Here is a 72,089-nt window from a genome sequence, read left to right on the forward strand (position 1 = left end):
TAGCTAAAAAAATTTATAACATTTTGATTCCACTTGTTTGACTTAGTTTGAAAGCTAGGTTTCTAATTTATATTCACTCAAAACTGATAGAGTTCCATGTATTTTGGCATCTAGTTTTACTACTAAAAGTCTAGAAAGTTTATTATCTTAATGATCTTTAAAAAAAACTTTTTTGAATGAGGCTTGAAACTTCTAATCCAATTCTGAGAATATAAAGAAATGCTATGTTGTTAAAAAAAAAAAAAACTAGCAAGTGATATAGTATTAGTATAGTCCAGAGATACCTGTAGTAACAAGCAAGTTTGCTCTTGGAGTACAAAATGAAGCAGGGCAAAGGCTAGCAGAGTTTTTCCAAGGGAACGCACTGGTCATAACAAACACCCTCTTCCAATAACACAAGAGATGATTCTACACATGGACATTACCAGGTGGTAAATACAGAAATCAGATTGTTTACACTCTTTGCAGCCAAAGATGGAGAAGCTCTATACAGTCAGCAAAAACAAGACTGGGAGCTGACTGTGGCTCAGATCATGATAAAGGTATTGCAAAATTCAGACTTAAATTGAAGAAAGTACGGAAAACCACTAGACTATTCAGATATGACCTAAATCAAATCCCTTACAATTATAGAGTAGAAGTGACAAATAGATTCAAGGGATTAGATCTGACAGACAGAGTGCCTGAAGAACTATGGACAAAGGTTCGTAACATTGTACAGGAGGTGGTGACCAAAACCATCCCCAAGAAAAAGAAATGCAAAAAGGCAAAATGGTTGTCTGAGGAGGCCTTACAAATGGCTGAGAAAAGAAGAGAATCAAAAGGCAAAGGAGAAAAGGAAAGATATTGTAATGTAATTAGCCTTCAATTAAAATAAACAATTAAAAAAAAGATATACCCATTGGAATGCAGAGTTCAAAGAAAAACAAGGAGAGATAAGAAAGCCTTCCTAAGTGAATAATGCAGAGAAACAAAGAAAAACAATAGAATGGGAAAGACTAGAGATCTCTTCAATAAAATTAGTGATACCAAGGGAACATTTCATGCAAAGATGGGCTTAATAAAGGACAGAAATAGTATGAACCTAACAGAATCAGAAGATATTAATAAGAGGTGACAAGAATACACAGAAGAATTATGCAAAAAAAAAAAATCTTAATGACTCAGATAACCTATATGGTGTGACCACTCACTTAGAGCTGGACATCCTGGAATGCAAAGTCAAGTGGGCCTTAGGAAGCATCATTATGAACCAAGCTAGTGGAGGTGATGGAATTCCAGTTGAGCTATTTCAAATCCTGAAAGATGATTCTGTGAAAGTGCTGCACTCAATATACCAGCAAATTTGGAAAACTCAGCAGTGGCCACAGGACTGGAAAAGGTCAGTTTTCATTCCAATCCCAAAGAAAGGCAATGCCAAAGAATGCTCAAACTACTGAACAATAGCACTCATTTCACATGCTAGCAAAGTAATGCTCAAAATTCTCCAAGCCAGGCTTCAACAGAATGTGAACCAAGAATTTCCAGATGTTCAAGCTGGATTTAGAAAAGGCAGAAGAACGAAAGACCAAATTGCCAACATCCATTGGTACATAGAAAAAGCAAGAGAATTCCAGAAGAACATCTGCTTCTGCTCTATTGGCTATGCTAAAGGCTTTGACTGTGTGGATCACAACAAACTGTGGAAAATTCTTCAAGAGATGGGAATACCATACCACCTCACCTGCCTCCTGAGAAATCTGTATGCAGGTCAAGAAGCAACAGTTAGAACCAGACATGAAACAATGGATTGGTTCAAAATTTGGAAAGGAGTATGTGAAGGCTGTGTATTGTTATCCTGCTTATTTAACTTATATGCAGAGCACATCATGTGAAATACCGGGCTGGATGAAGCACAAGCTGGAATCAAGATTTCCAGGAGAAACATCAATAATCTAAGGTATGCAGCTGATACCACTATTCTGGCAGAAAGTGAAGAGGAACTTAAGAACCTCTTGATGAAAGTGAAAGAAGAGTGAAAAATCTGGCTTAAAACTCAACATTCAAAAAACGAAGATCATGGCATCTAGTCCCATCATTTCATCGCAAATAGATGAGGAAACAATGGAAACAGTGAAAGACTTTATTTTATTGGGCTCCAAAATCACTTCAGATGGTATCTGCAGCCATGAAAATAAAAGATGGCTCCTTGCTCTTGCTCCTTGGAAGAAAAGCTATGACAAACCTAGACAGCATATTAAAAAGCAGAGACAACACTTTGCAAACAAAAATCCATCTAGGCAAAGCTATGGTTTTTCCAGTAGTTATGTATGGATGTGAGAGTTGGACCAAAGAATTGATGCTTTTGAACTGTGGTGTTGGAGAAGAGTCTTGAGAGTCCCTTGGACCTGCAAGGAGATCCAACCAGTCCATCCTAAAGGAAATCAGTCCTGAATATTCATTGGAAGGACTAATGCTGAAGTTGAAGCTCTAATACTTTGGCCACCTGATGTGAGGAGATGACTCATTAGAAAAGACTCTGATGCTGGGAAAGACTGAGGGCAGGAGGAGAAGGGGACGACAGAGGATGAGATGGTTGGATGGCATCACTGACTCAATGGACGTGAATTTGAACAAGCTCTGGGAGATGGTGATGGACAGGGAAGCCTGGCATGCTGTAGTCCATGGGGTCGCGAAGAGTCAGACATGACTGAGAAACTGAACAACAGCAAGAGTATTATTAACTAAATTTTGTTCAAATTTCACAGAATTTTATGCGTGTCCATTATTTCTTTTCATATCTTACTTGAGACTCCACATCGTATTTAACTGCGTTGAGTAATTTCAGCTGCATGCAACAAATTCTGGGAAATTTCTTTTCATTTTTATTCTATTACAAATATTTACTATTTCCTTATTATGGCTTCTTGGATACACCTATCATTTAAAGTGGACATTTAATTTCCAAATACATGGGATTTTTACAGTATCTCTAACGTTAATTTTTCATTTTGATTTTAATTTCTCAATTAAATGCTTTCTTCTCTGCAATTACCCTCCAGTTTTCCAGTCTTCTATCTTTATTGAAGCTTTCAATGGCTAAGTTAAAGATCTCTCTTGGGGAATGTCACATTGTATTTGAAACTATGTGGGTTTTTTTCAAATATCTTTTGATATTTATCTCTAACATTATTCCACAGTGATAAGAGAACAAACTCTGTGTGATTTCAATACTTTTAGACCGTCAAATTTTTGCACCTGGATATGTTTCAGGGTCTCCTAGTTTATAGTCTATGGGAACTTGAATAGAGTTTATATCCTGCTGTTGTGTGAAAAGTCTATAAATCTTAATTATGTTGAATTGGTTCATGGTGTTTTCAAGTCTGCTATGTCCTTCTACTTTTCTGTCTACTCATTCTATTAACCTGACAGTTTGATATTGAAATTCCAACTGAAAATCTTAATGTATCTACTTAAGAAATAATTGTAATATACAGTGGAACTGTATGTAACTTCATTCTGTATTTTCCAAGTCTCCTCTAAATGTGTTATCATATTTTCATAAATTAAAAATTAAAAAAGAAGCCCAAAATAGTGCATAGACAAGCCAAAAAAAAAAAAAGTCTGTTTTTCATAGGACTTTCAGCTCAAAGGTGATGGAGTAATTCCGCTTGATAGTGACTTAGAATCTGCTTTAATAGACAGTAGGATGGTAGTTGGGGTGTGTCTTGTCTTTAATATGTGATTTTTCTCAAAAGTTTGAATTTTATGTAGGTTGAGTTAGGACCTTATTGCCTGAAATGGACAGGGATACGTGATGAAACTTATAGAAGGAGTTTAGTGGTAGAGCTTTGTTACTGAATCTTTTAAAGTCAGTTTTATTTGAATGGTCTGTTTTATTTGGCTGGCCTCTTTTGCTCAGAGCAATTTTTCAGTAAAAGTAACAAGACATGAAAAATACAGGAACACCTCAAGGGGCATCAAGGTGAAAACTTTTATAAGCAAGATATTTGTTCAGCTCATCCTAGATAATTTAGCAACTTTGTCTACCACCCTCTGAGATCATGTAACTGAATTTGAATGTTATTGAGACTACCAGGAATACACTGTCAGAATATGTATTTTGCTAATGATTTCATACAGAATGACTAACCACTTAATTAAATTGTAGAAAGAAAACATCCCACTTGTTTTTCTTTGAGTGTTTTAGAATTGATGAGCCATTCTGAAATTACACATTCCTAAACAACTGTATTCAAAATTATTTTTTCTCCTCTTTGAAAATATCTCAGGCAACTATGGTAGGCTACCATCCACGGGGTTGCTAAGAGTCAGACACGACTGAGCAACTTCACTTTCACTTTTCACTTTCATGCATTGGGGAAGGAAATGGCAACCCACTCCAGTGTTCTTGCCTGGAGAATCCAGGGACAGAGGAGCCTGGTGGGCTGCCGTCTATGGGGTCACACAGAGTGGAACACGACAGAAGCGACTTAGCAGCAGCAGCAGGCAACTATGCTTAAGGTGTTATAGTTAGACTAATTATGGATTTTTTTCCACAAGCTTTCATGAGTTGCTATTTTACTCACTAGACTTTATGCCTTTGGAACTCACTATACCTGTTACCGTACAAGTGTTTGTGTCCAATCAAGTGTTCGTGTGCAAAACAGGACTGTTAATACAAGAGGGTGTGGGTAAGGGGGAGGTGAGGCAGAAGTGTTGGATCGTCTGTGGATGCTTTTTACGCAGCATCTCTATGAGTCAGCCTCCCACCACTGCAATTCTATGTCTGCAGTTCCAGTGGCCTTAACCCCAAGCTCTTTGTTCCACTGGACTCATCTCTGATCTCCCAACCTCAGCTTTTCAGTGAGACGGTCTCTGGCCATGCCCTCTAAAGTGGCATCCCCAGTAATTCTCACTCTAATTACCCGACTTATTTGCTTCTTTATCAAAATATGTTTATTTTTATTATCCATGGATTTAGCTTCTCTCTTGCCTGCTCTGTGCTATATTGCATCCCTAACGTCCAGCAAGGTGCATGGCACGCAAAAGTGGCTTATTCAGTATTTTGCTAAGCAAATGAACGACAGATCCTTCAACAGTCCTGGGACGGAGATAAAGGTACCCTCAGTTCACAGAAGAGGAAACAGTGCCAGAGAGATTATGCGACTTGCCACACAGCTAAAAATGGAAAAGCTAAAATTTAAACCTAAGTGTTTCTGACTCAGAACTTTTTCCTGCTCCATTAAAGTTTCAATTATTTGGCTTTTAAGACCTTTGGGTAAATGACATTCTTTTAATTGTCATAATATTATTACTCTTTGTGCAGGCAATTGTGCTCCTATGTTAACCTCATATAAGCTGCACAGCACCTGAAAAAAAGTTAATGTTTAAATAAGCTAACAGCACATGCAGTTTAAGCAACCAAGGAACAATTTATTTGGCTTTCTTTCCCCTAAAAATATCTAGTGCTTTTAGTGACAATCTTGATATTCCCATTCAAATGTTTAGATCTTCTCTACACCAAGGCTATTTCATTTTTTCTCCAGGTACTTCCCTGAAACCATGGTGAGTTTCCAATTGTTGTTGTTCAGTCCCTCAGTCAAGTCCAACTCTTTGTGACCCCATGGACTGCAGCACACCGGGTTTCCCTTCCTTCACCATCTCCTGGAGCTTGCTCAAACTCACATCCATTAAAACAGAAAAAATACCTATGGCATAAATTGTCTGCCCTACTTCATTATTAAATGGGTAAAACTGAATTGAGGGGAAACGTAGCATTTATGTGCAAAGTGTTTGTCTAGTAAATAAACAAGTGTGTTTCTGAAGAAATTGAATCTTCAAATCATATGGGTTTTTAAAAACTGGTTTAAAATTCTAGTTGTTACGTCTTATATGTTATCCATTAAAAAACATCTATTTAATAACATATTTCATGAAGCAAGTAGGTATAATCAGGTATCAAATTTCATTAGCTAGTAGCATTTTTTTTTGGAGAAGGCAATGGCACCCCACTCCAGTACTCTTGCCTGGAAAATCCCATGGATGGAGGAGCCTGGAAGGCTGCAGTTCATGGAGTTGCTGAGGGTGAGACATGACTGAGCGACTTCACTTTCACTTTTTACTTTCATGCATTGGAGAAGGAAATGGCAACCTACTCCAGTGTTCTTGCCTGGAGAATCCCAGGGATGGGGCATCCTGGTGGGCTGCCATCTATGGGGTCGCAGAGAGTCGGACACGACTGAAGTGACTCAGCAGCAGTAGCATTTTTACAGATATAGGAATTATTCAGTATGTATAATGTATAATAAAGTGAATATTTTCCCTGAAAAGCTCAGAGGAATATGTATATATATATTGGACAGGGAAATGGCAACCCACTCCAGTATTATTGCCTGGGAAATCCCATGGACAGGCGAGCCTGGTGGGCGCAGTCCATGGGGTCGCAAGAGTCAGAACATGACTTAGCAACTAAACCACCACTATGTATATATATGTGTGTATATATATATATATATATATATATATGGCCTTCCCTGGTGGCTCAGATAGTAAAGAATCCGCCTACAAAAAAAAAAAAAAAAAAAAAAAAAGAATCCACCTACAATATGGGAGACCTAGGTTTGATCCCTGGTTGGGAAGATCCCCTGCAGGAGGGCTTGGCAACCCACTCCAGTATTCTTGCCTGGAAAATCCCCATGGACAGAGGAGCCTGGCATACGGTCCATGGGGTTGGAAAGAGCTGGATACGACTGAGTGGCTACACATAGCACATATATTTGTGTGTGTGTGTGTGTGTGTATATATATATATATATATATATAATGTAATCATCACTGCTGCTCACCAAATATTGTTCTTTTTTCCAGGCATATAGTAAGATTTCCCTCTCTGCCTGCTGATATTTGGGTTAGGCTTTGGCAGGGATGTGTGAACAGAATGTCACATGTCACTGCTGGACCCAGAATAAAGAACTGTTTGCACATCCCGGTTTTCTTCCCTCAGTGATTATGAAGCTCAGAGATGGGGCCTACCCCAGCTTAAGCGCAGAGGATAACATAGAGCAGAGCTCCCTAGACAACCTGTAACGGGCATGTGGCAAGGGCAAGAGATGGATCTTGGCCTTTTGAGCCCCTGAGAACTTCCTGTGGTTCGTTAAGCATCATCAAGCCTGTCTTACCTAGTGTGTATGTTTTTATTTTTAAACCAACAGAGAAGCCTGCTGTTCACTGTATTTCATCCACATGACAGAAGTGCCTGAAAACCACATGGCTGAGGGGGAGTCTAGGTGGTGATATGGGTCCAAGCACTTGGTTAAAAGGTAACCAGATCTAGTTTCAATTCTGCCACCACCTACCTACCTCTGGGATCTGGCAACTCAAATCATGTGATGATCTAACTTAAATCAGATTCTGGTGGTTTGGATCCCATTGACTCTGAAATTTCTTTCACAACCATTAGCTTTTTTTTTAAGTGCATTTTTTTACTGTTTATTTTAATAGGAGGAGGCAGATGTCAGAAATAATAATTTAAAGTTTAATTCTTATAGCATAAATATTTACTGTGGATTTAATTATTCTTAATGACATATCTTTTCATGAAATAGTTTATGTGGTTATAGACTTCAAAATTTTAAATGTTGATATTCTACTTATTAAATATATCTATCCTATGAATTAAAAAGTTTAATAAATTGCCCACATATTTTACAGTTTTTAACTTTTAAGAAGCAATTTGGCTTCTCTGGTGGCTCAGATGGTAAAGAATCTGTCTGCAATGCAGGGGACCTGGGTTCGACCCCTGGGTCAGGAAAATCCCCTGGAGAAGGGAATTTCCACTCCAGTATTCTTATCTGGAGAATTCCATGACCATAGGAGGCTGGCGGGCTATAGTCCATGGGCTGCAAACAGACATGACTGAATGACTAACACTTTCACTTTATCCAGATAGTAAGGTTTATTGGATATCATCAATCTTGAAAACATTCATCTAGCCATTTACAACATCTTGGTATGTTATAGTACCCCATTTCCCAAACAGATCTTAACCAGTTGTTTCTATGTGCCAATTATTTTTTTAATTGTACTGTCAAATCATTATGCATAAGTGATATAAAATAGCTCCAACTAAGCGGATAAGGGCTTTTGCATGGTAGGAATTGTGCAGAAGTTTAATAACTGATGAAGGGCAATTAAGGAGAAATCAGAGACAGAGCCTACATGCTTTAGATAGAGTGCTAAAGCCAGTTAACAATGAATTCTTCCTTGGTTAAGGAAAAGACATTCTCTTCTCTGTTAGCACCTGAAATTCTTAATTCATAAAGGTAGACTGAGAATCTAGTTATAATAAGGAATTTTTTTTCAAAGAAACAGCAGAAGTAAAGTCATCATCTTACATTATCCAGGCTTATAGAAGGTTTGGCAGGTAGCACCTTCCCATGTGACCCCCTCTCAGAAAGGAACTCTTAGACCTCATAGTTTGTGGAACAAGAAGTCTTCTGTATGACAAAAATCCTATGCTGTTGCCAATAGGAATCAAGGTCAATATTTTTAATTTGGGTCCTTTGAAAAATAAACATTTATTTGATTACATCTTCCTTCCATTTAGGATTGAGAAGTTTTTGTTTATTTTTTCATTGTTAAAGTTTAAATTCCTCTTGATATGATGATATCTTAATGAATGAGTGAAAATAAATTTCTTTTCAAAAACTCACCATTGAGAGTATTTGTAGAATTAGAATATGTTTATGTAATAGAACATATACATTTATGTATGTAATTCTTTTTTTTTTTCTCTCCTTCAGCAAAGTCAGAAAGTTAGATCTTTTGGAAAAGTATTCAGTTTTCTTTTCTAGACCTCTATGAGAATATGAGATTTTTAAATTTCTTTAGCATGTACAAGTTAGTTTTTTTTTTTATGTTTATGTATAACTCAGAAGGATATTCAAATGATGAATCAGATCGGCATGTTACTAATCAGCTGCTTAATTACTTATAACTTTAAGGCAAATAGCATCAATGTATAGATTAGAAACATCATCAATATCATACTCCCAAGAAGTAAGTTACCTGGTTAAAAATGAAACATGCCTTCGTAATAGGAAAGAATTATCTGAAAGACAGTGTATGATATGGCATAGTCAGATTTTGAGTCAAATATGAAGAGTCATTTGCAGCTGTTGTGGTCTGCATTGCTGTCTATATAGATAATAGTTTATGTAGAACCAAGACATATCAGGATTACTGCCTAACAAATTAATTAACTCACTGCACAATTATCAGAACTTTTTCTTCTCTGTAAGTTAAGGTGGCAAATATGTAAGAGACCACGTGTCCATTTTGTGTGTTTTCTCTCAGTAATACTAAAATTATTGTCATACATGGATCTGTGCCACAAACAGTGAGGTATATCAGTAAGTTTTATGCCAAGAAAATATCCTGGGCTAACTTGATGAGAAAATGAACCTGGTTGCAGTTTGCCCATATAATCGTGCTGAAGTCCAGGGGATCAAGAACAGAAAGTGGATATGGACAAATAAATGAAGGCTGGCTAGAGAGCAGGAAGCATGTCTAATCACGACTCATGAACACCCTGGTTGGTGGCCAATGGCATTGCCACTTGTAGATACCAAGGCTGGTTTTTTTACTGTCCCTGCCAGACCATTCAACATGGGACAATCAGGTTGCTGCCTTTGGACTGCACATTGATCTCTGTTAGACAGTTGAGGCGGAGGCTTCTGCCATTAATAGTTTCTCAGCTGCTTGCATCTTTTGAAATCTTGGTTGGTCAAGCTTGGATTCTGAGCCTATGGCCGAGTTACCAGAAGGGCAGGAAGAGAGTATCTTCAGTCACTTTGGCTTCTGAACCGGGAAGCCACACTTACATAAGTTGAGAACACCCCACGAGAGGCAGTCCCTGGGTGCTGGTTACATAAAACAACCAATGTCCACCAGGAAAGCCTACCTGTATCAATTTTCAATGCAATAGGAAGGACATACAACCAACTGAAAGGTGCATTATAAATATTACTACTTAAAAACATGTTCTTATTATTCATCTGAAAATAGTAGTCTTTTCCCTTAAGTGGCATGTCATAAATTAATGAACTTCAGCCTAACATGATCTCTTAATTTTCATAAACTTGTCCTCTTCTAATTATGATTACATAAAAAATCAGTAGTTAGATTCTGCTTATTTTAAATACCGTCTTGAGAAAGTATGATGCATTTTGGAGTGATCTCAATTGCATGTTAAATTTATATCTCACTTTGTGTTTCAGATTGCCTTCATTCTCTCACTCAGTAAATATTTCTGGAGCACCTGGGCACTGGGAATAGACCAGGGCACACAGCAATCAACCCTGATTCTCATGGAACTGATTATTTCCTTTGCTTATAATTATGTCCAGTTTTGGTCTTCCCTGTAGCTCAAACAGTAAAAAATCTGCCTGTAATGCAGGAGACCTGGGTTCGATTCCTGGGTTGGGAAGATCCTCTGGAGAAGGGAATGGCTACCCACTCCAGTATTCTGGCCTGGAGAATGCCATGGACAGAGGAGCCTGGTGGGCTACAGTCCATGGGATTGCAAAGAGTCAGACAAGACTGAGTGGCCAACACTACTTCTACTACTCTGTCCAGCTTTAATCCTGTGTTCCTTAGACCCTTCAGCCTCAGGCGTGGGAGTAAAACACTGCAGAGTCATTTCCATCCACTGCTGGGGAGTTTACTTCTTATCTGGGCAGCTATGAAACTGGTACAGCTTCTGATGTTAAAACTGAGTGAAACAAGTCTTCTTAAATTACCATAATCCTACGTGTTTTTCCCAGATTTGCCTTTCCAACTATGTTTATTACTGTTTTTAAGGATCTTATTCTTTGCATTAGTGGGTATGAGGCTCTGAAAAGAAGCAGTGCTCTTGAGGCCGTATTATCTTCTTGTACAAGAGCAGGTGTGATGTAATTGCATGAATTTGGGGCATTTAAGCTTACTTCTTCCCTGACCCCTGTTCCCATTAGTTCTCACCTGTGTGTCAGGAGTGATACTATTTCAGTCTCCATTATGGAAATTCTATAGATTGAAGTGATTTTATTCACAAGCCATTCCCCCCACCCCCTACCCTTTTTTTTTTTACTCTGTAAGATCTGAGAATAGGGCAAGGAACAGAAGGAACAGTTCAGTTCACACTGGCAAGAAGATGGCCTGAAAAATCAGGTACCTTTTTGTCTTTAAAATATTCCTCTTATGTTCATCTTAATTCTATGTCCAATTGTCCTCTTATTAAAGAAATGCATTTAAAACTTATTTTCTTCATCTTTAATGTTTTGCATTTTTAATATGCTGTGCCTGTGAGGTTTTGCTTCTTTTATTTTCTTCTTTTTTCTTTATAATCTCTTTGCACTGTAGTGTGGCATATTGATCAAAGAACTCATGTAATTTTTTTCAATTCTGGAGAATTTTCACTCATTGTCTCTTCAAAACTTGGCTCATTTCCATTTTGGCCATTTTCCCTTTGGGACTTTTAGATACATGTTGGAATTCTCATTTTACAAATCACGATAAATTCTATAATCCTGTGACCAGACCATAAATTTTTAGCTCTGAAAATTCATGACAGACTGAAAGAGCAGAGTTACTGCTGCTGCTGCTGCTAAGTCGCTTCAGTCATGTCCGACTCTGTGCGACCCCATAGACGGCATCCCACCAAGCTCCCCCGTCCCTGGGATAAGTTGCTAATATTTATCACTTGCCTTTACTGAATAAGAATGGACTGCCTGTCCTGAAAGATATAAAATAAAGCTTCTATTTCCTCTGATTTCCTTTTTCAGCAGATATTAAGAGAGCGGATGTGATGACTGTATTGTCAATGGTAACAAAGTGTAGGCAACCCAAGAACGCTGTCTTAATTGGACAGCTTCCTCCACGAGTATATAATGTCCTACTCTCTGACCTTGATCTGTGTGCCAATGAAGTTCCCACCACTTACAATGACTAACTGGGTTACATATCTTGTTGTAGGGCTTTGAGTGATATGCATACATCTTGGCTAAGGATAGAAGTCAAGTCTAAATTACTCTGAGACAGAAAAAAAAAAAAGATTCTTGAAAACACTAGGTTTTGTGGAATAGAATGCCTTACCCACCTGATCAACTTGGGTCAGAGACGTTGATAAACCTCTTCTGTTTTTTCAATTTATTTTTTAAACTTGCTATTTTTGTATTGGGGTATATCCAATTAACAAACCATGCTGTGATAGTTACAGGTGAATAGTGAAGGAAGGGATAGTTAGGGAGTTGGGATGGACGTGTACACACTGCTATATTTACAATGGATAACCAACAAGGACCTACTGTACAGCACAGGGAACTCTGCTCAATGTTATGTGGCGGCCTAGGTGGGAGGGGAGTTTGGGGGAGAATGGAAACCTCTTCTGTTTCAAAATGTGATTGGTGATGGATGGAAGAAAAGGAATATTAAGTGGCTTTCCTCAGCTCCTCTGCTACTTGGGTCTGATTCGGTGTCATCTGTTCTTGACGTTTTAGGCAGAGCATTCTATTTTAGCCCATAAAATAGAATGGGCTTCAGCTTTATAAAGTGAAAAACAAAAGAAGAATTTTACATTAGTGATGATTTTTGGCCCCTAATTAATTGAATGGCTACAGTATTGTGTCTCCAATATTCAGAGAAGCTTAGCTCGTAACTGGGCTTATAATGTTACTACTTACATTGCACATTTTTATTGAAGGTTTTCTATGATATCAGCACTGAAATTTTAGTGAGAGATAATAAAAAAAAAGATATGTCTTCTAATAGGAAACATCAACTTATTTACCAAATGCTTCTTGAGATCTGCTCTGCCAAGTGCTTGAGGGAAAATTCTAGTGTGCATCATAAAGTAGATGCCATGTCCTTGGCATTCAGTTCTCACCAATTTTTTAAACCGGAGGATAATTGCTTTACAATGTTGCAGATGTCTCTGCTAGTTTTTCTTTTAAATATCATAAACACATTGGTAGAATACTTACAATGGATAATGTGGTTATATTTTGCATTTCCCTTTACTACTAAAGCTATGGATGATTAATTAAACTTCTGTGAATTTTCAAGTTTAATACCAAATATATGGAGTTTTTTTTTTTTTTTGGTCCAAAATATTTTATGTGCATTTTGATCTTTCTGTTCACATTGAAGACTAGGAAAGATTATTCTAAGACCTCTTTGCAGCTCTCTTCAATTTATATGGTGAGTTGAAAGAGTTTTCACAAGAGTTTTTCTCGTGAAAAACTGTTCTCAAAAGGCAAACACGTAAGATTTGAACTCCTCAGCTAAGATAACCTGCATCTATAAAGAGAAATCTTTATAAAATATCCAGTACAATCCCTACACTCTGGGCAATTAATTGGAGGCAAAACCATAGAGAATAACAGTAATCATCTACCTTTACAATATATAATTTGTATACAGTATTTGAACTACCGGAAGATGGGAGATCAATATATGTAGCATGCATTTACCCATAAATATTGAGAAAAGAAGGCAACATATGCCATTTAAAAAACATTATTCTGGTTAATCTATCAGTTTATGTTGCCTGAGCTTTTGTCTATTAAAATTTAAGCAAGAGATTCTCATTTAAGGAACAAATAACTTCTACATTTAAAAAATGGCTTTTAAAACTAATTTTTTTTTTTTAATGGTACGGGGAGGGAGGAGGGAGGGGGGTCCAGGATGGGGAACATGTGTACACCCGTGGTGGATTCGTGTTGATGTATGGCAAAACCAATACAATATTATAAATTAACCCCCAATTAAAATAAAACTAATTTTTGTGCTGGGTCATCATTGCTCTGTGGGCTTTTCTCTAGTTGCAGTGAGCAGGGGCCATTCTCCAGTTGGGTGCACAGCTTCTCATTGCTGTGGAGCACAAGCTCTCGGGCATGTGGGCTCAGGAGCTGTGGCACATGGGCTTAGGTGCCCCATGGCATGTGGGATCTTCCCTGACCAGGGACTGAACCCACATCTGCTACTGTGGCAGGCAGATTGTTTACCACTGAGCCACCAGGGAAGCCCTGACTTCTACACTTTTAAAAAGAATATTTATCATCAATATAACTAGTGGTGTACTAGAGCCAGTTTGTACCAGCTTATTAGAGCCAACTATCCATATGTTTTCATAATTCTGTGTTCAGTGCTGTTCCATTCTGTAGCTTCAAATCAAGGGTGGTGGAAATATTTATACCATAGAAATTAAAAGTTACTAAAGCTCAGTACCCTACCACTAACTGCAAGGAGCTGGTTTACCACTATATATCATTAAATACAAACATAAAGTGAAAAAATGTTAAATTTGCTTGGAGTCAAAATATAACATTTCAATAGGGAAACATTTGTTTTCTTTTTTTTTTCCAGTGAAGATTATAAAATATGAATGTGTTTATCAAAATCCACTATGCTTTATTAAAATACTATCAGACTACACTGAAGTTCATTGGAAATAATAAATTGAATAGAATAAATATGAAAAAGGAATAAATGTGAAATAAATAAAATAAATAAGAAAAAAGAATAAATTGGTATGTGTTGTCTATTAAAATACTATGAAACTATAATGACGAAAATAGTGTGGTATTGGTACAAGTATAAAAAAATTGAGTAGAGCAAAATATTATACATACACAAGAAAATGACTCTGTCATCTAACCACAATAACATATAAGGAGAGAAAGGTGTTAATATTTACTGTGGGAATAACTAATTGGTGTTTCATAAATTAAAAATAAAATCATTTGTGCCCCTTACCTCAACATTTCAAAATAGAAGAAAGTTAAATATATATAGAAAAAGTAAAAAGAAATGAAATGTTTATAACTTTTTACCAAGTAGAAAACCTTCTAAGTTCTCTCCCTTCAAACTTCTGTTTCCAGAAAGCTGAAAAGTTTGTTGTTCTCACTCCAATAACTCAAGGTTTTTTAAAAACGAAATCCCATCAGATTGCTGAAGATACAAACATTAAAAAAAACCTAAATTCCAGAAAATGATGACCCTTCCCAGAAAAGACAAACAGCTGCTTATATCCCTGGTGGGATTATGGGAGAGAAAGCAGCCAAAATTTATCAGCAACATGTGGGCTAGTGTGACATTAAAATTCCCAAGCACCTGTCCATAGATCCACAAAGGCAACAGCCATCATTGAGTGCCAGGAACCCATTTGAAGTTCTTTACAAGGCATATCATTTATTTATCACAATAACTCTATGAATGTATTACTTCTACCTATATATGATTATTTTTGCTTTACAAATAAAGTAACTGAGGTGGAGAGGTCATCAGATCAGTTATGACATGAATAGGGGAGCCAGGATTTACGCTCAGGCAGTGTGACTGCATAGCTTTCAGTCTTACTATGCTTTTGTGTTTCCCAGTAAATACTGAGTCAAAGTTTGTTCATCAATATGGCCTGATAAAGTTATTTACTGATTGAATGAACCCAAATTATCAAGCACTTTCCCCACGTTTTCTACAAGGATGCAAACTCAAGACACAAAATGAGAAATTTAAGAGCACTGAAAAATCAGGGAAACTAGGTTGATGGAAATAGATGGTTTTTATGGGTGCAGGTGCTATAGTTTTCTGCTCCAGAATTCTGATGTTTAAAATGTTGCCTACTCAAGATTTAACAACTCTTCTCTGCTTAAGTAGTATACAATTTAAAGTCTATCAGTATTATGTATAATTCTCTCTTTCCTCATTGTGGAAACCTATGCCTGGTATAGGGGATTCCCTGGTGGCTCTGACGGTAGAGTCTGCCTGTAATGCAGGAGACCTGGGTTTGATCCCTGGGTCAGGGAAGAGTCCCTGGAGAAGAAAATGGCAAGCCACTCCAGTATTCTTGCCTGGAAAATCCCATGGATGGAGGAGCCTGGTGGGCTACAGTCCATGGGGTTGCAAAAAGTCAGACATGACTGAGTGACTTCACTTTCATGCCTGGTATCCATAGGGGATGGGGCAGGTAAATTAAAGTTTCTACCATTTGGACCAACTCCTAGTGAAATAACTAGATATTTTTCAGAAAAAATCTAGAGACTTGAGATTTTTCTGAAGCTTCTTTTATCATTTAAAGCACAGGGTTTACAGTGTATCACCCACCAAACACCTACAAGTCTCACGTTTAAATAAAAATAATAACATGAATATTTTGCTTATTCAGTTATTACAATCAACCTCCCAGACACCAAGAGCAATAAAGTCCTTTTCAGATTTAGCAATGAGTTTGTAAAGGATTATAAAAATATTAGAACTTTCCCATATTTGATGTTTTCCCAAAATTTTATTTCTGGAAGTACTTTTTCTTAGGGGTCCCCAAGCAGAAGGAAGAAAGAATTAAATAGATTTTTGAAATTGTTGTCATGATTTATCTCGTTTGTTTGAACCAAGTAGTGAAATAATACATTAAGCTTTCCTGAGTTTGTTGTGAGTTTTCAGAACCACTTCTTGGTTTGTGGGGGGAAAAAAAAGACTTGAACAAAGAAGCAACAAAGTCAATTAATATATTTTATTAAAAATTTTATTTTTGAAGCCCATCAATGAGCAAATTCCAAAACAGTAGCAATACAGACAATTTCACAACATTTTGACATCTACTTAGCAGTCCATTTTTGCAAATGTTTCCTATAAACAAATACACTGGATTAAAACAACTGTGCCCTTAACCCCAAGTTCAATGTCTGAGTATTTATTTTGAGCACATAATAAAGCAGAGGCAATTACTTTTCCTGAACATTTTATTTCCATTCAGAGCTCAGCAATTACTTTAGCTTCACATTATTCTGTCATAAATGATAACCAAATGGCCTAAGTGGCTAAAATCATAAAACTATTATAAGCCAAGTCAATGTTATATATACATAAAGTTAATATAAAATGTCAACTATACTGGCACACACTTGTTTTGGGTCCTACTAGAAATATGCCAAAATGACAAGTTTTAGTCAAGACTGAGGTCCTTGCGTACAGAGGGGGAAGAAGAGTCATATCATCAAAAATTATTAGGAAAACTGAAGGTTAAAAAAAAAAATCAGCCTACAATTTAAGCAAAATAAAGGAGGAAAGAAGAGTACAACATTGGGGCGATGACAATTCAGGAAAACACATTCCCCATCCATCACAGACTTGCTCCCACCTCAAGAGCACAGCACCAGGCTCTTTAGGCACTGCTACTCTCCCAGTAAGTTTCTTTATGTGCAACAGAAACCTACATTTATGGTCACAACAGAATTTTATAACTGCTCTTTCATCTCACAGCAAAAAACAGGAAAAAACTGTTAGGGCCAGAGTGAACCTCAGAACATCTCAGTACCCCTGAAAATAGGGGCAAAAAGTGAATCATTAAGAAACAGTATCCAAAGAGCACTGTATTATCTGGTGTGATTTATAAAACAAGATTCAGTACTCTTTGATGGGAAGAGCCATAGAAGCTGAAATTTAGGAATGTTTTGATACTGATTTTTTTTTTTTTTACTGATGTGGTACTCCAAGCTGTTAAGTTGGAACAAATTCCAAACTCACACTGACTCGCATCACCTCAGTTTAATAATCCAGTAAATGACAAAAAAGACAAACAATGAGAACAGCATCATATAGCACAGCAACTTCGTTTGGCTTCCTCTGGATAAAAGCTTCAGTTTTCCCATAGTTTTACCTAGAAATCCAGTTGTAGAATCAAACTGTGAATCCTGTGAGGAAAAAAGGAAAACATAATGGTTGGATTCTAACATTCTACATATGCATATTTGAGTAATTTAATATACAGTTATTAGAATACACTTTTAATGACATATTCTGGAGCCTGTGTATAACTTGGATAATCAACCTGATTACTCCATGCAAAATAATTTTCTCAATAAATAAGCTCTTTCATTATCCAATAAACATTTTTTCAGCTCCAGAGTAATTCAAAATCCCAAGTATTTAGGTCTTATTCCAATTATGTGGATTAAAAAACATTAACAATAAAAGTAAGAGGTTCATCTACCATCACACAGGTTTCCCCCTCATTTTGTTGGAGGTATCACTCTCCAAGGTTAAATTCCCAGTACAGCAATTTATCCACTGAATATGGTTAGCAGTTAAATCTACCTTTACTTTTAAGACCCTTTTGTTTAGGAGGCTGACTTCGAAGGTCAGCAGAATCTATTAAAAGTTAAGAGCCTATCATGCAGCGGTAGTAAACTGTGGTAAAGACTTCAAATATGGATGGGGAAAAACTGCCACATTAAAACACAGCTAGAAAAGTCCTGAAGGTGAGAGAACTACGTATGATTTGGAAAGACTGCACTTTTTTAGAAATCTCAATAACCTGGGATGTAAGGTCCTGACATAACGATAGCCTTTGTACAGTTCAGGTTCTGGGCAGCTTAAGCACTTTACATTAATAGTTCTTCACTAGGGCTATGCAACAAAATCATCTGGGATTTAAAATATTATCAAAATACATATACTGAGCGACGCCCCCCTCCCTAAAATTCTGAATCAGTATATTTCAAGTGAGAACCAGGCATGGATATTTTCAAAGTTCCTCAAGTGATTCTAATGTACAACCTTCACTAGAAAATTTTCAGTGCAATATTCATTTTTAAATAGTACAATTTTAAAAGCATTTGAAGAAACTAGGGACGGTCCAGAGGAGTTTGATGTCCAAAATGAACAGTAAGGAATAAAAAGAGCCTCTAGCAAGAAAAGGCATACCTTACTGAGCTTGTTTAGAGAGAAAAGGCTTGGGGATGTTACTATAGTCAATCTTATTGACTCGTTCACAGTGATCCTTAGGAGATCAAGCAGAAGACAGGTTTACATTAAGTGAAAGACATTTGGTTGACTGGATATAAAGCATTTACTTGGCAGTCTATATCCGCTGAGATCTTAAAGACGGCTTGAAATAGTCATTGTCCCGAGTCTCTAACAGTGTTCTAAATACAAGACAAAATATACACTCACTCCTACCTCCTCCTCCTACTCATGTGGGTTAGGCGAGATGAAAAATGTAAAAATAGGGCAGAAACAACTCTTAGAGTTATTCCAAGCCAAATTTGAGAATATCCAGTCAAGTTTCTTAAAGTTAAAATCATTACCACTTACCATTTCAGCTAATAATTTATTTTGATGTTTAACTTCATGCCCTATTTCAATGGAAAGCTACAAAGAAGAAAGCATAAACATTATTACTTACCTAAATGTTTTTAAGTGTTATAAAGTAAAAACAACAATGCCATTCTAAGCATAAATGTTTTCTCAAATAAAACTGTCTTAAAAATATAAAATATACTTTATTCTTTGGTTATTTTTCCCACTGAAATTAATAAAAACTAACTTAGAAATTAAATGTCCACTTTTAAATGATGGGTGTATCTAAGAAGCCATAACAAAGAAAATTAGAAAATATCTGTAGCAGAATAAAAGTGAAGAGAATTTATCAGAATTTGTTGCATGCAGCTGAAGCTGATCAATGCAATTAAATTCAATATGGAATCTTGAATAAGGGATGAAAACAAATAATGAACACCAGCATAAAATTTTGTGAAATTTGGATAAAAGCTGTAGTTAATAACACTGTATCATATGTTAATTTCCTTTTTTTTTTTAAACATAGTATATATGGGGTTTTTAAAGTATCTTTGATATTAAGTTCTCAGTTTGATTATTAACTTCACATTTAAATGCTTTGCTGTCTGCAATCACCCTGTTTTTTCGATCTTTTAACTTTGTTGAGGCTTTCAATGGCCAAGTCAAAGATTGCTCTTGGGAAATGTCACATTGCACTTGAAAATATGTGGGTTATTTTCAAATATCTTTTGATACTGATCTCTAACATAATTCCACAGTGGTAAGAGAACAGACACTGTATGATTTCAATACCTTTAGGCCATCAAGTTTTTGCACTTGGTCTTATCCTCTGGATATGCTTCAGTGTCTCCTAGTTTATAGTCTATGGGAACTTGATAGAATTTGTATCCTGATGTGTGAAAACTGTATAAATCTTAATTATACTGAATTGGCTCACAGTGTTTTCAAGTCTACTATATCGTTCTACTTTTCTGTCTATTCATTCTATTCATTTTTGAGAGTTTAATAGTGAAAATTCAACTAAAAATCTTAATCTACATAATTAATTGTAATATATAGTGGAAATATTATTCATTCTGTATTTTCCAAGTCTCCTATAAAGTTACCTTAGTTTCATAATTAAAAAGAAAACCAATTTAGAATCTCTATTCCTTCTCAACTATAGACATTGTCTCTCTGTTCTTCATTTTGATTTAAACTTAATATTCAATTCCATCTTTTAATTTAGGTACATGTTTCTTTCCTGTCCTCTTATCCTTGAATTCTTTTTTCTCTCTTTATATCATTCACGCAATAGCATTTGTTTGTATATTTCTTCATTTACATTTTAAAAATGTTATCTAAGTTCCCATATTAAGTTCAGATGTAAGTAATATTTTCCTAATGAATGTGACATTACTTTGACTATAAGCCTAAATTCATTATTTCTTTAGATTGTAAAGGTGTTGTTTCTTTAAAATTTGATAACAAATGGGAAAAAATTTACAAGTTAGTGTTACCCACAGCATGAAGCTCTGCAGAGAAGAGGCCGAGTCTGAATGAAGTATAAGTGACTACAGCTGCTATTCAAATCAAAACCTAATACTTCATATGATAAATTCATCCAAGACTTCACTTCTAAAATAGCTGAATACACACACTACTACTAAATCTTGGAAACTACTAAAAATCATGGTAAACCACTGCAAATATTGTCCTCAACTTATTTTGTAAGTATCTGGGGTAATATCAACACAAAATCATTCTAGGATTCTATAGATTGGAATATAAGCTTTTCCACAAAATTTAACAATTCAGAAATAATAAAGCAACTGTGAAACTAGCCAGCCCAAATCGCCTAACTATTTTTACAACTGTCATTCATGCCAGGGAAAGAAAAATGCATGAGAAAAAGGCTTTCTTCTAACAAGGAGCCTAAAATATCAATATTGGAATTAAAAAAAAATCATTTAATTCTTAATTTCCTCCAAAATGTTGTATTTTCTAAGTTATTAACATTATACAATATTGCTTAGTTCATAGATCAACTCCTTTTGATTTAATTAGACCTTGAAAACAATACTCATTTCAGGAGATAACAGTCTCTAGGCTGAAATACAATTCAATTTTCCAAAGACTAATGAACTATCAATTAAGTTTTGGCAACATAAGCTTCCAATGAATGCTCTATAAGTGTACCACACATGTTTATTTTAAGGCATAATCAAAACTATCTTTTTGTAATTCCTTTATTTAATACATATTAACTCAATACACTATAAGGAAATATGTTAGGTGCTATGCAGAATGTAAAACTACAATAGAAAACGCTGTATTCTGATAAATTTCTTTTACATACAAATAATTCCAATGCAGATCATTATGCAATAAGTGCTACAGAAATGGTACAAATGATCTTACGTTCACAAGGAAAAGGTTAGGTTTATGTGGTGATCAAGTGAAGCCTGGAGGAGAGAAGATGAAGAGATGGAGCCTTTCAGATGGGCAAGACTTCAGCCAGGGTCAGGAGGGAGAGGGTGCCCTAGGCAAGGGGACTGCATGACCCAAGATGCAGGAGTGGGAGGGCGACAGTGCGCACAGGGTACGAGGGACATGCAAATCCATCTGGCGGCAGCACGCACACATTCTGAGCGCAGGACGTGAGGTCTAAAGCTGGGGACAATCTGCAGAACCTGTCTCATCAAGCTACAGAGTGGGAACTTCATTTCTTACATCATGGGAGGCCACTGAAGACTTCTGGGAGTGTAGAATGCAATTTAAAAAATACTCTGAAAACCAAAAAGATGACTGTGATGACTACTGGGTGTAGCTCAGACCAAAAAATACGAAAAATGGGAAACAAATAGGTTAAAAGGCTTTCGCAATAGTCCACTGAAGAAAACCCGGGCATAGTATTAGAAACAGGAAGGTCAACATAGGAACAGTAGAGAGAACGAACATAGGACTTGGTGACTGACACGAGGTTCAAAGGCAGAAACAGAAAAGACTGAGATTTGTAGCTTTGAAACTAGAAGAAGAAAAGTCAGAAGATGAGCTGCTGGGGAGTTGAAGGTGGAATGCTCTGAGATATTACTACATTGTAATTGTATTGTAGTATTGTAAAACACTACAAGCAGTATTTAAGATTTAACTACCAAAAAAAGCTGAAGCTTTAAAAAAAAAAAAATATATATATATATATATACACACCATAAGTTTTGACATTTTCTAACCTGTACTCAGATTGTGTTTAAATTTTGAGTCACGTTGCTAAAACTTAACTGATATTTCATTAATTTTTGAAAAGTAAAACTGTATTCAGCCTGGAAACTGTTACATTCTGAGATGAGTATTATTTTCAAGGTCTTTATAAATCAATAGGAATCGATTATTGAACTAAGCAATATCATATAATATTAATAATTTAGAAAATACAACATTTGGATGAAATTAAGAATTAATTGAGTTTTAATACCAATATTGATAATTTAGGCTCCTTATTAAAAGAAAGGTTTTTCCTCATGGAAATTTTTTTCACTGGAATAAATGACAGTTGTATTAAAGAAAGTACAGTACTTGGATGCAATCACAAAAACAACAGAATGATCTCTGTTTGCTTAGAAGGCAAACTATTCAATATCATAGCAATCAAAGTCTATGCCCCGACCAGTAACGCTGAAGAAACTGAAGTAGCTGAAGCAGAACAGTTCTATGAAGACCTACAAGGCCTTTTAGAACTAACAACCAAAAAAGATGTCCTTTTCATTATAGGGGACTGGAATGCAAAAGTAGGAAGTCAAGAAACACCTGGAGTAACAGGCAAATTTGGCCTTGGAGTATAGAATAAGGCAGGGCAAAGGCTAATGGAGTTATGCCAAGAGAACGCACTGGATACAGCAAACACCCTCTTCCAACAACACAAGAGAAGACTCTACATATGGACATCACCAGATGGTCAACACCAAAATCAGACTGATTTTATTCTTTGCAGCAAGAGATGCTCTATATAGTCAGCAAAAACAAGACCGGGAGCTGACTGTGTCTCAGATCATGAACTCCTTATTGCCAAATTCAGACTGAAATTGAAGAAAGTATGGAAAACCACTAGACCATTCAGGTATAACCTAAATCAAATCCCTTATGATTATACAGTGGAAGTGAGAAAAAGATTTAAGGGACTAGATCTGATAGAGTGCCTGAAGAACTACAGACAGAGGTTCGTGACATTGTATAGGAGAAGGGAATTAAGACCATCCCAAAGAAAAAGAAATGCAAAAAAGCAAAATGGCTGTCTGAGGAGGCCTTACAAATAGCTGTGAAAAGAAGGGAAGCGAAAAGCAAAGAAGACAAGGAAAGATATACCCATTTGAATCCAGAGTTCCAAAGAATAGCAAGGAGAGATAAGAAAGCCTTCCTCAGTGATCAGTGCAAAGAAATAGAGGAAAACTTTAGACTGAGAAAGACTAGAGATCTCTTCAAAAAAATTAGAGATACCAAGGGAACTTTTCATGTAAAGATGGGCTCAATAAAGGACAGAAATGGTATGGACCTAACAGAAGCAGAAGATATTAAGAAGAGGTGGCAAGAATACACAGAAGAACTGTTCAGAAAAGATCTTTATGACCCAGATAATCATGATGGTGTGATCACTCACCTAGAGCCAGACATCCTGGGATGTGAAATCAAGTGGGCCTTAGGAAGCATCACTACGAACAAAGCTAGTGGAGGTGATGGAACTCAAGTTAAGCTATTTCACATCCTAAAAGATGATGCTGTGAAGTGCTGCACTCAATAAGCCAGTAAATTTGGAAAACTCAGCAGTGGCCACAGGACTGGAAAAGGTTCATTCTCATTCCAATCGCAAAAAAAGGCAATGCCAAAGAATGCTCAAACTACCACACAATTGCACTCATCTCACACGCTAGCAAAGTAATGTTCAAAATTCTCCAAACCAGGCTTCAGCAATATGTGGACCCTGAACTTCCAGATGTTCAAGTAGCATTTGGAAAAGGCAGAGGAACCAGGGATCAAATGGCCAACATCTGTTGGATAATTGAAAAAGCAAGAGAGTTCCAGAAAAACATCTATTTCTGCTTTATTGACTATGCCAAAGTCTTTGACTGTGTGGATCACAATAAACTGTGGAAAATTTTGAAAGAGATGAGAATACCAGACCGCCTAATCTGCCTCCTGTGAAATCTGTATACAGATCAAGAAGCAAGTTAGAACTGGACATGAACAACAGACTGGTTCTAAATAGGAAAAAGGAGTATGTCAAGGCTGTATATTGTCACCCTGCTTATTTAACTTATATGCAGAGTACATCATGAGAAGCGCTGGGTTGGAAGAAGCACAAGCTGGAATCAAGACTGCTGGGAGAAATATCAGTAACCTCAGATATGCAGATGACACCACCCTTATGGCAGAAAGTGAAGAGGAACTAGACAGCCTCTTGATGAAAGTGACAGAGGAGAGCGAAAAAGTTGGCTTAAAGCTCAACAGTCAGAAAACTAAGATCATGGCATCCAGTCCCATCACTTCATGGCAAATATATGGGGACACAATGGCAACAGTGGCTGACTTTAATTTCTGGGCTCCAAAATCACTGCAGATGGTGACTGCAGCCATGTAATTAAAGGACACTTACTCCCTGGAAGGAAAGTTATGACCAACCTCGACAGCATATTAAAAAGCAGAGACATCACTTTGTCAACAAAGGTCCATCTAGTCAAGGCTATGGTTCTTCCAGTGGTCATGTATGGATGTGAGAGTTGGACTGTAAAGAAAGCTGAGCACCGAAGAATTGATGCTTTTGAACTGTGGTGTTGGAGAAGACTCTTGAGAGTCCCTTGGAGACTCTCAAGGAGATCCAACCAGTCCATCCTAAAGGAGATCAGTCCTGGCTGTTCATCGGAAGGACTGATGTTGAAGCTGAAAATCCAATACTTTTGCCACCTGATGCAAAGAGCCGACTCATTTGCAAAGACCCTGATGCTGGGAAAGATTAAGGGCAGGAGCAGAAGGGGATGACAGAGGATAAGATGGCTGGATGGCATCACCGACTCAATGGACATGAGTTTGGGTAAACCCCACGAGTTGGTGATGGACAGGGAGGCCTGGCGTGCTGCAGTCCATGGCGTCACAAAGAGTCGGACACGACTGAGTGACTGAACTGAACTGAATTTAGGTGATTTGGGCTATCTAGGTGCTTTATTATCCCTGAATTGTTAAATCTAGGGGGAAAGCTCATATCACTGAACTATACAGTTTTGTGGAATAAATCCCCTATGCCAGTAAAAATAAACATTTTTAAACTGTTTTATTTTGTACTGGAGTACAGTCAATTAACAATATTGTGATAGTTGCAGGTGAACTGCCAAGGGACTCAATGGATACACATGTATCTGTTCTCCTCCATACAACCCTCTCATCCAGGCTGCCACACACATTGAGCAGAGTTCCCTGTACTATACAGTAAGTCCTTTTTGGTTATCCATTTTAAATATAGCAGCGTGTACATGTAATGTACAAACTAAAAAGTACATGTTATATACTTACAGATTTTATCGCAGTTACTTTGTTTCTCAGACTTTCCGTGAGTCTCTCGTTCTCCTCTTCACAGGCACTATACCCACTATTAGGATAGCCATAGTTCCCATAGTTGCCAGGGGGTACTCCTTCACCTGCAAGGATCAGTCCCGAGCAGAGTTGTAGCAAAAACAAGTCCCTTCTGAAACCCTGACTAGAAAGAACCGAAAAAGACCCCTGGAGGCCGCTGGCAGACAGACCAGGTATGTCTGTAATACTCACACTCCAAATGAACTTTAAAAATTAATAACCAAATAGAGTTCAGAACAACTCTAATAACCTCTCTTAAGCAAATGATACTGAATTCAGCTCAATACGCCATTTGTTGACTGCTTACTGATTGCCCACAAGACTGTGAAATACACACTGATATATAAGGGTATTCTGGACGTATTTCCTGCTCTCTAGAACTATACCATTAAACACACACACACACATACACCCCTAAAATTAGTAACATCAACTACCTATGGAAGAAGCTTGGCTGTGCAGGGAAAGGCAGAGACAGGATAATACAACAGGACGGAGTTAATGGCAGAGGGAAGGTCCTTTATGGGCAGCTCTTATAAACAGAAGAGAGCGAAAATAACTTACGGAGAATATTAACTCAGATTTAAGAGGAAGACTCATTCATTCTTCAACAAATACTTGATAAACTATCATGCATCAGATCCCTTTTTTTTTTAGGTGCTATCAATACTTTTCAGAGCTCTTCTTCTAGGGAAGAGCATTGGGATACAGGACAACAGTCGCAGGCACTGCCCAATATAACTTGATATTCATCAGGCACTCCAACTGGTGGAGTGAGCCTTGAACGGTGAATACATGTACTAACACGTTGGAGGACTGAAAAAGGAAAGCATAGCTGAGGGTATTATCTAACTGCATTTAAAAAAAAAAAAAAACAAAAATCTGTTGACAATTTTCTCAGTGAAATAAGAGAAAAGCCTGTCTTTGAAGAATGGTGATCTTTTGGGGGAAAAAAACTGTAGAGAATAATGGAGGAAAATAACTGGGGTTGTACAGGATTACTACAGGGGTAAAGCAATTGTGGCTGAGGCAATTATACTGTAGTGTGATTTTTCACCTGGATGTGTGACTTTTCTGCAGAAAAACTGATCAGCCTATATCAGCCCATGAGAACCTGGAGGGTTGGACTGAAACAAGAGTTGGAGTGCAGTGTTGGGGCTGCTGAAGAACAGAACTCCAAGACGTTGAGATTCCTTGTCAAAAGAGTAGGTGATATATATGGATTCTGGGGACTAGACTGGACAAGGATTGTACTGGCAATGGAAGCCCAGCTCTATGGAGGAAAGGGATAATAGAGACTAGAGGCCTCCGTCTACTCAGAGTGAATGAAGTGGCGCTGACAGTAAGATGGAAGGGCAGAAAGTAGCAGGCAACACTGGTGACTGATGGAAGTGTCGGAAAGTGAACAGAAAGCTCTTTCCAGGCATAGTAAAACTCTCACTTTCTCTAAAAAGCAAAACCCTCTTTTGAATTCTTACAGTTCTGACTATACATAACACTAATATCATGCTCTGGACTGCACTCCAAAGGCAGAAACTAAATTTATTCTGCTCATGGCTATAGATCCCTCCCAAACATATATACACAGTAAGGCATAGCCAGTAAATACTTGTAAATGAACTAATTAATGAACAGAATCTGAATTCAGTTATTCAGCTTTGAATGTGTCTTCCTTTGTCAACAGTGGGGTCATAAGCTTCTTTGAGGACAAAAGTGGCGTCTCAGCCTGTTTCTGTATCCCTGTATCTAACAAGTACTTCAAGCAGGAGACACACAATCTCTACCACCACAAAAACCACAACAAAATGTTAAACAAGTATATTACTGAGGAGAAAGAGTTGCCTTCCTCAAATTTCCAATTGCTGATCCATCATCTACAAAGTTCTCTAAGTGTGCCATTGTACAACGTAAAGACAAGTGACTACACATAATATTTCCCTCTACTCAACAATTAAAAGAATCATTTAAAAAATGCATTCTCATCCTATTCACCAATGATATGCTATACAAAGTCTACTTCAATAAAGACCAAAATCCTTAAAGGAAATAAAAATCTCTTCATATTTTACATGATTAATATGCTACATAAATAATGTTCACCCAGTAAGTCATTACTGACTGGTTGAATTAACCACTTGACAACTTCCCCAAGGAATTCAGTTTTAAATTAGTGGCTATTGGTTTCCATTTCCTTCATTATTATTTTTGCATATCTTATTTTTATTTTTAGAGTTCTTCTGCACTGTTCCACTATTAAAAGTGAAATTCTCATTTTATTTATTGTCCAGAAAGCTTTCAAAGCACCTTCTCCTATTAAAGAGTTAATCTTACCCCACACTATCATCCATTCCCAGTATTTAAAAAAAAAAAAAATTCAAAAGTTAGGAGTTGTTATTCCAAGTTTAGCCACTTGTTTTGTGTGACTTACTGGCATGAAAATTTGTAGGAAAGCTAATGGGTGTCAAAGATAATCCTCACACTGTGTCCATAAACAAATGCTACTTCTGCATAGTTTGTATCATAAATGAACCAAGTCACTTAGACAGTCATGTGAACTGTGGGCCTGCAGAGGGAAATGGCAACCCAGTCCAGTATCCTTGCCTGGAAAATTCCCTGGACAGAGGAGTCTGGCTTGACTTGGGGTCACAAAGAGTTAGGCCCGACTGAGGCACCAAGCATGCAGATGAAGTGCGGGGGGGCTTCTCTACATGAATATTTATCAGATTAATGACCCCAATACACATTGATACTTAGAAAAAAAGCTCTTGTCACATTATGTCACATCTCTCTAATGTAATTTACAACAACAGACACCTAAGGAATCATCTTTCCTCCTCTCAACTACAGGGGAGTTTAAAAACAAACTAAAAAAACCAAAACACTCTATCCTTGAGATTCTAACTTAGTTGGTCTGGGCTGGGGTCCAGGTATTCAAGCCTTAAAAGCTCTCTAGGTGATTCTAGTGTACAGTCAGGGCTCAGAACCACCATCTCTCAAGTTCCTCTCTCTGCACTTTCACAGCATACTGCTGCACAAAACTTTCAAAAAGGCCCAAAGACCTACTGATGAGATCCAAATTCTTTGACCTGGTACTCAAAGGTCTCCACAATGTGGTTGGTTCTGGTTCTATGTCTCCTACTTCAACCGAATTGGTTTAATCATAATCCCTTAAACACATCAATCATAATTCTAGATTCTAGTCCTACAATTGTTTTGGTAGAAGGAGAGGGTCAGCCTTCCAACTGGAAACAAACTCTCCTACACTTTGCTATTTAAGCTGCAGTTGAGGCTTCTATGTCCACACAAATTACCAAGCGCTCTCTGTGAAATCCCTGGGACATTCACGGCCTATAGAACGTATTTGGTATTTTGCTGTATGGCTACCACCTTGTACTGTAATTTATCTTTGTACATATTTCTACTCCTCAACTAGATGAGAAGCTTGGGGAGCATGAACAGAGCTACACAGGACTGCCTGTGAGTGCTCAGTCCTGACCGACTCTTTGTGACCCCATGGACTGTAGACCGCCAGGCTCTTCTGTCCATGGGATTCTCCAGGCAAGAATACTGGAGTGGGTTCTTTCTTCAGGGGATCATCCTGACGCAGGGATCGAACCTGCATCTCGTGTACACCTCCAGCACTGGCAGGTGGGTTCTCTACCACTAAGCCACAGGGAAGCCACAAAGGACTGTATACCTAGAGCTTACGCAAATACACAATAAATGTTTGCTATCATTAATGATAAAAAGGAAACTCATTTAGGCATATCAAACTAAACTTGTTCAAAACGAGTTATTTTTTTCTCTACAACTTACCCAGCCAATTTTCCTTTTATGACCCAAGTATTCACAAAAAGTACATTTTTCAAGAGCTTTTTCTCATACTACAATGTACTAATCAATCTACATGCCTAGTGTTACTGGCAACTTTCACTAACTTTAAATACCTGACACTTTTGAAAAACTTTTTTTCCATCGAATTATAAGAATTGAAAAAGGTAACAAACACTATCCTTTTTCAAGTATTTCATATATTTTCTCAGGTATACTGTATATTAATATGGCATGTTTCTTTTCTTTTTTCCCAGTCATCTCTTAATAGTTCCAGAACCAGAAAATGCTGTTTTAATGGATTTGTGCTATAACAGCCCACTGTAAATTCTTGTGCCTAAATTTGTTCTGCTGCTTGGTGAACTACTTCCTAGGCCAAAAGTCAAGAACAAATGCTAAGTCACCAGGTATTACTACATTCTACCGTCTTACCAGTGGAACAAGGGTCAGATAAGAAATGTTCTGGGTAAAATGGCCTTTGACTCCGAAGATCCACATCACGGCCTTTAACAAAAATGACACTTGGGTTTACCTGTGAAACTCACTGTTACCAGGCTAATACGATTATTATCAGTGTGCTTTGCAACACTCTTCAAACTTCACTTCTGAAGAAACTAACATTAGGTCCAGTAGACAGAAGCGAAGACAGACTTCAGCAACTATGGAAACTCACCAATTTCCATAACCGCGCTCAGTCAGTAACACTACAAAAAAAACTCCTCACTGCGTTGGTACCTGTACATACCTCACCCCTAGTTCTCCACTATTCCATCTAAACCTACCATCCGTAACTTGAGACAGAACCAAACTTAAGGAACCCCCTAGGATATGGAACAAACGGTGGTGTTTCCACTTGACACCACTTCCAAAGACTCCTCCATACACCCTGCTCTCTGCCTCAGGTTCCAGAGACAAGGGGCCAGTCCGATTTCCCCCCCGCGCCCCTGCGCCCAGCACTACCAGTTCTAGGGTCCCGGAACTTCGAATCTCAGCCTCTTCTTACCCAGGCCTGCACGCCTCATCCTGCCAGAGGAGCGGGGGAAAAGGCGGGCAGAGGGGTGGGTAGCAAGAGGCCAGGGACCACCTGGACCGCGTCCTCAGGACCAGGGCCCGGCGAAACAGCAACTTCTTCCTCCAGTGCGCCACGACATCAGTAGACTCTAAACACCGCGCTGGCTGATGGCGTCACCCAAGGCGCTTACTGGCGCCCTGCGCAGCGGCTTGAACGGCATTCTGGGAAATATAGTTCGCCGCCGAGGCCGAGACTTGGAGTGAACCTGGTGAAGAAGTGGGCGGGGCTTCCGGCAAAGGGGCGTGTGCTGCTTCAGCTGCCACTCAGGACCTGGGACTCAGACTCCGGACCTGGGACGCTGGATCTCCGCTCCTGGACTGGCTCTTTCTCTCAGCTGCCGGACCCCGAATTTAAATCAGTACATCTGTCCTTCCCAGACCATGAGAGGATGGTTAACTTCTCGTTCCTGATTCCGCCTCTCACTGTCTGTCACCACGAGTTAGTTCAGGTAAAGTCAAAGAAAACTTTATCCAAGTTTCTGGTCTCACACATAAGTAATCTAAGAGCCATTGAAGGGACGGAAGAGGGGTAGTCAGTTGGTGCCCGGGTCACCCAGTGGTGTAGAGTAAAACCAAGCCCCTAGTACTAGGATCCTGCTCCATTGAACTAGTCAATCAAATTAGTAACTGGGTCTCCTCAGAGGCAGTGGAGGTTTCATTTCCTTTACTGAGTTGGTTGCATTTCTAGAAAGAATCACAGTCATTAGTTAAGGGACTGAAAGACCGTTAAACATCCCCCTACTTAGATCTTTTAAACTTAGACAAAGGATACCAAAATCCGTCTAGTCAAGGCTATGGTTTTTCCAGTGGTCATATATGGATGTGAGAGTTGGACTGTGAAGAAGGCTGAGCGCCAAAGAATTGATGCTTTTGAACTGTGGTGTTGGAGAAGACTCTTGAGAGTCCCTTGGACTGCAAGGAGATCCAACCAGTCCATTCTGAAGGAGGTCAGCCCTGGGATTTCTTTGGAAGGAATGATGCTAAAGCTGAAACTCCAGTACTTTGGCCACCTCGTGCGAAAAGTTCACTCATTGGAAAAGACTCTGATGCTGGGAGGGATTGGGGGCAGGAGGAGACGGGGACGACAGAGGATGAGATGGCTGGATGGCATCACCGACTCGATGGACATGAGTCTGAGTGAACTCCAGGAGTTGGTGATGGACAGGGAGGCCTGGTGTGCTGTGATTCATGGGGTCGCAAAGAGTCAGACACGACTGAGCGACTGAACTGAACTGAAGGTGCCAATTTAAAGAGTTTATAAGCTTGTTGGTGGAGGTGGAGTAGTACTGGAATGGTGGTTATTCCTAGAATGTCATTGTACCTCAGAGGATTATGGTGAGGATTGAATGAGAAATTAAAAAAAGAATCTGATACACAGTAGATGAACAAAGGCATTGGATCCTTGCGGTTTTATCATTGCTGCTGTATGACAGTGAGATAATCTCTGTATTAGAGAGTTCTGAGAAGGAAATCTTTGATCACTTCAGTCAGTTCAGTTCAGTTGCTCAGTCATGCCTGACTCTTTGTAATCTCATGAACCGCAGGGTGCCAGGCCTCCCTGTCCATCACCAGCTCCCGGAGTCTACCCAAACCCATGTCCATTGAGTCAATGATGCCATCCAACCATCTCATCCTCTGTCGTCCCCTTCTCTTCTTGCCCTTAATCTTTCCCAGCATCAGGGTCTTTGCAAATGAGTCAGCTCTTCCCATCAGGTGGCCAAAGTATTGGAGTTTCAGCTTCAACATCAGTCCTTCCAATGCACACCCAGGACTGATCTTTAGAATAGACTGGTTGGATCTCCTTGCAGTCCAAGGGACTCTCAAGAGTCTTCTCCAACACCACAGTTCAAAAGCATCAATTCTTTGGCGCTCAACCTTCTTCACAGTCCAACTCTCACATCCATACATGACTACTGGGAAAATCATAGCCTTGAATAGACGGACCTTTGTTGACAAAGTAATGTCTCTGCTTTTTAATATGCTGTCCAGGTTAGTCATAATTTTCCTTCCAAGAAGTAAGCGTCTTTTAATTTCATGGCTGCAATCACCATCTGCAGTGATTTTGGAGCCCCAAAATTAAAGTCAGCCACTGTTTCCACTGTGTCCCCATCTATTTGCCATGAAGTGATGGGACCGGATGCCATGATCTTAGTTTTCTAAATGTTGACCTTTAAGCCAACTTTTTCACTGTCCTCTTTCACTTTCATCAAGAGGCTCTTTAGTTCTTCACTTTCAGCTATAAGGGTCATGTCATCTGCATATCTGAGGTTATTGATATTTCTCCTGGCAAGCTTGATTCCAGCTTGTGCTTCTTCCAGCCCAGCGTTTCTCGTGATGTACTCTGCATGTAAGTTAAATAAGCAGGGTGACAGTATACAGCCTTGAGGTACTCCTTTTCCTATTTGGAACCAGTCTGTTGTTCCATGTGTTCCCTTATAGTTTCTCAATAGGAACATTGACTATAGTAGTGGCAGAGTGAGTCTCTGCCCTAAGGTTGTTTTTTTAAAACACACACAAAACCATTTTTTGAAACTTTATTTTATATTGAAATACAGCTAATTAACAATGTTGTGATAGTTGAGGTACACAGCAAAGTGACTCAGCCATACATATACTTGTGTCTGTTCTCCCCCAGGCTCCCTCGCATTCAGCCTGCCACATGTTGAGCAGAATTCCCAGTGATATACAGTAGGTCCTTGTTGGTTATCCATTTTAAATATATGGATTTAAACTGTGTACATGTCAGAAAAGCCAATTTTTAATAAAAGTTATTAACCTGGGAAATAAGCTTAATCCAATAATGTTTTGAGAGGAAAACAGTCTTCATAAAATTATACAACCATTCTCTAAAAACACGAGAATTAAATGAAGATTTTATCAGAAATAGTTATTCCAAATAAACACTGAATTTTCAATAAGAGAAATGATGGCATTTTATCTTACAGTCTGTGACAGTTCCTTCTTTTGTAAGAAGTACATGTGTTCTATAATCAAAACATGTCAGAAAAATCATCTTACTTAGAAAGCTTTCTTATGCTAATGTAACTTTTTAAATCGAGCGTTAAGTTTACCAAAGCAGACTGTTTAAATTACAAAAGTACTTATCCTCTTAAAAACTGCTTCCCCTACATGGTACTGTGCTAGGTTTAGTTGCTCAGTTGTGTCCAACTCTTCGCAACCCCATGGACTATAGCCTGCCAGACTCCTCTCTCCATGGGATTCTCCAGGCAAGAATACTAGAGTGGGTTTCCATGCCCTCCTCCAGGGGATCTGCCCAACACAGGAATCCAACCCGAGTCTCCTTCATTGCAGGCAAATTTTTTACCATCTGAGCCACCAGGGAAGCCCAAGAATACTGGAGTGGGTAACCTATCCATTCTCCAGGATAACTTTTTGACTCAGGAATTGAACCAGGGTTTTCCTGCATTGCAGGCAGATTCTTTACCAACTGAGCTACCAGGGAAGCCCCCTGCCCCTACTTGATAGGGAGATATAATAATAAAATGTAAAAGGGAGAAAAAATAAAATAATGAAAGGTACTAAGAATATAATGTCAGACAGGCAAAGCTGGTTTTTATTGAGCTGGTGACCTAAAAATCCAAATGGTTACTTTCTCCTTTCTGCAAAAGAATTCTGGTTCATGTGCTCTTTCAGGGTTGTCAAGGCCCACACTTATTCAATCATGGACTTAACACACTGTATTCACTTTAAAGTGAGTTTTGCTGAACTTTCATGCATTATGGGTCCTGGCATTTTGTGCTCATGGGGCGCCATGTATGTTACATGTGAATGAGATGGCAAGGAATGATAAACATGTATATTGCACTGGCCCTTGTCTGCGGAGATAAATCTTCCAAGGTAATGGGGACATAATTGGTAAATGAAAAGGAAGAGAGTGAGGCAATATAGAGGACATACACATCCATACAGGGACTATTTTTGTGTGATGTTAGGAGGTGTTCTAATTTCATTCTTTTACATGTAGCTGTCCAGTTTTCCCATCACCACTTATTGAAGAAGCTGTCTTCTCCATTGTATATTCTTGTGTCTTTTGTCAAAGATAAGGTGCCCAAAGATGCATAGGTTTATATGTGGGCTTCCTACCTTGTTCCATCTGTATTTCTGTTTTTGTTCCAGTACCATACTATCTTGATGACTATAGCTTTGTGGTATAGTCTGAAATCAGGAAGGTTGATTCCTCCAGCTCCATTTTTCTTTCTTAAGGTTGCTTTGGCTATTCAGGGTCTTTTGTGTTTCCATTACAAACACTGATCAAGGTGACATAACTGAGAAGTGAAATTTTCAGGGAAATGAGAAAATAGAGTATGTGATGCCCCAAGCAAAAGGAACGAAGGAATGGAAGGGGTTGTAAGTTCCACCATTTTCCCAAACCACCCGCTGGGTTGGCTTTTGTCTTAAGTGGATAATGAACCGTAGGAGAGTGAATTTCATGTGACTTGGTGGGTATAGGCAGTAGAAAAATTTTTTATCATGGTGGGCATGATATCAGAGAACATGAAGGATAGAGTGTGATTGCAGAGATAAGACTTTTTCTCATGTTTCACTCTGAGATATTTCAATCGTCCAGCAATTCTGATGTATTACTAAGACCTCATTCTGGGAAATGACTCCTTCCTTAATGTCAGTGAATCAGTAGCTTTGATTTATTTTTTCCTGAATATCTGGACCCAAAGCAGAGCTAAATTTCAAATGGCACTTTGCATAGGCTGCCCTTATGATAGTCCAATTTTAGAGACATTCTTAACATTTATAAAACAGTGTTTTAGGTTAAAGATGATAGATTTAATTTCTATTGCTTAGAAAATATCAATGTATGTTTCAAAAGACTCTGCATTATGTCTCAAAGTTAGAAACCAGAGTATCTAACTTACAAATTGCTTTACAAGGTAGTATTTTTTAATGGACAGTAAAGTTAACAGTGAGTAAAGTTGGCATGATGTTATATTTTTTGCAGGGTTTTTTGCTTTTTGTATTTGGGGACAGGTAGGAAAACAGAATTTCAAGGTGGACATTTTGGAATCCAGCTGCACAAAGTACAACCTAATTTCTTTGTGGAAAGACCAGATGCAGCTTATTTTGTCCCTCTGGGGCTATGTGGTGCCTCCTCTCTGTATCTCTCACCTAGTTTACTCTTCTCTTTGAACATTGGATTCCTTTAACTGTTATAGAACAAAAGCCTCTGCATCATGTCTCTTTGATGGTCCAGTTTGATCCCTGTACCACAGTATTCTCAGTCCCAGTTTTCTGGAAGAGAAAATCTGATTGGTCAACCATGGATAAGGGGTCTCTCCCTGGTTGGTCCAAGCAGTTGATGCTGAGTGTTAGGGATTCCAGTATTTTGGGCAGAGCAGATTCTCCAAGTGCAAGCGGGGGTAGGGGGAAAGGTTATTTCTTAATACATTAAAGCATGTGTGTGGTTTGAGCGCTTGTGTAACAGCTGTTCATCTCTGTTCTGAGTAATAAACAGGTTTCATGGAATAGCTTAGGGCTAGGTGCTCACTCACATCACTGAGGCCTTTATCGCTATCATAAACTGGCCATGAAAGTTATGGTTCGTTAGTTAGGGCGATGATTTGTGTTCTGAACCCAGACGTGTTTGGCCACATGCTTTCACTCCTGTTTATCTTATGTTGTTGAATTTTCTTTATTGCAATTAGAAGACCATCTTCTCTTGGGAGGCAAGGATAAAGACCTGATCTTGTTTGAAGCAGATCTTTATGGGAGATGTTAAGAATTTTATTTTTTCTCTTGCCAAAGGCCTCCCTCCACTGCCTACTTTAAAATTCTCTATAAATAGGGCCTCAAGGTCAAAAACATAATCTGAACAATAACTATTAGCAAGGAATTATGTGGAAATAACAATTCTTACAGAGAAAATTAGAAAAATTGATTTCGTAGAAACAAGGGAGAGAGAATTTGCCTTCACAGCCCCCAACACCTCAAACTTTATTAAACTGTGAATATGGCACTTCTGAGCCTTTAGCCTGGATGTCTAGTTGTAGGCTACTGTGACTTTTTCTAGCTCAATTAGAAAAGTTTGAGAGATTTTTAAAAGTGTTTCTAAATGATAGTGTTACATAAATATTCATGATTATGCAGTCCTCTGATATCTGGACCATTTAGAACTTTCTTCCATTAAATAATGACTTTTTTTTTGCTACAGGTGCCATCCATTAGCTAGTGACCAATGACATCCATTATGCATGGCTATGAATATTTATCTAGTGCCTTATGCCTGTACCAGAGAGGATAGGGAAAGAGGAGTTACAAAGAAGCTTTTCTTCCATACCAGATGACCAGCTCAACTGAAGAAACTAAGTGGATCCATCTTCAGGTGAGCCTTCATAAAGGTAAAAGATGCATGCTCAGTTGTGTCCAACCCTTTGAGACCCCATGGACTGAAACCCACAAGGCTTCAGTGTCCATGGAATTTCTCAGGGAAGAATACTGGAGTGGGTTGCTATTTCCTCCTACAGGGGCTCTTTCTGACCCAGGGATCGAACCCAGGTCTCTTGCATTTCCTGCACTGGCAGGCGGGTTCTTTACCCCTGTACCACCTGGGAATCACAGGTGAAGCTTCATCCGTTAATATTCTGCTGGGTGAGGGTTAGCTTAACTGTTGAAAGAAAGCACGTGACAGACTCTAATGCTAGTGGAATAATGGAGTAGTTTGCCAGAGTCTATTAATACATCTCTTTATCTGGAAGGCCTTAAGACAAGGTCAGTTCAAAATTTTGCTCAGTATCTGTGGGACTTAAGAGTTACTCACAGGCAGCCTTCTGAAGAATTATCTGTTTCCGTTTTGACCAGCACTAGCTTTCACTTATTGGAGAAGGAAATGGCACCCCACTCCAGTGTTCTTGCCTGGAGAATCCCAGGGACGGGGGAGCCTGGTGGGCTGCCATCTATGGGGTCGCACAGAGTCAGACACGACTGAAGTGACCTAGCAGCAGCAGCAGCAGCTTTTGCTTCCTCTCCAAAACCAGCTGGTCTTATGCAGATGACACCACAATCATCACTCAGTGAATGGATGGGAGAGAATTGGGACAGACAGTGAGTAGCCAGCCATGTGTCATTTATCCGCAGACATTACTGACATTCTACTCTATCACTCTAGACCTGGCCCCTTTCTTCACTTCCAGTAACTTATTTCTACCATCGTTTTGAGCATTTCTCTTTGGATATCCCACCATCAACTCAAACTCAATCAGTATCTACCCCAAAGCAGCTTGCCTTTCTGATTTTCTGCCCTTGTTAATGATATCATTAAGCCTCAGAACCTCTGAGTCACTATGACTTTTCCCCACTCTGCCAACACTATCAACCCAATGGCCAAGTCCTCTTGAAATGTCTTTTTGGTGTGCACCTTTCTCTCCATTTCAAAACTAACAACATTATTTAAAATTTCAAACACCTCTTGCTAGGGCTTCTTCATTTCCTTGCTTTCACGTCCACTCCCTTCAAACACATCAGACTTAAATGTCCAGACTCTAATTTTGTCTTACAACTGTTCCCCCTACCTTTTTTTTTTTTTTGTCTGAACTGGATGGTTTGTGGATTCTTAGTTCCCAGACCAGGGATGGAACCTGGGTCCCCTGCAGCGAAAGCTCAGAGTCCTAACCACTGGACTGCCATGGAATTCCTGGCTTACCACTATGTAATGGCAGTTGATGAATTCTGCAGAATTTATTGGGGGGAGAGGTGGAGAGTTATGTTTGAGTTTCCCTGAAGTCATCTGAAGATGCCCAGAAAGTGGTAGCTGTGTATGGTCTTCAGTAGTCATGGTTTTGAGAAACAATGTAATAGACATCTGAATCTTTCTGGCATTGTAAATTATTAGTGTTTTGTCATTCACATATCTCTACTTTAACTGTAATTAGTTTTGTGTATGGTATGAGATAGTAATCAAGTTCGTTTTTTTCCTATATGAATACCCGATTTTTCCATTATCATTATTATTACAAACACTGTTCTTTTCCCATCCCCCCCAGTTCCTTCTCATAAACCAAACACCCCTATTCCTGTAGCCTTTTTATACAGCTATCTATTTATTCCTTTGATCTGTTCTTTTATCCTTGCTTCAGCAACACATTCTCTCTTTTTTTAGAAATATGTATTTATTTGTTTATTTGGCTGAGCTGGGTTTTAGCTGGGGCATGGAGGATCTTTAGTTATGGTATGAGGGACCTAATTCCCTGATCAGCATAGAACACAGGCCCTCTGCGCTGGGAGTGAGAACACACTCTCTTAAATAGCTTTATAATAAGACTTGCTGCTGCTGCTGCTAAGTCGCTTCAGTCGTGTCCGACTCTGTGTGACCCCATAGACGGCAGCCCACCAGGCTCCTCCGTCCCTGGGATTCTCCAGGCAAGAACGCTGGAGTGGGTTGCCATTTCCTTCTCCAATGCATGGAAGTGAAAAGTGAAAGTGAAGTCGCTCAGTCGTGTCCGACTCTTAGCGATCCCATGGACTGCAGCCTACCAGGCTCTTCCATCCATGGGATTTTCCAGGCAAGAGTACTGGAGTGGGGTGCCAATGCCTTCTTGAAGTCAGTAAAAATAAGTCCTCCTGCAATGTTCTTCTTCATCGAGGATGTTTTAACTAAGACCCCTTTGCATTTCCATGTAAGTTTTAGAAACAACTTGTCAAGTTTCATTTTAAAATATCCTATTGGTATTTTGACTGAGCTTGCATTGCAGTGGGGGAACAATGATATTGTCAACATTGAGTTTTCCAGTTCTTAAACGCAATATGCTTTTCTAATAATATTGAGTTTCCTTAATTTCAAACAAGAATGTTCTATAGCTTTCTGTGTAGACATTTCAAAAAATTTTTGCTAGATACATCCCTATGTATTGATATTTTTGATGTTATTATGAATGCTATCTTTCTTAAGAATTTCATGTCTAATTGTTGCTAGTGTATAGAAATGCAATAAAGTTATTCTGTTAGATTACCCACTGCTTCAGACAATTACATCATCTATAAAGAGTAGATATTTTATTTGTTTATTTACAATCCCTAATCCTTTCTCTTTCCCTATTTTTTCTTTTTTCTATTGGTTAGGATCTCCAGTACAGTGTTGAACTTATGTCCAAAGTCACGGTGACGACTTTCAGTATTATAACTTTGCATCTAAATGTTTTCTTAGATACCTTTTATAAATGCTTTGTCAGATTCAAGAATTTTATATTCCTATTACCCCAATTTTTTTTTTTAATCATTAATGGCTGTAGGATTTTACTATATTCTTTTTCTGAGTTTTTTGAGATGATCAGCTTTTTGAGTTCTTCTTTTAATGTGGTGAATTAAATTAATTTTTAAATGTTAAACCAACTCTGCATTCCCAGAATAAAACCAATTTGATCATGATATAGTATTATTTTTTCATATACAATTTACTTTGACAATATTTGTTAAAAATTTATATATCTTTATGAGAAAAATTTGCCTGGAATTTTCCTTTCTAGTTATGACTTGTCAGGTTTTATTGTCAAAGCTAGCCTAATTCCTCACATATTTGGAAGAAGTCATTGTGAAATCATTAATATCTGATGATTTTTTACCTGTTTTCTTGAAAATATTTATTATGGGTTACTAATGCATGGGTTCAATATCTGAATCACCTGTGGGTCTGTTTATATTCCCTTTTTTCTCTTTGTTTTTAGTCACAGGTCTTGTTAGCATATCTATTAATTCTTAATTGAATTGTAGAATATATGTAATGTCACTTCATAAAATTTTAAATATTTTTACTGGAAAAAAAATCACACTAATTCAGCCTTTTTCATCTCAGAATATGGTGTGATGCATTTTCTGGTTTGTTCAATGCTTTTAAAGCACAAAATGAATTCTGCTTTGGAAATATGCATGGGCTTGAAGCATCAAAGATTTAGATAAACAGATGAGAATCTCAGTAAAAATTAAAATGGAATGAGTTAGTATAAAGACAGAGCATATCTATTATACATTTGAAAAGTAAAATATCCATAAAATTGAAATCTGTACTAGTAAAATAAAATGATTCTCAAACTGATCCACCACAAATTTCTGAATTGGTTCTGTTGCAAAAAGAATGGGGGTGAAATTAGCAAACTTTCCTTAAACTTTTAAAATCTAAATAGAACAGAAATCCACACCTTAAAAATGTTTTTATTTTCTCTACTTTATGGTGAGTCAAACAGTTCTGTTTAGGAACTAACAATGAAATGTTTCAAATAAATACAAAATTTGAAAAAACCTCTTTCATGAAAATCCTTAAGACAAAAGTAAACTCAAAAGTAGTTATTTTGTCCCCCAGCAGCCCCACAGGGTTTAGTTCACTTTTATAGGACACAGTTTTTATGTTTACCGAAATGTCCAGCTATTTTCAGTTGTATTTGACATGCATTTAATTTCTGTATGTGTGGGAGAAGATGGAGGACTCTATTTCAGACCAGACAATTTGTTTTGATACCACTAATGACCTTAAATTTTAAATTGACTCTTACTTTTTGTACAGCATTCATACAATGTAATTCTAACACGCTGTACACAAGCTGAAATACAATAGGATGGCAATACAGTGTAGAAAGGGCCTGGCACTTTTTGTCATGCCTTCCATTTCCAGAATCTCACATTATTATATTTCTTAAAAACCCATTTTGCTGAAGAAATAAAGTTGATTTACTGAGGTGTAATTAGAAATTAATTTTTTTTCCAAAAACACCTTCTACAAGCAGACTTATTCCCTGCTTATTTGTTAGAAGTAGAAAAGGTTTCAGCTTCCATGGCTTTTACCCTCTTCAGATTTTTTTCTAAAACATGTAAATGGAAGGTATTTGTAGAATATAACAAAAATAAGCTTTTTAAAGTAAAACTGTGATTTAAAAACAAGAAAGTTAGCACATTTAGTGTTAATGACAAAAAACAAGTGTGGAACATGTAGAGTTGAGGAGAATGCATTTTTGCCCCCAGTTATATAGTAGCATTAAAATAAAGGAATGGGACTATATTTTCATATCAAATACCTAAACCAGTTGCAAACATCTGAATAATTGTTTTACAATTTGTTTTTAAATGGCAGTAATAAATTCTTTATTTGTAAAAATTCCAATTTATAACCAGAACCAAATCAAATGTGAACCACCAACTGTCCCAGAATTGTAGGGTCTCTGGGGCCCACAAAAGGTAAAAAGGAAGAAAGAACACTTTTTTGGGGTGGGGGGGAGTGCATGCAATACACACAGGCTGCTTAACTCAGAGTAGGACAAGCAAATCATGTCCTCTGGAAAATAAAAAAAATAAGCAAAAACAAATAACCTTACATCTCCAAGGCAGTTAGCCAGCATTCTTTCAGTGTTCCAAGTAAAACCAAAAATTGAAGGAAGGAGAAAGGAAAGTATTGAATCATTCCTGGTTCCCTGTAACCAGTTTATCTCTCTAGTCATAAATAGATATGGAGAGCTTTCCATGGAATTACCAGATATTAATTTTAAGAAATTTAATTTTATTCTGGTAGGCAGTTATAACTGGATAAGCTCCTCTGTTTTAGATCTGCTGTTACTTCTAGCGATAGGCCCTTCAGGCTCTCATTCCTTCTGGACCTGGGCCATTGCTCCCTGGTGAGCTCAAAATTCCATCTTCCTGGAACCATCTAATCACTGTGTTCTTTGCTTAAAGGATTAGCCTTTAAGAAGCTGTTTTCTGCGTGGTTTCTCAGAGCCTCTCACCATGCTTTTACTGGTTAAGGGGTCAGTAAATGCACTGAGGGCAGGATATCTAAAGAAGGGTGGACTTCCTCTTCTGTAGGTTCCCTTTTTTCCTGGGATCTCGATCTTTCAAGTCCTGATTGCCCTGAAAGGCTCTGAACTCCAATTACTGTCTCCCCAGCCCAGTGAGAGAGAAAACCGTTGCAAGTTCTAGGTTACCACTTTCGGCTCAGTCTCCATGCTCCCATGCAGTGAATCTGAAAATAATTTGCAAAGAAAAAGAATGATTGATTTAACTTCATAAAACTTTGAAACTTCTGCTTGCCAAAATAGTTCAAGTGAGTTATATCAGAAATTGTATCTATGGAACTTCCCTGGTGGCACGGTGGATAAGAGTCTGCCTGCCAATGCAGGGCACACGAGTTTGATTCCTGGTCTGGGAAGATTCCACATGCTGTGTTCCACAGCTACTAAGCCCTTGAGCCCTAGAGGGTGCAAACCGGAACTGCTGAGTCTGTGCTCTACAACTACTGAAGCGTGTGTGCCTAGAGCACATGTTCCACAGTAGAGAATCCCATGAGGCTCAATAAGAAGCTTGCTCCCTGCAACTAGAGAACAACCCCTGCTTGCTGCAACTAGAGAAAATCCGCTCAAAGCAACAAAGACCCATTGTGGCCAAAAATTTAGAAATGTAAATAAATAAATAAAAATTTAAAGAAATTGTATCTGTTTTCCTAAATTTTATTCATCCTTTCTATAGTATACAGTTGTACATGGAATGTAACAGCCCAATCAGGGACTAAATTTCCCCATCACATTTGCCACTAAATGTGGTCAGTGAAATATAAGTGAAAGCAATGCATGCTGATTTCTGGGCCAAGATTCGTGAAAGGCCAGTGTACTTGCCCCATGCTCTCTTCCCACCTCAGCTGGAGGTAGATGATGCTAAGGTGGATGTCACAGATGCTTGGGTCTTTTTCTGACAGTAAAGTCACAGGATCCAAGCATCTAGGTCCCAAAATCACTTCACTGGAGAGCCATTATAAGTTTAGAGATCTAGTTGTTAGAATGATTTAGTCTATACTAGCTAAAATGTAAGGTTAAAGTTATAAATGGAAAATATATGTTGTCAGAATATATAACTTGCTATAATTTGAAATGAGCCTTGAAATTCAATTAATAAAAGAAATATTTCAATAAAGATTAGAATAGAGGCACTTATCAAAAGAAGGCATTTTTAAGTTAACAATGATGTTCAAACTAACTATTGAGATTAATATCATGTATTAAGAACAGGGTCTGGTATAAAACCTATGAGATTATCAAAAAAAAATTTAATGCAAGTGTCTGGTGGTTAAATGTCCGACAGAAACATGCTATTGATATATGATGTTGATGAATGATTTTATACTTCTATTTTTTTTTTATTTGACTGCACCAGGTCTTAGTTCCATTATTTGGGCTCTTAGTTATGACATAGGGGATCTAGTTCCCTGACTAGGGATCGAACCTGGTCCCCCTGCATTGGGAGAGAGGAGTCTTAACCACTGGACAACCGAGGAAGTCCCCGTGATTTTATACATTGAAGCAGAAATAACATCCTGACATTTTTTCCGAATGAGAAAATGACTGTAAAATGATGTAGCCACTATAATGTTCATTTTATCATTTTTTTTAAAAAGTCAACAGAAAATAACATTAGTGAGACCAACCATATATAAATCATACCAGTATCATAAAATTTTATTTATAACGTATTTTGAGTATTCTTTCTATGAAAAGTTATTCTTATGTAAATATATACATTTAACCTGTATGGATGTGAAAGTTGGACCATAAAGAAGGCTGAGCACCAAAGAATTTATGCTTTCGAATCGGTGCTGGAGAAGACTCTTGAGAATCCCTTGGACTGCAAAGAGATCAAACCAGTCCATCCTAAAGGAAATCAACCCTGAATATTCATTGGAAGGACTGATGCTAAAGCTGAAGCTCCAATACTCTGGCCATGTGATATGAAAAGCCAACTCATTGGAAAAGACCCCAATGCTGGAAAAGATTGAAGGCAGGAAGAGAAGTGGGCAACAGAGGATGAGATGGTTGGATAGCATCACAGACTCAATGGACATGAGTTTGAGCAAGCTCCAGGAAATGGTAAAGGACAGGGAAGCCTGGTATGCTGCAGTCCGTGGGGTCTCAAAGAATCAGACGTGACTGAGCAACTGAACGACCACCACCTCTGTGTATGTGTGTGTACACGTGAGTGTGTATAGAGATAGAAAGAGAGATGTAAGAATCTGAAAGATATTTACCAAAATGTGTATGGTGATTCTCAGTTGTGATGGTGTTCCTGCTTTCATGCTTGTACCTCTTTGAACTTCCAGCAACACATCATTATCACCCAAAGTCTATAACATACATTAGAGTTCATTCTTGGTGTTGTACAGTCTGTAGGCTTGGACACATGTATGATGACATGGATCCGCCACTATACTATCGATGCTTATGGTGTACAATGTCGGTTTGGTGATCTCCGAAGAAGAAGATTTAGCTTCTGGACCAAGGACCAGGCTTGATCACTTAAGAGCTTTTGTGTAGCAGAGTTTTATTAAAGTATAAAAGGGGACAGAGAAAGCTTCTGACACAGATATCAGAAGGGGAACGGAGAGTGCCCCCTCGCTAGTGTTAGCCAAGGAGTCATATAGTTTTTGATTTTTACAATAAATGAAAAGAAAGTCTCAAGTTTGTGAAAATTTTACCAGACCCACTCCCATAATATACATTTTAAGACATCAGGATTAGTCAGAAGGTTTTCAGGAAGGAGAAACTGTCCTCAAGCAGGATACATTGTTATTATATAATACCTAGTACAGTGGCACCCCACTCCAGTACTCTTGCCTGGAAAATCCCAGGGACGGAGGAGCCTAGTAGGCTGCAGTCCATGGGGTCGCTAAGAGTCGGGCACGACTGAGTGACTTCACTTTCACTTTTCACTTTCATGCATTGGAGAAGGAAATGGCAACCCACTCCAGTATTCTTGCCTGGAGAATCCCAGGGACGGAGGAGCCTAGTGGGCTGCCATCTATGGGGTCGCACAGAGTCAGACACGACTGAAGCGACTTAGCAGCAGCAGCAGCAGTACAGAGTTTAAACTGAGTTGTTTGTTGTGTAATCATCAGTTTTGGGTTTAAAGAAAAAACGTTTTATGTGACTAAGACTAAGGAATGTAGAGGGAAAAAAAAAAAAAAAAAGATTTTGTCCTTTCTTCCTCCTTGAGAACCCCAGACCCCTATCTCCACTTCTAGAGCCCCAGACCCCTTTCTCCTCCTCGGGGGACCGCAGACTTCTTATCAATCTGCCTAGGAATTAGCTCACTATCATACAGTTTTACTGCCTGAAGAAGCTTATGCTTTTTAAAGTGAGAATTCTTTGATTAAAGCCACAATCTCCTTCTCTCAAAACAATGGACCTGGAAAATGGACTTACATGGACATTAACTTTTCAGGTAATGTCAGGAATTTCAGGCTGCCTGAGAACCTCTGCACTAGCTCAGAGAACTGCATTTAAACCCAAAATAGTAGTCCCTTCTAGAGTCTTCCCAAGGGCAAACTAGACAAGTTATCTTATGTACCAGTGATCTTCCTGGGTGTCTTTCAGAACATTTTAGATGCCAGAGAGGAAATATTTCTGCATTGCAATTTCTGTGTAATGTTTGCTCATAATGATAAATTATCCTTTAAAAATTATTATCATATCAAATAGATAAAAAGTAGTTTGCCTGGGTAAGAAAAATAACATGGAAACTTTCCTTTCTCCTACTAAAAGCTCTTCATCTATCATGTAGCTTTCAAGCATAGTGACCTTTCTTCTATTGATATTTCTGGCAGAAATCTTGGAAACCTCAGTCTAACTGTAAGTATTCCCAGCAATAGATAAATCATTATTAGGAAGTGAAATGGACACTTTGAGAGTTGGGTATGTCTGCCCATTACCTGTTTAAAAGTTTTGGAGGATGTTCGTTTTAATATGATCCCAGCATATATTTGTGGCTTATTTTTGTTTTCATTCATCTCCTCTGTCAAAATTACGATTATAATTTATTTGTTTACAAATGTGTGTCTTCTGGCGACCCTGTCTCCTGAATGCCATCCTCCTCTTTCACCATATTCTCCTTCACTTTCTTACTCAGATCCCACTGTAGTTGGCTCACCTTTTTAAATGCCATGCTCCTGTCATGCCCTGGGTCTCCACCTGCATATGTTGTTTATGGAACAACACGTGTTTAGAGTGTTCTTTCTGTTCTTTTACCTCTGCTAAGTTCATGCCGTCTGTAGTAAGCAAAATGTCATTCATTCAAAATGACAGTATCCTCACTTCCAGGCTTCCCTGGTAAAGAATCTACCTGATGATGCAGGAGACGCGGGTTAGATCCCTGGGTCAGGAAGACCCCTGGAGAAGGAAATGGCGACCCACTCCAGTGTTCTTGCCTTGGAGAATTTCAATGACAGAGGAGCCTGGCGGGCTACAGTCCATGGAGCTGCAAGAGTCTGACATGACTTAGCAACTAAAGGACAACATTCTTAACCTCCAGAACTTGTGTGTGTGTGTGTGTGTGTGTGTGTGTGTGTGTGCGTGTGTGCGTGTGTGTGTGTACTCGTGTGCACTTAGGGGTATAAGTGCAGATAGAATACAGTTGCTGATCAACTGACCTTAATTAACCTGGATTATCCACGTGGGCCCAGTGTAATCTGAAGGATCCTTAAGAGTGGATGAAGGAGGAGAAAGAGGAGAGTCAGAGGACAATGAGACCTTAAAGAAAGGCACACGCGTAGGATACAGTGTTGTTGGTGTTGACTCCAGAGGGAGGGAGCTGTGAGTCAAGGATGAGCACAGCCTCTGGGAGCTGAGAAGGGTGAGGACGCAGATTCTCTTAGAGCCTCCAGGGAAGAGTTCAGTTCAGTTCAGTTGCTCAGTCCTGTCCGACTCTTTGTGACCCATGAATTGCAGCAGACCAGGCCTCCCTGTCGGAGAAGGCAATGGCACCCCACTCCAGTACTCTTGCCTGGAGAATCCCATGGATAGAGGAGCCTGGTGGGCTGCAGTCCATGGGGTTGCACAGAGTTGGACACAACTGAAGCGACTTAGCAGCAGCAGCAGCAGGCCTCCCTGTCCATCACCAACTCCTGGAGTTCACTCAGACTCATGTCCATTGAATCAGTGATGCCATCCAGCCATTTCATCCTCTGTCATCCCCTTCTCCTCCTGCCCCCAATCCCTCCCAGCATCAGAGTCTTTTCCAATGAGTCAACTCTTCGCATGAGGTGGCCAAAGTACTGGAGTTTCAGCTTTAGCATCATTCCTTCCAAAGAAATGCCAGGGCTGATCTCCTTCAGAATGGACTGGTTGGATCTCCTTGCAGTCCAAGGGACTCTCAAGAGTCTTCTCCAACACCACAGTTCAAAAGCATCAATTCTTCAGCACTCAGCTTTCTTCACAATCCAACTCTCATATCCATACATGACCACTGGAAAAACCATAGCCTTGACTAGATGGACCTTTGTTGGCAAAGTAATGTCTCTGTTTTTGAATATGCTATCTAGGTTGGTCATAACTTTCCTTCCAAGAAGTAAGCGTCTTTTAATTTCATGGCTGCAGTCACCATCTGTAGTGATTTTGGAGCCCAAAAAAATAAAGTCTGACACTGTTTCCCCATCTATTTCCCATGAAGTGATGGGATCAGATGCCATAATATTCGTTTTCTGACTGTTGAGCTTTAAGCCAACTTTTTCACTCTCCACTTTCACTTTCATTAAGAGGCTTTTTAGTTCCTCTTCACTTTCTGCCATAAGGGTGGTGTCATCTGCATACCTGAGGTTGTTGATATTTCTCCTGGCAGTCTTGATTCCAGCTTGTGCTTCTTCCAGCTCAGCGTTTCTCATGATGCACTCTGCATATAAGTTAAATAGACAGGGTGACAATATAGCCTTGACCTACTCCTTTTCCCATTTGGAACTAGTCTGTTGTTCCATGTCCAATTCTAACTGTTGCTTCCTGACCTGCATATAGGTTTCTCAAGAGGCAGGTCAGGTGGTCTGGTATTCCCATCTCTTTCAGAATTGTCCACAGTTTATTGTGATCCACACAGTCAAAGGCTTTGGCATAGTCAATAAACCAGAAATAGATGTTTTTCTGGAATTCTCTTGCTTTTTCGATGATCCAGCGGATGTTGGCAATTTGGTCTCTGGTTCCTCTGCCTTTTCTAAATCCAGCTTGAACATCAGGAAGTTCATGGTTCATGTATTGCTGACGCCTGGCTTGGAGAATTTTGAGCATTACTTTACTAGCGTGTGAGATGAGTGCAATTGTGAAGTAGTTTGAGCATTGTTTGGCATTGCCTTTTTTGGAGATTGGAATGAAAACGGACCTTTTCCAGTCCTGTGGCCACTGCTGAGTTTTCCAAATTTGCTGGCATATTGAGTGCAGCACTTTCACAGCATCATCTCTTAGGATTTGAAATAAGTCAACTGGAATTCCATCACCTCCAGTAGCTTTGTTTGTAGTGATGCTTCCTAAGGCCCACTTGACTTCACATTCCAGGATGTCTGGCTCTAGATGAGTGATCACACCATCGTGATTATCTTGGTCATGAAGATCTTTTTTGAACAGTTCTTCTGTGTATTCCTGCCACCTCTTCTTAATATCTACTGCTTCTGTTAGGTCTGTACCATTTCTGTCCTTTATTGAGCCCATCATTGCATGAAATGTTCCGTTGGTATCTCTAATTTTCTTGAAGAGATCTCTAGTCTTTCCCATTCTGTTGTTTTCCTCTGTTTCTTTGCATTGATCACTGAGGAAGGCTTTCTTATCTCTTCTTGCTATTCTTTGGAACTCTGCATTCAGATGCTTGTATCTTTCCTTTTCTCCTTTGCTTTTCACTTCTCTTCTTTCACAGCTATTTGTAAGGCCTCCTCAGACAGCCATTTTGCTTTTTTGCATTTCTTTTCCATGGGGATGGTCTTGATCCCTGTCCCCTGTACAATGTCACAAACCTCCGTCCATAGTTCATCAGGCACTCTATCTATCAGATCTGGTCCCTTAAATCTATTTGTCACTTCCACTGTATAATCATAAGGGATTTGATCTAGGTCATACCTGAATGGTCCAGTGGTTTTCCCTACTTTCTTCAGTTTAAGTCTGAATTTGGCAATAAGGAGTTCATGATCTGAGCCACAGTCAGCTCCTGGTCTTGTTTTTGTTGACTGTATAGAGCTTCTCCATCTTTGGCTGCAAAGAATATAATCAATCTGATTTTGGTGTTGACCATCTGGTGATGGCCATGTGTAAAGTCTTGTCTTGTCGAGTTCTGCTAATGCTTTGATTTTATCTCGTGAGATCCATGTGGCAATTCTATCCTAAGGAACTGTACAATAAAACATTATGTGATGGTTTCTACCGAACACCAACAGGAATCAGTCATAGTTTACTCTCCCACTTCCCTCCCCATCTCACCCCTCTAGGTTGCTACTGAGCCACTGTTTGAGTTCCCTGAGTCATACAGCAAATTCCCATTTGCTATCTGTTCTACATATGATGATGTGTGTTTCCATGTGGCTCTCTCCACACTTCCCACCCTCTCCTTCCTCCTCACCACAGTCATGCTTATAAGTCTGTTCCTCCAGATGGCCAGGCTCCCCTCTTAGACACCGCATTAGCACAACACTTATTCATTTTGACACCCTGAAGCTTGTAAAATAGCCATAACTAAAATGTATTGTTTTACAAACTTATGGTTGCCATGGGGGAAAGAATGGGGAGAAGGGATAGTTAGGGAGTTTGGGATGGCCATGTACACACTGCTGTATTTTAACTGGATAACCAACAAGGACCTGCTGTATAGCACAGGGAAGCCTGTTCAATGTTAGTGGCAGCCTGGATGGGAGGGGAGTTTGGGGGAGAATGGATCCATGTATACGTATGACTGAGTCCATGTACTGTACACCTGAAACTGTCACAACATTGTTAATCAGCCATACTCCAATATAAAATGAAAAGTAAAAGAAATGTATTGTTGTATTGTTTGTATGTGTGTATATATATATATATATATATATATAGTCGTTGTCCCCTGCTGGTGTGTGAACTCCAGGATATGGTCCTTGTCTGTCTCGTGCTTGCCACAGAGTAGGTGTCATATAAGTGTGTGTTCCAGGATTGACTCTCCCCTTTTCTTCCCTAAGTGCGCACACATCCAAAGGAAATCAGATAAGTTCCCCTGACAAACTCATGGGACAAAGAGAGTCATCTTGCATTTAGTAACCCATTTAATTTATACGGTATTTCGTTTGTCTAGGACATCAGTTCAAAAAGTGTGGTCCCCAGACCCAGCAGCTCCAGTGTCGCCTTGGAACTATTGCATTAGGGTCAATTCCTGCAACGGGTGTCCAGATGATGCCATGTACTAAAATTTGAGAATGAAGGCTCCAGGCCCTGCTCACAGAATTTCTGACTTAGGAGGTCTCCAGTGGGGCCTCAGAACTTTCCCACCAAATTCTTAAGAGATTCTGATGCTGCCAGGGCTGGGACCTCAGTGTGAGAGTAACTGACCTAGCCTACGGGTAGGCCAGGGAATTTCTGTCAGTAGAATTTGATCAGAAGAGATCTGACAACTTAGTCTTTATCCACCTACTCTTCTGTGGCCTGTGTGCCATCCTTAGCCAGAGATTGTCACTGTCTTTAGATCAAGACAATGTGCTCCCTTATAAAGTCCGGCCTAGATCTCTATTAGAGTGATTGACAATTAGATTGAACAATCCAATTGAAATCCAATCTAAACACATCTTTTCAGTTTACGTAGTTAAAATTGCTTGATTTTTCTAAAGTCACAACGGTCCTTTCAAAGATGAATGAATAGTGACTGTAAACCAGTTTGCTTGGCTCCAAAACTTACTGTGTAATGATTTTCCTAAGGATGAATGTAAAATCCCCTGATGTTATATTTCTGACATAGTGACAGCAGTCGCTTATAAAATATTTAATAATGTGCTTTAAACAACTAGGAAAAACAACTTACTGAACATAAATTACATTTTAAGGAATGATTTGGTTTAATAAAAGATTCATAATATATAGAGTTTACAGATGGTTTTGAAGTCAGTTTCACTTGAATATTTCGGTAGCTAGGAATGACTCTGGTACCCGTCTTTTGGAGGGAAGGTCCTTGTGGAAAGTTAAGTTATTGTCTTAAATCAAGATGCCAGTGCTTATGAGAGTGACAAGGCAACACTCCAACACCCACGGTGACACACGATGGCCTCTTAGACTGATTTCAAGGTGCAAATAGGATCCCTCTGTCCTTTATTCACCTGCCTGCTGCAGGAAACAAGTCTTACATTTCACAGCTGAGGGAACCAGTGCTCAAAGTGTCAATGACTCTGGACAGGTATCAGATTGCTTTCCATCCTCTGATAATAGATTCCATTTGAAAGAGGATGCAGTGAGAGCCTAAGAGAAGAGCACCCCTCCAGGAAAACCTAGGAGACAGAAGGTGAATAGAGGAGAATAAAAACATAACAAGGCATGAAAGTGCTGGGGAACAGGACTTAGCTGAAAAGCTTCAGTGTTTTGAAACAACGAGTCATTGGCTTACAGCAACACCAAGGAGGTAATTAGGCTGGGAAATTAAGCATGGGTGTATTAAGGCACCTCCCTGATGGTCCAGTGGTTGACAGCTTGCCTTCCAATTCAGGGGGGTGCAAGTTTAATCCCTGGTCTGGGAACTAAGATCCCTCATGCCTTGGGGCCAAAACACCAAAACGTAAAGACAGAAGCAATACTGTAACAAATCCAATAAAGACTTAAAAAAGGAATTGGTTTCTTAAAAAGCATGCAAGTTAAATGAGGCAGTTATTAACTGAAGAGAAAATATAAATATGTTACATCTGTCTCTAATGAACAGTAAATACTAAGTTATGGTGATATATAACATGGTTTTCTATAAAATCATGATATAATTGTATTGGTTAGGAAGAGAGGGGCAATGAGCATCTGTAACTGGGCTGTATCCACCCACATATCATTTAGAAATATGAAAATAAATACAACAGCATAACCAAGAGCAATCATACAGCTGAAAGCGTTCAAAGTGACGGCTCTGCAAAGTGGAAGCAGGGCGACCACGTGGAAGGGTATAGGTGTTTTTATAGTGAAGTGAAGTTGCTCAGTCGTGTCTGACTCAGTGATCCCATGGACTGTTGTCAACCAGGCTTCTCTGTCCATGGGATTTTCCAGGCAAGAGTACTGGAATGGGTTGCCATTCCCTTCTCCAGGGGATCTTCCTGACCCAGGGATCAAACCCAGGTCTCCTGCATTGCAGGCAGACGCTTTACCCTCTGAGCCACCAGGGAAGCCCAGGTGTTTTTATAACGGCCCTTCAAAATAGTTCATACATCAGTAAAATATGTCTTTAACTGAAGATGATCATGTGTTATTTCTTTATTTTGATTATTTCGGAGGTGACTTGCAAATTTATTGAGGCCACTTTTAAAAAGAGTATTTTCATCATTCATTTTTAAGGAAAATATTATCGACAACAAAATTCAGTCCGTTCTCGCTAACCTTGGGTGTTGAGTTCTAGCTCTTGCTGCCTCCCAGCACTGTGTGAACTTGGGTGAGTCCTCTAGTCTACCTCCCTGAATGTTAGCATCCTCATTCGTTAGAGTTACTGTGAGGGTTAAATACAGTGAGGTCTCTAAAGCACTGGGATAATGTCAACCACTCTGCTCTCCATACCTCCCTTCCAGTTTCCTGTAACTTCAATCACCTAGGCACAGAAACAGCTTTTAAGTCCATGTCCATAAGTACAAAGAGCTTTTATGTGACTTTGTAGTATCATTAGCCATATTTGCATTGCTTTTATATTTAGAGCATCTGTTTTATTATCTGTTTTATTGCAATCTCCCCCAATGCCTTCTAGCTGTGTGGCCCTAGCTTCTTCATCCCTTTTGATAGTTTCTCCTTCCAGAAGCACTTTCCCAGGGACTCTTGTCATTCTACAACTCCACTCCAGATGGCCACATCTATTTTCATGGTCTTAACAACCACACAGTGGCAACTTCCACATTTGTATTTCCAGCACAGACCACTCAACTGACTTCCAGACGTGTACATCCATCCAACTGCCTGTCTGATATCTCCTTTGGGATGAATTGAGGCTGAATCTCAAACTCAACCTGTCTAAAACCAAACTCCTAACCTACTTCCCCTAAATGCTCTCTTCCACCCTTTCCTAATTTCAGGAACAGTACTTTCACCATCCAGTTAACACATCCAGAAACTTCCAGTTCCTTGACACCTCACACTTTTGAAATTATATCCTGCCCAAACCCAAGATCCTGTCCATCAACATAGGCTGTTGATTTTACACCCACTCTCAAATCCCTCTCCTCTTGTCCTCCACCACCATTATATCTAGACCATGCCACTCCATACTTATACCATTCCAGCTTTCTGTCTTATACATATCCCTTCTTGCACCATAGCATCCATTTCCCATAGAATATTCAAAAATTGCTGGCCTTTTGTCAGTATCCCTTCCTCTGGTGTAAGGGCATATTTTGTTGAATAAATGAATATTTATCTGGGGTCTACTTAAGTACTTTTGAATCATATGTGTATACTAAATTCAGTAATGTTTATAAAGCAAGCCTTAAAATGTTTGGTAATATTGACTTTAATACTTTAGAAGTAAATTCAAAGTGTAGAAAGCTCACCCACCTCTTGAGGGGAAAAAATCAGATTCAAATATATGAGAAAATAGAAAAATAAGTTTCAGTAGGAGAGAGACAACATTTTGACCCTTTGTAACAGTGTTTCTGGGTTGTTTTGGTGGGGAGTGGTTTTGGTGGGTTTTCTTGGCTTAGGTTCTTACTTTTATCCCTTTGGGTTTCTGAAGTAGCTATTTAAGGCATTTGATGTCAAGGCAAAAATAATTTATCTTCTGTGGTAAAAGAGAGAACACATTTATTAGTTTAACTCTGGAGAGGATTAGAATTCAACCATGTGTGATGAACTGGCAGATGATCAAAACAGGGGCTTCCCTGGTGGCTCAATGGTAAACAGTCTGCCTGCCAATATAGGAGTCATGGGTTCGATTCCTGGTTCTGGAAGATTCCACATGCCGAGGAGCAACTAAGCTTGTGTGCCACAACTGCTGAGCCCCATACTCTAAGGTCTGGGAGCCACAACTACTGAAGCCTGTGTGCCCTAAAGTCCATGTTCCACAACAAGAGAAGCTACGGCATTGAGAAGCCCACACACTGCAACAGGGAGCAGTCCCCACTCACTGCAACTGGAGAAAAGCCCATGCAGCAACGATGCCCCAGCACAGCCAAAAAACACAATAAATTTAAAAAAAAAAAAAAGGACATAAAGCATAAGGAACAATGGGAAGGTATTCATATAAGAAAAGAGAAAGAGGAAACAGAAGTGGCAGGGGTCAGGGTCTAGGCACCCAGCCATATGAGAGGAAGGGAGGAAGAACCTGAGTCCAATTGGACTACAAGAGAGTGCAAGCCACCACTTGGTGGAAGGGCAGAGTGGGCTGGAGGGCCCACTGGAAAGCAGAGTCTATAGGAACTGGATATCACCATCAGATGGTCGACACCGATATCAGATTGATTATATTTTTTGCAGCCAAAAATGGAGAAGCTCTATACAGTCAGCAAAAACCAGACCGGGAGCTGACTGTGGCTCAGATCATGAACTCCTTATTGCCAAATTCAGACTGAAATTGAAGACAGTGGAGAAAACCACTAGACCATTCAGCTATGACATAAATCAAATCCCTTATGACTATACAGTGGAAGTGAGAAATAGATTTAAGGGGCTAGATCTGATAGACAGAGTGCCTGAAGAACTATAAATGGAGGTTCATGACATTGTAAGGATACAGGGAGCAAGACCATCCCCAAGAAAAAGAAATGCAAAAAAGCAAAATGGCTGTCTGAGGAGGCCTTACAAATAGCTGTGAAAAGAAGAAAAGCAAAAAGCAAAGGAGAAAAGGAAAGATATACCCATTTAAATGCAGAGTTCCAAAGAATAGCAAGGAGAGATAAGAAAGCCTTCCTCAGGGATGAATGCAAAGACATAGAGGAAAAAAGACTAGAGATCTCTTCAAGAAAATTAGAGATACCAAGGGAACATTTCATGCAAAGATGGGCTCAATAAAAGACAGAAATGGTAGGGACCTAACAGAAGCAGAAGATATTAAGAAGAGGTGGCAAGAATACACAGAAGAAGTGTACAATAAAGATCTTCACAACCCAGATAATCACGATGGTGTGATCACTGACCTAGAGCCAGACATCCTGGAATGTGAAGTCAAGTTGGCCTTAGGAAGCATCACTATGAACAAAGCTAGTGGAAGTGATGGAATTCCAGTTGAGCTATTTCAAATCCTGAAAGACGATGCTGTGAAAGTGCTGCACTCAATATGCCAGCAAATTTGGAAAACTCAGCAGTGGCCAAAGGACTGGAAAAGGTCAGTTTTCATTCCAATCCCAAAGAAAGGCAATGCCAAAGATGCTCAAACTACCACACAATTGCACTCATCTCACACGCTAGTAAAGTAATGCTCAAAATTCTCCAAACCAGGCTTCAGCAACACGTGAACCATGAACTTCCAGATATTCAAGCTGGTTTTAGAAAAGGCAGAGGAACCAGGGATCAAATTGCCAACATCTGCTGGATCTTCGAAAAAGCAAGAGAGCTCCAGAAAAAAACATCTATTTCTGCTTTATTGACTATTCCAAAGCCTTTGACTGTGTGGATCACAATAAACTGTGGACAATTCTGAAAGAGATGGGAATACCGGACCACCTGACCTGCCTCTTGAGAAACCTGTATGCAGGTCAGGAAGCAACAGTTAGAATTGGACATGGAACAACAGACTGGTTCCAAATAGGAAAAAGAGTACGTTGAAGCTGTATATTGTCACCCTGCTTATTTAATTTATATGCAGAGTACATCCTGAGTGGCAGAAAGTGAAGAAGAACTAAAGAGCCTCTTGATGAAAGTGAAAGTGGAGAGTGAAAAAGTTGGCTTAAAGGTCAACATTCAGAAAACTAAGATCATGGCATCTGGTCCCATCACTTCATGGCAAATAGATGGGGAAACAGTGACTGACTGTATTTTTTTTGGGCTCCAAAATCACTGCAGATGGTGATTGCAGCCATGAAATTAAAAGACACTTGCTCCTTGGAAGGAAAGTTATGACCAACCTAGATAGCATATTCAAAAACAGAGACATTACTTTGCCAACAAATGTCCATCTAGTCAAGGCTATGGTTTTTCCAGTAGTCATATATGGATGTGAGAGTTGGACTATAAAGAAAGCTGAACACCAAAGAATTGATGCTTTTGAACTGTGGTGTTGGAGAAGACTCTTGAGAGTCCCTTGCAAGGAAATCCAACCAGTCCATCCTAAAGGAGATCAGTCCTGGGTGTTCATTGGAAGGACTGATGTTGAAACTGAAATGCCAGTACTTTGGCCACCTGATGCGAAGAGCTGACTCATTGGAAAGGACCCTGATGCTGGGAAAGATTGAGGGCAGGAGGAGAAGGGGACGACAGAGGATGAGATGGCTGGATGGCATCACCGACTCAATGGACATGAGTTTGAGTAAACTCCGGGAGTTGATGATGGACAGGGAGGCCTGGAATGCTGCAGTTCATGGGGTCACAAAGAGTCAGACACAACTGAGCAACTGAACTGAACTGAACTGATGGAAACCGTGAAACAATTACTCCATTATGCTCCACTCTGAGCAGACCTAGAATATTCTGCTTTTCCAGAGAAGCAGGATGTGGGAAATGTGTGTGGGTGTTGGAAGGAAATCCACAGACATGAATAAATGCTGAGGACATTAAATCTGTATGGATTATTTCCACATGAAAATCCTGAGGTTTACAGAAAGGGAAGTGAATTCTTTTGGAGATGTATCTTCCCATTTTCAGAAGGAACCTCTTCTCAAATCACTTACAGTGAATCCGTGAGGAAGCATTCCTTCAGAGTCCTAGTCTGGTAGACTATCTGTGTTGCACTGAGGACCTCATTGGAGGGAGTGAATTGCCAGAGCTCTGTGCTGTGGAAGAGCTGATGGAATATGTGAAGCCATTGTTCAGCGTAACATCTATCTGTATAGGGAGTTCAGCTGTAATGAATGAATTGAGCGTGGGTTGATGATTGCTAATTGTGCTAGTACCATTCATACGCCATGACTGAGAGATGTAGTATTTGGGGTTATTCTGTGGATCCGGAGCATCCGAGAAAATATATGAGTCATGGGGAAAAAAAAATGTTGACCCAAATCTGACTTTTAATGATGACTTTTATGTCATTATATTTACTGACTAGGATTCTCTAGAAGATGGACAAGCTTTGACTTCCTTAGTCTGACTACACAGGGACCTTTTGGGCAAAGATATGGAATAAGTTTGAAAAGGATAAGAGAGCAAAATCTGTAATGGGAAGATGGTCATTCCAAGAAGTGAGGTTCCTCGTTTTCCTTTTTAATATCTATCTTGAGAATATTTTTTCAGTTTTTATACTATAACAAAAGAGAGTGACTCCCTCCTCCAGATTATACAGCCATTTCTATGTATTTTCTTATATTAAATTGCTGACAACACAATCCAACCAGCCCACCATTTGCAGAACACTGTGCTGTGTGGCTGATGTTATAATTGGGACACTGAGGAATGTGTGCTCTAATGAAAGGCTATGCTGTGATGCAGGGTATGTGGGGTGGGGGACAGAAGGCAGGAGGCGGTGACCCATCCGTGGGACCCAGATGACATCCTGTGCCTTTTGAAACCTCTTTTTAACAAAATACTTTTAATTAGCAAAAGAACTATTGTAACACCTTTGCTTACAAAACATGTAGTCTCAGCCCTGGAATAGCATATAGCTATGGAATCAGATGTTGATTTATATCTCAGATGTTGGTGGAGGTCTGAGTTCATAAAGGATCTCAACAGTGCCTTCAAGTTTGTTTGCCTCTAATCACCTTTTGCATTTTATCTTTCATCACACTTAGCAGGGGCACTGTGATGCTCTTTTAGACCTCTTGTAGCGAGGAGTCTTACTAGAAATCTAGTTAGTATTTGTGTCCTAAAACTGCTACCTTGTATGAAATGATTCGGTATCATTCCTCCTGAAGTATGAATGGTTTATCCATTGGCTTACAGCCTTTAAATGTCGGCAGTTCAAATCGTGTTAGTTACAGGCAACCTTCCTATGGTCTTGTTGCTTGTTGACTTATTATTGGGAGGGGGTAACTGGGCTGTGGCAATGCCATTCCACTGTTCTCCAAGACCAATTCTGCTGGAAGATCAAGTATCATAATGCTCTCCTGTGGCTCTCAGTTCTCACCACCCAAAGCTGTATGCTGGGTCAACAAGGGCAATCTACTAAATGACAGACGATCCTCAGGATGTGGGTATCAGCATCAATATAAAGAATTTTTTATAGAAGCATAGAAGCAGAGTTTATATTCATCAGGGTTCTCTTGATCACAATTCAAATGAACTTAAACAAAAAAATTATTAGCTCACTTAACAAAAAAGTCCAGGAATGATGCCTTCAGGCCCAAGTGTACCCAGAGTTTCAAATCTCCTCTTGCAAGAAGAGGGGACGACAGACAGAATAGTTTGTCTTCCCCTCCATGTCATGTTTCTGTTTGTCTCTTCTTATCTCTGCATGAGAGTCTCTTTACTTTTTGTTACAGTTTCTTCCATGTGACCAGAGAAGATGGCTACTTGCAACCACAGCTTCACACCATCCTGGTTTGAGAGCCAGTAGAAAGAAAGCAACATTTTTCTCTATACATGTGTGTCTATCCCAGGCAAGACTCTCCTTGGTCCTGTTCTCAAAATAGGCTTCTGTTTATACTCAGTGTGCCCAGGAGAATGGAGTACTGAGGCTGACCATTACTAAAGCATAACTGATATCCCATCAGAAGCAGATAGAGTGCAGAAAGTATTTTCCAAGGAATCAGAGGACAGCAGGAGGTAAGTATGCTAAACTATAGAAATGATAGATGCTATAGTTTTTTACATGAGTTGTCTTTCATTAGAGCTCTTCTGAGACTAGATATCAAGGTAGCTTCCAAGCTCTCTGACAACCTTTGACAACAATATCCTACCATGATTTGATCAGTAGAATTGTTAATTTTAAATGTCAACTTGACTGGGCCATAGGGTGCACAGATATTGGCCTAAACATATTCACTGAATGAAAGCAGATTGCCCTCCCCAATGTCAGTGGGCCTCATCCAATCTGTTGAAGGCTGGAATAGAACAAAAAGCAGAATAAGAAAAAATTCATTCTTTCTGCTTGACTGTCTTTTAGCTGGGACATCTCCTTCAGCCTTCAGTGCTTCTGGGTTCGTTGGATCTCCTAGGTCTCCAGACTGCCAACTGCAGATCTTGGGACTTCTTAGACTCCATAATCCCATGAGCACTGCCCTACCCTCTATGAATATGTGTAATGTATGTATAGGCTTCCCAGCTGGCACTAGTGGTAAAGAACCTGCCTGCCAATATAAGAGACATAAGAGATCCAGGTTCAATCCCTGGGTCCGGAAGACCCCCTGGAGGAGGGCACAGCACCCCATTCCAGTATTCTTGCCTGGAGAATCCCATGGACAGAAGAGCCTGACGGGCTACAGTCCAGAGGGTCACAAAGAGTCAGACACGACTAAAATGACTTAGTGTGTATATATATATATACACACTATATATATAATTATTACTTGTTTTTTTTGGAGATCCTCAGCTAATACAATTAGGGATATGTGTGTGGCAAAGGAGAGAAGGAATATCTGGACTACAAAATCAAGTTTTATGTGTTATGGTTTAGCTTCAATTTGGGGCGACATTTTTTCTCATCTTCAGATTCCAGAAGATAAACTGTAGTCTTTTGTAGGGTGAGTTTTAAAAATCAAGTGAGAGATTTTTATTTTGCATTTATGCTTCCAAAAGCAATTTTAGATATTATCACCAGCAAAACAAGCATAAACTCTACCGAATAGCATGAAATGTTAAAAAACTTTTGTATCTCCTACATGATGTGATCCAATTAAAATTCACATTGCTTTTCCTACAAACTTAAGAAAAACCACAGAGGACAAATCCAATGCATTAATATTCCATGAATCCTGGGGATAGATAAATCTAACAATTTCCTTTCAACTATGTGCTAGGATTAGAATAATATCATGTAGAAAAAACAGTTGTGGTTTAAACTTACAACCCATGAAAATGATTAAATTGTAAACTTGGCAAATACCTTTTCCAATTTCTAAAAGATGTTTAAAAATGAATTCAGAAGGGCATCAGTGGAAAAATAGAGGAAACACTCTTACTTTGTGACAAAACAGGAAATAAATGACACTTCTAAAATGGTGCGGTGCCATATCACCAACACCTCTTTCATGACTTTTATTAACATGCCCCTCCTGAATGTGTCTGTATAAAGTTTCTTGTAAGTTTGATCTGAGGATCAGATTTGGTATCACTTGTATAATTACATGGGAACAGGTGGAGTTGACTGATTTGATTTTCCCGCATGGGCTGACTTGTTTGTTTTGTTTGTTTGTTTGTTTCAGTTCTCCCTAAAGAGAAAAGAAAAATAAAACCTACTTTTTGGAACTGTGGTTACAAAATTAACCATATGCCAGAAAATAGGGTGTTAGATTTCCTGTTGTACTTTTTAGAACATAGATGTACAATTTACTATTTAAGATGCTTAGTTCTTCGGGTTAATTGCAGTTTATATCCATGTACATGGTATTGCGGTTCTAATTAATTGACAGAGTACTAGGTAGAATATTTCTATACTAATTTCAGGCACCAACAAAATTGAAGAGAAAAACTGGCAAACCTTGAACTTCCTGAGTGATTATGGAAACGGTCTCTGAGAAATAAATCTCAGATCATGTGATTAAGCCAATCCAATCCATAAATTGGGGGATTATCTAAATAATTCAAGCTGGCTTGCCTTTAATTATATAAATGGAATTTAGGGACTGATTTTCTCAAATCAGAGTTTCACTCTAATCTTATTATTTTTCAATTTTTAGTTTTGGTTGCACTCAGTCTTCACTGTTGCACACGGGCTTTCTCTAGTTGCGGCGAGCAGGGACTCCTCTCTAGTTGCGGTGTGCTGGCTTCTCATTGTGGTGGTTTCTCTTGTAGCTGAGCACAGGCTTTAGGTGCGCAGGCCTCAGCAGTTGCAGCGCTCCGGCTTAGCTGCCCCCATGGCATGTGGGATCTTCCCAGACTAGGGATTGAACCCGTGTCCCCTGCTTTGACAGGGTGATCCTTAATCACTGAACGAGCAGGGACGTCCTGCACGCAAATCATCACTGCTTGAAGTCATCCAGTTGAATTCACTTCCCCTTGTTCCACAGAGACCCGACAGAAGTGGGACTCTGGAGGGCACCTGTTTCCATTCAGCGTTTCAGATCCCATAACCATGGTCTTACAGTGAAACAAGATGAAAGAAAAACATTTTATAAATGCAAGGCAGTCCCCTGGACTGCTCAACTGACTGAATCTGATGTATTGAAAAAGGCCCTCCCCTTTTCCCTGTGGGGAAAATAATAGAGATGATAAAAAGGGCAGGGGACATAAAAAGGGAAAGTTCCTGAGGGACCATCTGGGATGGAAGCTTCCCTGACTGAAGGATCTTGTGACTAGAAAAGTGAGTGTGGCATTCCATGGCCCAGACCCACATGCACAGCCACATGCACAAACCATTGCCGGTGTTCATTCAGGTGATGGAGGTTTAGCAAATTGCATGACCTCAATTAGGCCAGGAACTCTAGGCTTTTGAAACTGTAGTCCACCCCTCTTCCCACTCTCAGCCCTCACCAAATTTCATGTAAAGCAAAGATTAAATGATATCATTGGATCAACATGATAGAATCAGCTTTTTTTAATATATATATAAGAGAATCAACTTTTGGTTTTGGTTTTTTGGAGCATCAATTTTATAAGAACTTCAAGAGAACAGTTAAATAAGTAAATAATATAAAATATAATATGTTTCATGAATTTTTGAAGTTAAACCTGAGTTGGGCGAATACAGTTTCTGTCTGGAGGTGTATCATTTCTGGCAACCTCCATACCCTCTGAGGTGCACGTGAACTCTGGCCATAAGGAATGTATTGATGGATAAATTGAGAAGCACTGGAATAAACCAAAGGATCCCTCTAGTTTATGCTTTTGTCTCTAAATCTCATAGAAGAGTAGTATATTCTACATTTGAAAGAGCCCTGGAGACCTATACTTCCATACTCTGACTTTAAAAAAAAGTCCAGATCATGCCTTATCTATCTGGCCAATTTCAGGTGCTCCTGTTAAAGTTCTGTCACATCTATTCTAAAGTATGAGAAAATCTAAATAACTTTGAACAACAACTTGACACTATTCTTCAGTAGTTTTGTTTTAAAATAATTTCAGATTTACCTAGAGTTGCAAAAATAGAACAGTTCCCATATACTCTTGGAAAAGGAAAGGGCAAATCACTCCAGTATCCTTGTCTGGAGAATCCCATGGACAAAGGATCCTACTGGGCTGCAGTCCATGGGGTCGCAAAGAGTCAGGCATGACTAAGCGACTAACACATATACTCTATCATCTAGTTTCCCCTGATGCCTACATTTTACATAATCATGGTACATTTATCAAAACTAAGAAATTAACATTGGTACAATACTATTAAACTACAGACTTCATTCAGATTTCCCTAATTATTTCACTAATGACCTTTTTCTCTTCCGGGATCCACTTGCATTTAGGGGCTATGAATTTTTGCTTTTCCCTCTTTGTCTTTAAATAACACAGCATTACTATTAAAAGCTTTGATCTTTCACAATTATCAAAAGCTATTAATATCTTCCTATCATTTTTAAAAAGTAGTATTAAATTCTTGCATTAGGCTGAACTATTTGAAATCAATAAGAAATTTATCATGAAAAATGTTAAACTTGCATATTTCAGGAAGATTGGTCAAAAAACAAACTGCAGCCTTTTCAAAATAGCACAAAATCTCTTTACATCTAGGAAAATCCTTTTCACCTAGGAAATGATTTTCTGATCAGTTCAATTTGATTTCCTACAGAAAGGTTCTGAATTTTTCAACCCACAGCTCAAATTAGCCCTTATGAAACAAATAGATTTTGAGGTGCTTGGAGGCAAGGACCTGTTCCCAGCCATTTCTGTATCCATAACATTGCCTTAAATGTTATAAATATTTGTTGAATTAATGAATGCATGAAATTTCCTAGGATATTCAGGTTGGAGAGAATTTGAAAACCTGACACTGTCCGGTTAATGAGACTCCAGAGCCTTCACCTCTGACTGCCTTTGGGATGTTTGGATGTAGATAGTGTCAAAGAGGTTTACAGGTGATGCTTTATAGACAGCTTCATGGAAATGTCATGAACCCTTGTAGAATTCTTACTGCCAGAAACATGCCACGTTTTAAACGTGTTTCTTTTTTTCTCAGTGAACAAGAGCCCTTATCTTCTTACGAATGTGCAATCAGAATATTACAGAGAAGTCAAAATATTATATGAAGCATTGGTCATATCCTGCTTGGTTGTAAGCGTTTCCTAGTAATGAAGGTATCATTCAAAACACAATCATTCCAGATGTAATGCCATTTACACATGGCAACAAGGATGGACCTAGAGATTGTGAAAACTGAGTGAAGTAAGTCAGACAGAGAAATATTGTATGACATCCTTTATATGTAGAATCTAAGAAGAAATGAGAAAAATGAACTTACCAAGAAGAAAGAAACTCAGAGACTTAGAGAACCGACTTACAGTTGCTGAAGGGTGGGGAGTAAGGATTGAAGGGAAGGGATAGCTTGGGAGTTTGAAATGGACATGTACACACTGCTATATTTAAAATAGATAACCAACAAGGACCTACTAGATGGCACATGGAACTCTGATCAATGCTATATGACAGCCTGAATAGAGGGGAGTTTGGGGTAGAGTGGACACATGTATATGTGTGGCTGAGGCCCCATTGCTGTTCGCCTAACACTATCACAGCATTGTTAATCAGCTCTGCATGTGTGCTTAGCCGCTAAGTCAGGTCTGACACTTTGCGACCCTGTGGATTGTAGCTCTCCAGTCTCCTCTGTCCATAGGATTTCCCAGGCAGGGATACTGGAGTGGGTTGCCATTTCCTTCTCCAGGGGATCTTCCCAACCCTGGGATCGAACACGCATCTCCTACATTGCAGGTGGAATTTTTCCCCCTGGGCCACCAGGGAAGCCTATACCCTAATACTAAATAATTTCTTTGTTAAAAAGCAAATATTCTGGGGCTCTAAATTCTGACATGTACAGTGCATTAGAGCAGAGTATGCCCAGCGGTCACTCTGGGATCTCAAAGTACCTGTTTTCTTTTTGTTTGTCATCTTTTCCGCTCAACTCTGGAAAATTTATAGATAGACTAAACATGTTTGAACATTCTCTTGATTTTACATACAAATAGTTGTTTATATATTTTATATATTATTAACTTGCTGTATGAAAAGCATTTAAGTAGGCATGTCTTCATGTAACTGTAAGCAAAGAATGCCTGACAAGTCAAAATAATAGTTATATTTTTTAAGCCCAAGACACTTGTAAGTCTGAATAGGTTGTTGGCATGGCTAATCCCAAAATTTAAATCTTGAAGGCACTAGTTTCTTATGAGTCTGTCTTGTCCAGGCAGAATGTCAGCTATGTCATAATGTGAACTAAGCCTCATATGTCATATATCGCCCAAAACACTGAGAAGACAACCATAGGAGAGGGGCTGTGAGTCCATATTTGCTGCATGAAAGATTGTGGTGTTGGCCATGACCCTGGAACTGCTATGCAAGCAGCCAGCCTCGTAATTTCTACTTGGCTAGATGTTACCAGGGAAGATTCTACCTAACATGACTCAGTGAGAGGTGAACATATCAGTTTGCCCATAAGAGGATCATATAATCAAAACTGTGGTTTTTCCAGTAGTCATGTACGGATGTGAGATTTGGACCATAAAGAAGGCTGAGCACCAGAGAATTGATGCTCTTGAACTGTGGTGTTGGAGAAGACTCTTGAGAGTCCCTTGGACTGCAAGGCGATCAAACCAGTCCATCCTAAAGGAAATCAGTCCTGAATATTCATTGGAAGGACTGATGCTGAAGCTGAAGCTCCAATACTTTGGCCACCTGATGGGAAGAGCTGACTCATTAGAAAAGACCCTGATGCTGAGAAAGATTGAGGGCAGAGGAGAAGGGGATGACAGAGGATGAGATGGTTGGATGGTATCACTGACTCAATGGATATGAGTTTGTGCAAGCTCCAGGAGATGGTGAAGGACAGGGAAGCCTGGCGTGCTGCAGTCCATGGAGTTGCAGAGTCTGACACACCTAATTGACTGAACAACAACAGTAAGCTTTGTTTATTTGTTTGGGTGTAGTCCATTCTGAAGATCAGCCCTGGGATTTCTTTGGAAGGAATGATGCTAAAGCTGAAAAACTCCAGTACTTTGGCCACCTCATGTGAAGAGTTGACTCATTGGAAAAGACTCTGATGCTGGGAGGGATTGGGGGCAGGAGGAGAAGGGGATGACAGAGGATGAGATGGCTGGATGGCATCACTGACTTGATGGACATGAGTCTGAGTAAACTCCGGGAGTTGGTGATGGACAGGGAGGCCTGGCGTGCTGCGATTCATGGGGTCGCAAAGAGTCGGACACAACTGAGCGACTGAACTGAACTGAACTGATGATGTAGAATTTGAAGCAGAATTGGGCATAGTTTAGGAGTAGACAAACTTTTTCATGAAGCACTAGGTAGTAAATACATTCAGCATTGCATATCTCTCTCAATACTACTCAAGTCTGCTCTCATAGCTTGAAAGCAGACAGATAATAATATTACAAAAACAAATGAGTATCATTGTTGTCCCAATAAAACTTTATTTATAAAAATAGATGAAGGGGGCTCTATTTGGTCCTTGGGCTATACTTTGCCATCTTGGTTTAAAATAAAAAAAAATGCCTTGGGTCTTTCCCAAGGCAAACCCACATTTGGAACAAACAAATGGATTTAGACTCCTTAAAATGACACCTATGCTGATTATTTGCTGCTTTGCTCTGCAGTGACTGCTGCCAGCGTCTTAATTTGCAGATGGTCTCCTAACATATGGGCTTCCCTGGTGGTTCAGATGGTAAAGAATCTGCCTGCAATGTGGGAGACCTGGGTTCGATCCCTGGGTGGGGAAGATACCCTTAAGAGGGAATGGCAACCCACTCCAGTATTCTTGCCTAGAGAATCCCATGGACACAGGAGCCTGGCGGGCTACAGTCCATGGGATCCCAAGGAGTCAGGCACGACTGAATGACTAACGCTTTTGCTAACATACAACTAGCATATGGAATATGAAGAAAAGTCTATTTTGACTCTGTACCAATTATTTTGATTGCAAACGGATGACCGATGGTAGTGGCCTACTCAAAAATGTTTATTTCATTTATGCAGAAGCAGTGCAAAAAACCGAACCTCAATTTAGCAAGAAATATTCAAGGAATGGGTTTATACCTTAGCATGTTTTTGGTGAACATTGGGTTAATCAGGCTCCCGTTTGTGTCTTGTTTTCTGGTGGCTCAAATGGTAAAGAGTCTGCCTGCAATGCAGGAGACTCAGGTTTGATCCCTGGGTATGGAAGATACCCTGGAGAAGGGAATGGCTACTCATTCCAGTATTCTTGCCTGGAGAATTCCATGGACAGAGGAGCCTGGCGGGCTACAGTCCATGGGGTGGCCAAGAGTCTGACATAATTGTGTAACTAACACACTTACACCTTACTGGTAAAAATGTTTCTTTCCTATCTTAGTGAAATGGGCTCAGTTGGCCTTAGGAAGCGGGACACCATGCCCCTGTCATACAATCTTTGCTTATTTGCATTTCACCCTTGCCTTGCTTCAACATTTATTACGTACCTTAGTGGCAGGAGGAGTAGGAAAAGACCAAGAAGAACATGTAAATCAACCACCCTTGTGTGCCATAATTAAAAATGGGAATTACATAGATTTAGCATAGTCACAAAATCTGTTCTTTCCTTTCTGGTGTTGGAAAGTGCTTGGGCTGGATACAACTGAGACTTCTTTACAAGCATTCCACTGCCTTTCTGGTGGCTGCTATTAGTAGACAATTACCTGATGGTTTCTATGAATCAGTCTGATCAGGTTTAACCAGAAGTCACTTGCTCTTGTGCTCTGTCTCATAATAGTTGGCCTTTGATAGCAATTGCTGAGATGTCTCCACCCGCTCCCACCCCCGCCCCTGCCCCACACACCCCTGGCAACAGTTGAAATTAATTTGGCTTTCTTCCTACTGTGCTTATCCTTGTGGAACATTATATCTTCTTAGTTCTTGATGTGTTGGTTACTTGATGCGTGTTTGTGTATGTGTGTGTGTGTGTGTGTGTGTGTGTGTGTGAGTCACTCAGTATCTGACCAGGCTTCTCTGTCTGTGGACTTCTCCAGGCAAGAATACTGCAGTGGGTTGCCATTTTCTTCTCCAGGGGTTCTTCCAGACCCAGGAATTGAACCCAGGTCTCCTGCACTGCAGGCAGATCCTTTACCATCTGAACCCCTGGGAAGCCCACTTGATGCATGACTTGTGCTGAAAGTTTTCCTTCAGCGGGACAGCCAACCTGATCCCAATGAAGAAACAACCCAGCAAGGTGGTCTGGCAGGTGATCCGGCAGATCATGAACCAAATCTCTGGTCTGCAGGCTGCTTGGTCTCCTTGTACTACTCTACCCTAGTTTGGGATGAGACCCTCAAAGGGGCTGTTGTTCAAGTAGTGATTTATACTTAAGAGGCTATACATTCTGGTAGGAGGAAGAGAGACTCCGTGATTTAATAGATCTGGTTTTGCATACTTTTTAATTTTGGCTCCTCTTATTTGTAGGACCTGGAACAAGTCATTCATCTTTTTGTACATTAGTGACTTTGTAAAGACTGAACTGAACTGAAGGGCTTCCTAGGTGGCTCAGCGGTAAAGACTCCACCTGCCAATGCAAGAAATGCGGGTTTGATCCCTAGGTTGGGAAAATCCCCTGGAGAAGGAAATGGCAACCCACTCCAGTTTTGTTGCCTGGAAATCCCATGGATGAAAGAGCCTGGTGGGCTACAGTCCATGGGGTTGCAAAGAATCAGACTCAACTGAGTGACTGAGCATGAGCATGACTTAGTGGGACCAGAAACTCCGTCTACTTCATAGATTATTTTGGTGCTCAGGGAGCGTCCACATGCCAGCATGTTCACATCACTCACCATGCCAGATACATAGTAGGTGCTTCATAAGTTTTGCTTCGAAGGAAATGTGTTTCCTACAGCCTCTACCCAAAAGGAAGGGCTGTGACTTTTTAGAGAGATGTCCCCTTCCAAGTCCCTTGACTCAAGTCACCTGGGCTGAGGGAAAGGTGAGCCTTCTCAGGGCCCCGGGTGCCCGTCACTAGTAATGCCTTAGGGCTCGTCACACCAAGTATTCATGTTTGGAAGCTTGCTGAGTCTGATGCGTTTCTGAGGCTTTTGTGTAATAGGCTTTGTGTAATGCTAATAAACACACAAACCTCTTTATAAACATGTTCCATGTGGACACCTGGGGCTACAGTGCTGATGAGCTTATTTTTTTTAATAAAAAATAAGATGAACTGCAAGCACCCAATTAGAGAGGCTCAGTCAGATCACTGGAGGTTTTTAGGCCTGGACACAATAGAAGAGCTTTTGAGAGGCTGGGGCAAGATAAACCATAATGAGACACTGAACTTGCTTTCATTCTTCGCAGCAGCTTTGTTTGTCCTCCCTGCCGGCTCAGAGCTGCGCTGCTGGGACTGAACTCATTTCCCAGCAAGCTGTTTTTGTTTCTCACTTGCAAGGCTCTGTGAATGGATCTCTGAAAGGCAAGCACCCTAGTCCCCAGGAGTGCAAAGGGTTTGACAACACAATGAGTAGCAGTGGATGCCTTTTCTCACCTAGATGAAGCAAAGTCTCTTGCAAAAGACACTCCCAAACTTGGAATAGTTCTAATCCAGTAATCTCACCCTTGTCACGTTAACTGAGAGGATGAGACTGGGGAAGTAATGCTTTTTAGGCTCTATTCTTGTCCACAGCTTACAGCTCAGAGACCACTGCCATATGTGTATCTTTTAAGATCAGTTTGTGGGTGATGGAGTTGCAAGCAGATGATGGGGGAAAACACCAGAATAAAACTTCTAAGGATAATGAGTCTCTTACCTGCAGAATCACCTTGAAGTGTGCATATATATGCTAAAATTTCAGAACCAAAGCTGTTCCTAATCTTAGTGTGATTAAGATTAGGGCTATATCTCTTTAATGATTTAGCCAGCAGAATTCTGATTACATAGATCCCTTCCTTGCTGCTGCTAAGTCGCTTCAGTCGTGTCCGACTCTGTGCCACCCCATAGATGGCAGCCCACCAGGCTCCCCCGTCCCTGGGATTCTCCAGGCAAGAACACTGGAGTGGGTTGCCATTTCCTTCTCCAATGCATGAAAGTGAAAAGTGAAAGTGAAGTCACTCAGTCGTGTCCAACTCTTCGCGACCCCATGGACTGCAGCCTACCAGGCTCCTCCGTCCATGGGATTTTCTAGGCAAGAGTACTGGAGTGGGGTGCCATTGCCTTCTCCGAGACCCCTTCCTTATCTTCCTGTAATTGTACTTCCCTTGCTGGAGTTCCCATGGTTGGTATATCCCACTGTATGCACATTTATGGTACACTTTTCTTTTGATTTTTATTTAAGTTTTGAGATAAAGACATATTAATACTTTGGACACAAAGACCCTGATGCTGGGAAAGATTGAGGGCAGGAGAGGGAGTGATAGAGGATGAGAAGATTAAATGGCATCCCTGACTCAATGGACACGAGTTTGAGCAAATAGTGAAGGACAGGGAAGCCTGGTAGGCTACAGTCCATGGGGTCGCAGAGAGTCAGACACTTCTGAGCAACTGAGCATGCACACACATACACAACACTGGCTAAACCCTATACCAAGTGCTAGGATTCCATAGTGAACACAGCTGTAGTCTGTTACAGCCATAGAAAATAGTGAGATGAATGAGTAGTCATAAACTGTGATCAGCCCCATGGATGAAAAGTCCAGGCTATCACAAGAGCTGTAGCTGGGTGGCCGATAAAGGCTAAAGAGTCAAAGAAGCTCACCTCAGGAAGGATCCTATGGACTAAGAAGTGAATGATGAAGAAGTGAGTGCAAAATGGTGATCATTCTGGGTTGCAGGAATAACATGTGCAAAGGCCCTGAATCAAAAGGAATTTGGCATATTGGAGGAGCTCAAAGTGAGAGAGTGTGACCAGAAAATGGAGAGCAAAGAAAAAATAGGAGATGACATTAGAGGGGTTTGGAGGGTGGGGCACTGGCCACATCAAATAGAACCAAAGATGTTGGGTTTTTATCTTTAAATCAATGAGATACCATTGAAAGGTTAATAATAATAAGGAAGAAATTTGTTAGTAAAATATCATGATGGCAACATACAGAAATCTATTGAAGATGGGCATAAGCTCATTTTAAAGTATGTCTGCAAATTCTTTGATACCCATTGCTTCTGGATGGAGAAGACAATGGCACCCCACTCCAGTACTCTTGCCTGGAAAACCCCATGGATGAAGGAGCCTGGTAGGCTGCAGTCCATGGGATCGCTGAGGGTCGGACACGACTGAGCGACTTCACTTTAACTTTTCACTTTCATGCATTGGAGAAGGAAATGGCAACCCACTCCAGTGTTCTTGCCTGGAGAATCCCAGGGACAGGGGAGCCTGGTGGGCTGCCGTCTATGGGGTGGCACAGAGTCGGACACGACTGGGGTGACTTAGCAGCAGCTTCTGGAAATGGAGCTTAATTCTCCCTCCCTTGGGTGTGGATGGGCTTGGTGACTCTCTCCTAAAGAGTAGGACATAATGGGAGTGACAGTGCTTCACTTCTAAGGCTAGGTCAAGAAAAAAAATGTGGCCTCCACCATGCTCTTTAATCGTTTGCTCTGATGGAAGCCGGCTGCCGTGTTATAAGGAACTTAAGACCTTGAGGCAAGAAACTGGAACTCCTCCCACAGCCTTGTGAGGGAACCAAGGCTGGGAGCAAATCCTCCAGCCATGCTCAAGCCTTCAGATGATTCTAGATGATCCCTGCCAACATCCAATGACTCAAAGCCAGAACAAGCCAGCTTAGGGACGCCCAGATTCCTGACTCTCAGAAACTGTGTGAGATAGTGTTTGTCATTCTGAGCAGCTAAAAATTGGGATAACTTGTTACACAGGGGCTTCCCAGGTAGCTCAGCTGGTAAAGAATCTGCCTGCAATGCAGGAGTTCAGTTCAGTTCAGTCGCTCAGTCGTGTCCGACTCTTTGCAACCCCAAGAATCACAGCACGCCAGGCCTCCCTGTCCATCACCAACTCCCGCAGTTCACTCAGACTCACGTCCATCAAGTCGGTGATGCCATCCAGCCATCTCATCCTCTGTCGTCCCCTTCTCCTCCTGCCCCCAATCCCTCCCAGCATCAGAGTCTTTTCCAATGAGTCAACTCTTTGCATGAGGTGGCCAAAGTACTGGAGTTTCAGCTTTAGCATCATTCCTTCCAAAGAAATCCCAGGGCTGATCTCCAGAATGGGCTGGTTGGATCTCCTTGCAG

General features: G+C 39.7%; 1 protein-coding gene and 1 long non-coding RNA gene across 3 annotated transcripts; one reads left to right on the top strand and one right to left on the bottom strand.

The window, feature by feature from the left end:
- Positions 1-16,521: 16,521 nt before the first annotated feature.
- BET1 (Bet1 golgi vesicular membrane trafficking protein) lies at positions 16,522-30,739 on the bottom strand. Its single transcript, XM_055589738.1, has 4 exons — positions 30,526-30,739; positions 25,632-25,756; positions 19,110-19,166; positions 16,522-17,707 (listed from the first exon to the last, which is right to left on the bottom strand). The coding sequence occupies exons 1-4, from the start codon at positions 30,542-30,544 to the stop codon at positions 17,552-17,554; spliced, it is 357 nt and encodes a 118-aa protein (XP_055445713.1). The 5' UTR covers positions 30,545-30,739; the 3' UTR covers positions 16,522-17,551.
- A 57-nt stretch (positions 30,740-30,796) lies between these two features.
- LOC129658893 (uncharacterized) lies at positions 30,797-59,363 on the top strand. Of its 2 annotated transcripts, none has more exons than XR_008717562.1 (3): positions 30,797-31,042; positions 36,778-36,948; positions 59,086-59,363. It is a non-coding gene; the product is annotated as an uncharacterized LOC129658893 (long non-coding RNA). The 2 variants fall into 2 exon arrangements; XR_008717563.1 differs by lacking the exon at positions 59,086-59,363 and adding an exon at positions 39,681-40,490.
- Positions 59,364-72,089: the final 12,726 nt, after the last annotated feature.

The sequence above is a fragment of the Bubalus kerabau genome, chromosome 8, assembly GCF_029407905.1.
Source record: "Bubalus kerabau isolate K-KA32 ecotype Philippines breed swamp buffalo chromosome 8, PCC_UOA_SB_1v2, whole genome shotgun sequence".
Lineage (NCBI taxonomy): Eukaryota > Metazoa > Chordata > Mammalia > Artiodactyla > Bovidae > Bubalus > Bubalus kerabau.

Bases quoted from the DNA above. Each gene is read 5' to 3' on its own strand.
- BET1 (XM_055589738.1), bottom strand. The intron at 19,167-25,631 runs GTAAGTATATAA...TCTTCTTTGTAG, and splicing joins AAGTAACTGCGATAAAATCT to CTTTCCATTGAAATAGGGCA. The intron at 17,708-19,109 runs GTAAGTGGTAAT...TTTTCCTCACAG, and splicing joins ATAAATTATTAGCTGAAATG to GATTCACAGTTTGATTCTAC.